The sequence below is a fragment of the Neophocaena asiaeorientalis genome, unplaced genomic scaffold (genome assembly GCF_003031525.2).
Source record: "Neophocaena asiaeorientalis asiaeorientalis breed wild unplaced genomic scaffold, Neophocaena_asiaeorientalis_V1.1 scaffold804, whole genome shotgun sequence".
NCBI lineage: Eukaryota > Metazoa > Chordata > Mammalia > Artiodactyla > Phocoenidae > Neophocaena > Neophocaena asiaeorientalis.
The window spans coordinates 457,562-529,650 of record NW_020171833.1 but is presented as its reverse complement, the minus strand read 5'-3'; the positions used below and the strand labels follow the sequence as shown (position 1 = coordinate 529,650).

The following is a 72,089-nucleotide window of genomic DNA, read 5'->3' as shown; positions in this document are numbered from 1 at the left end:
TTCAATAAGCTTTATATATAAAAAAAATAAAAGTCATTACAAACCTTGCCTCTTCGAGAAGAATACACTATCCAGACTTTTTTTTTTTTCTGGCGGTACGCGGGCCTCTCACTGTTGTGGCTTCTCCCGTTGCGGAGCACAGGCTCCGGACGCGCAGGCTCAGCGGCCATGGCTCACGGGCCCAGCCGCTCCGTAGCACGTGGGATCTTCCCGGACTGGGGCACGAACCCGTGTCCCCTGCATCGGCAGGCGGACTCTCAACCACTGCACCACCAGGGAAGCCCTATCCAGACTTTCATTACTGAACTCAATTTGTCTTCTGGGCTATAACATTCAAGAGCCTCTGATTTTTTTCATAACAATAGCTAGTATTTATTGAGCACTTAGCAAGTATACTAAACACTTCACATAATCCTCACAACTTCCCTAAAACACTTCACATAATCCTCACAACTTCTCTAAGGAGTGTGGGAGAAAAGTGAAGGACCTTGGGACAAGGCCCTGGAGATGAAACCAGAGCCTGAAAACTGTTACGTTTTCTTTCATTCATTCAGCATATTTATTAAGCATCACTGTCCTCATGTCTGTTAGGTACCAAAGGTACAGCCTTAAAGAACTCTGACAGAGGGACTTCCCTGGTGTCGCAGTGGTTAAGATTCCGAGCTCCCAATGTAAGGGGCCAGGATTCGATCCCTGGTCAGGGAACTAGATCCCACATGCATGCCGCAATTAAGAGTTTGCATGCCACAACTAAGGAGGCCTCCTGCCGCAACTAAGACCCAGTGCAACCAAATACATAAATTAAAAAAAAAAAGTTGACAGAATCCCAGCCTAACAGAGAAGACAGACAATAAACAAGTGAAGAAATAAACAAGATAAATACTACAAATTGTGAAGAGAGCTCTCATATACATCACATATAGGATGGTGTAACAGAGGCAGGGAGGGCTTTTCTGTGTGACATTCAAGCTGAAATAGAAGAATGAAGAAGCCATAACTCTGCAGAAAGTTGGGGGAAGAGCACTTTGGGCTGAGCAAACAGCAAGACCAAATAGCTTGAGGCAAAAAGCATGCAAAGTAACTTGATAAATCCTAAGAAAAGATTAGGGCTCCCTGTGGATGGGGTCTGAGAACTAGAGAGATAAGACTGGGAAAGCAGGGACTTCCCTGGTGGCACAGTGGTTAAGAATCCATCTGCCAATGCAGGGGACACGGGTTCGATCCGTGGTCTAGGAAGATTCCACATGCCACAGAGCAACTAAGCCCGTGTGCCACAACTACTGAGCCCACGCACCGCAAAGACTGAAGCCCACATGCTCTAGGGCCCGTGTGTCACAACTACCGAGCCCGCGTGCTGCAACTACGGAAGCCCATGCACCTAGAGCCTGTGGTCTGCAACAAGAGAAGCCACTGCAATGAGAATCCCGTGCAATGCAATGAAGACCCAACACAGCCAAAAAAAAGAAAGATATACTTTGGAGGTAGAACTGATTTTTTGATTTCGTGCAGAGGATAAATCCTTGTTGTTGTTAACTATATGATGCTATTTATCATGCTGGGGAACACTGGAAGGAACAGGATAGGTTGATAAAATCATGAGCATGAGCTGATATGCCAGCTAGACCTACAAATGTAGGTGTCTAATAAGTAGTTGGATAAGTTGGGAGCTCAGAGGAGAGCTCTATCCTACCATGGTAATAAAATGTAAAAATTATTAACATTTAGGGCTTTCCCTGGTGGCCCAGTGGCTAAGACTTCGTGCTCCCAATGCAGGGGCTCGATCCCTGGTCGGGGAACTAGACCCCACATGCTGCAACTAAGACCTGGTGCAGCCACATATATAAATAAATAAATATTTTTAAAAAAAGATTATTAACATTTAGATGGTGTTTGAAGTCTTGAAGGGACTAGATAAGAGAACCTAGTTGTTAAAGTGGGCCCAGAATTGAGCTCTGAAATATCTCATCATTTAGGGGTCCTAAGATGGAGAAGTCAGCAAAGGAGACAGGACACTTAGGCAAGAGGAAAATCACAAGGGCGTGGTGTCACAGAGGCCAGTAAGAAAAGTGTTTCATGAAAGACAGAGTACCACCTATGTCGAATGCTGCTAACAGGTAAAAAGAGATAGTATAGAGAACTGTTTATTGGATTTGGCAACATGTGGCTTATTGGTATCCTGGAGTTGGGTTGAAGAGGAAACAGGTGAGGATATGGAGACCTCTAGTGTGGGCAATTTGTTTTAGTATTGTTAGTATTGTAGCAAAGAGGAGTGAAGAAATGAGATGACTGGGTAAAAGGGAGGGTTTGTTTATTTTTAAGACGGAAGTGATTCAGTAGAAGTAACTGATGCTACAGCAAGGAAAAATCCTTGAGAAGGTATGGGGGTGGTGGTGTGGGATCCACAGCACTGGGGGTGGGGGTTTGCCCTTTGGTAGGGGCAGAGACACATCCTTCATGGTACCAGGAAGTCAGAGATGATGGGTGCAGATGCAAGTAGGCTTGTAGCTCCTAGTTGGATGAGAATGTTCCTGATTTTTGTTTTCTCAAAGAACTATGAGAAGTCATTATTTATGGTAGAGTGAGAGAAGAGGGTGTAGGAGTTTGAACAGAGAAAGCATGAAATACATGAAATACACTATCTCTGGAAGTGGGAAAGTGAACTTACTAGAGAAATTCAGTAAGATTGCCAGGGAAAGTCTAATGCCCTTTTCTGGTCCGTGGTCAAAATTTAAAGTGAAAGCCTCAGCCCTTGTTAAAGAAGGTGAATTCTTTGGTCCAACCAGAATTGGGGTTTTACCAGGTGAGTATATGGGGAAAGAGAAAAACAAGAGTTGTGGCAATCGTAACATCTAAACTGGGTTAACACAAGTTATGAATATAAAAATGTGAGAGAGAGTGAAAAAGTCATACATTTAATGGTTTGGCGTTTTGTTTGTTGTTTTTTGCTTTTGGCCACGCAGCCTGTGGGATCTTAATTCCTCGACCAGGGATCTAACCCATGCCCCCTAAAGTGGGAGCATGGAGTCTTAACCACTGGACCGCTAGGTGAGTCCCCGTTTGGAGGTTTTGACGAAGCCAAAGAATCAAAGTTACTATGTTAGTTGGGATGCCTGAAATAGAGATTTTTTAGGGATGTTATTCCTGGCAATAACAAACAGGAATAACTATATATGATGTGGGTGGGGTGGCTGACATAGGATGGAGGAAAAGATTGTTGGAGGTGAGCAGGTAAAGGATTAACAGAGTATTGGGTGGTCATCCACACAGATGTTAAATGATGTACAGAAGTAGAAAGACAGACAATGAGCCATGAGCTAGTATTAACTGAGGGAGGAATGATCCACCCAAAGGTCCATAGATGACACTAACTAGGAGAGGTATTAAGGGAAATGGCTCATGCACTTCAAAGTAGTTGGAGATTTTGAAGTAAGAAGGATGCTGTCCATTTGTTGATTCCATATATATATAGATATATATATTTAAAATAAATTTATTAATTATATTTATTTTTGGCTGCGTTGGGTCTTCGGTGCTGCACGCAGGCTTTCTCTAGTTGTGGTGAGTGGGGTCTACTCTTTGTTGTGGTGTGCGGGCTTCTCACTGCGGTGGCTTCTCTTGTTGTGGAGCACAGGCGCTAGGCGGGCAGGCTTCAGTAGTCGCACGCGGGCTCAGTAGTTGTGGCACAGAGGCTTAGCTGCCCCGCGGCATGTGGGATCTTCCCGGACCAGGGCTCGAACCTGTGTCCCCTGCATTGGCAGGCGGATTCTTAACCACTACGCCACCAGGGAAGCCCCATATATATATATTTTTGAATTTTATTTTTTTTATTCAGCAGGTTCTTATTAGTTATCCATTTTATACATATTAGTGTATATATGTCAATCCCAATCTCCCAATTCTAGATATTTTAATATTGTAGTTTTAAAGTATCTTAATCTGTTCATAAAGTGTTTTGAGGTAGCAGAATTAAGAAAAATGTTAAATTCTTTCTGATTCGTGTTTGTAAATTACTAGTCTATATACACACACACAAAATCAAGGCCTTTCTCTTTTAACAAAGAGGGCACTGAAGCTTATTGAGACATTTATACTGCTAGACCAAACCAGTACTCCAATGAGGTTCCAAAATGAAATCAGTAAGATGGTGTGTGTGAAATCGGTTAAGATTTTATTTCTCTAATTTTATTGGCCCAGCACGAGGCGGAAGAGATAGCAGGCACTTACTTCATTTATGCTTTTGAACCAGAGACTGCTGTTCTTTCTGGGGAAGGATACCAGCAGGCTGCTCCTAAGAGCAATCAAGAAAGAAAGGAGCCTTCTAACATCTCTCCCTAGGAGCTGCTGATAGGGCCCTGGCTATTTGCTTTCACGGGAAAATTGCTCTGGCGAACCCATTCAAATATCTCCCAGCAAATCACTGTGGCCTACAGCCAACTCCTTTTCGGCTCATTGGCCGACTGGAAACTTCAACCACTCCACGCCTCCCGCCTCTCATCGGGAGCCAATAGGAAAGATTAGTTTTTCGTAACTTAGCGTCATCAAGTACAGTACTTGCAACTGGCTTTTGGAGCTACAGATCGAGAAGTAGGCGGGGCCGTGCCAGCCGGCCTATATAAGAAGAGGACAAAGGCGGCGCGCCGCCTGTGTCATCCGCCATCTTGTGCGAAGCAAGGTGGCCTCCACGTTCCCTGAACGTCTTCTTCGCTTCTGCCTCGACCGCCCCTTGATCACAGACATGTCTCGGGACCGGTTCCGAAGTCGGGGCGGTGGCGGTGGCGGTTTCCACCGACGCGGAGGGGGAGGCGGCCGCGGCGGCCTCCACGATTTCCGCTCCCCGCCACCCGGCATGGGCCTCAATCAGAACCGCGGATGCGCCTGCGCGCGGGGGTGGGGGGGGTGGGGCCGGCTGCTGGAGTGAGGGGCGGACGGCTCGGGTTTGCCAACTGCCCCCGCCCCCCGGGTTAGGCCTCCCGGCTGGCGGAGAACTGACGGAAGGAGGCGCTGAGAAGCTATGATGGGCCTTGTTAAAGCTAGTGGATCCTGGGAGCCAGAATAGGGTGGAGTACAGCGTGAAATGTAGGATTGGAGAGATCGAGGTAGTCCTGGTCTTACACGCGCAGGCCCAGGGCTTGTCGACAACGGAATTTTGGTCGTTTTCTTTGTTTAATATCCCACCACCATTTTAACTTTTGCCTACTATGATTTTGATTTTGACACTAAACCGCTGACGAGGTTCCTGATATAGAGTCTACTCTGTAGAGAGGTTTGTGGCTGTTCTCGAGAGTGTTCTGGATGGTTTAGGCTCTTTGATGTTCGGACTAATTACATTGGAAATCCCGTAAATGTAGTAGCATCTTTGACTTTAAATGGAACAGGAGAGCAACTTGACTGTAACATACCCAGTTTGGGAAAAACGAAAATTATTATTGGGTCTTCCTATTTGCAGAGGTAACTGGTATCTGAAAATTCCTTTCCTTTTTCACTAGGGGTTTAAAGCCAACTTGTCTCTCTTGAGGAGGCCTGGAGAGAAAACTTACACGCAGCGTTGTCGGTTGTTTGTTGGTAATCTACCTGCTGATATCACGGAGGATGAATTCAAAAGATTATTTGCTAAATATGGAGAACCAGGAGAAGTTTTTATCAACAAAGGCAAAGGATTTGGATTTATTAAGCTTGTGAGTTCTTTTGTTTTTGTTTGTTTGTTTTTGGTGGAATTAAAAGGGTCTTTTTTTCCTACAACAAACATAGTGTTTTTTAAAACAACAAGAATAAATTAGTTTTTAAATTTTTCATCACTCACACAAAAGTTGCAGCTGCTGTACAGTGCATAATTGTTGGTATCTAAGAAAGGAAGTGAGTGGGTGAGTAAGGTATTTACCTCCCTCCCCTGAATGGTGTCAGGGTGGGCTGCCTGGAGATAGTTGAGCTGAGAGCTGTCAGAAGAATAGGATCAGGAGTTAGGCTTATGGCAATTTTAGGGTGGGCAGTAGCCAGTTTTGAGGTCATTAACGTGACTGTATGTCTTGATGATTTCAGGAATCTAGAGCATTAGCTGAAATTGCTAAAGCTGAACTTGATGATACACCCATGAGAGGTAGACAGCTTCGGGTTCGATTTGCCACACATGCTGCTGCCCTTTCTGTTCGAAATCTTTCACCTTATGTTTCCAATGAACTGTTGGAAGAAGCCTTTAGTCAGTTTGGTCCTATTGAAAGGGCTGTTGTAATTGTGGATGATCGTGGAAGATCTACAGGGAAAGGCATTGTTGAATTTGCTTCTAAACCAGCAGCAAGAAAAGCATTTGAAAGATGCAGTGAAGGTGTTTTCTTACTAACAACGTAAGTTTTTATGTTTATTCGAATAACTTTTATTTATTAACTTGTATGAAGAAAATGCAATGAAACTGGAACAAAATTAAGATGGAACCATTTTTGTTGTTAGAACTCCTCGTCCAGTCATTGTGGAACCCCTTGAACAGTTAGATGATGAAGATGGTCTTCCTGAAAAACTTGCACAGAAGAATCCAATGTATCAAAAGTAAGATCTGTTGAACATTTGGGCAGTTCTTAATTTAAGTGTAAACGAGAACTTGCTAGAGTAATTTTTCAGTTTTGCTTAAAATATGCAAAGTTCTTTGAAATGGATGGGCATAATGAAAACCTCAGGCTCAGAAAGCTAGAGGTTTTGAAGCAGTTACTCAAATACCTAGTGTTGTTTCTGAGGTAGGTATATTTCACATGCATTCTTGTTTTGTTCTTAATGGTTGTTAGGATGTGTTGTAGGGATCCCCCCTTTTTTTTTTAATTAATTTATTTTTGTCTGCGTTGGGTCTTCGTTGCTGCATGCAGGTTTTCTCCAGTTGCGGCGAGTGGGGGCTGCTCTTTGTTGCGGTGCGTGGGCTTCACATTGTGGTGGCTTCTCTTGTTGTGGAGCAGAGGCTCTAGGTGCACAGGCTTCAGTAGTTGTGGCACACGGGTGCTAGAGCGCAGGCTCAGTAGTTGAGGTGCATGGGCTTAGTTGCTCCGTGGCATGTGGGATCTTCCCGGACCAGGACTTGAACCTGTTTCCCCTGCGTTAGCAGGTAGGTTCTTAACCAGTGTGCCACCAGGGAAGCCCGGTATCCTCATTTTTAAGGGTTGAAAAAATATTCCTTGAATCAGAATTTGGCTAGGGAAATGAGTTAGAAAGTGAGGAAGGTAGGATTAATCTTCAGTGCCCATGTTACTGTTGACTATGTCGTTCTGGAACATGTATTGTTTTTGCTGTAAAAATACCTTATTAAGAATCAAGGTGATCTGTACCTTTCAGTATTTCTTAGCAGTAACAGGCCAGTGAAGTGACCAGTGTTTTTAGGGGAAATCAGATATATTTCTTGTGTGCATCTATAAATTGGTTCATATTTAAATATTGTCAGGGAGAGAGAAACCCCTCCTCGTTTTGCCCAGCATGGCACATTTGAGTATGAGTATTCTCAGAGGTGGAAGTCCCTGGATGAAATGGAAAAACAGCAGCGGGAACAAGTTGAAAAAAACATGAAAGATGCAAAGGACAAATTGGAAAGTGAAATGGAAGATGCCTATCATGAGCATCAGGCAAATCTTTTGCGTCAAGGTAAAGGACTCTCTGTGAAATATTACCGTTAGGGTCGTTTGCCTTTTGAACTTACTAGAATTTCATTAATGTGAATGTATAACAAAATTTTCCAATGTTCAGATCTGATGAGACGCCAGGAAGAATTAAGACGCATGGAAGAACTTCACAATCAAGAAATGCAGAAACGTAAAGAGATGCAATTAAGGTAAAATCTTGTTAAATTAAGTCTTTGCTTCTGCATTAAATGTACCTAAATTTTGCAGGTGAATCAGATGAAATACAGAGGTGTTAAATACTATGGCAGCTTTGGTTTAATGCTTAAATTGAAATAGAGTGTAAGATTTTTGTTATAAGGCTCACTTAACTTTGCTGAAATACCTTTAGGGCTCTTCTTAGTCACTGTCCCAGCCTTTGTGTGTATTTGCTCTAACCTAGACTTTGTAATGCTCTTAAGTAAACTACTAGTTTTTTTCAAATTGAATTTTTTAAATGTGGATAAAACTTTAGTTTTTATGTTTGATGAATGTTTCTAGGCAAGAGGAGGAACGACGTAGGAGGGAAGAAGAGATGATGATTCGTCAACGTGAGATGGAAGAACAAATGAGACGCCAAAGAGAGGAAAGTTATAGCCGGATGGGCTACATGGATCCGGTAAGTAAACTTCTTTTGCAGTATAATTGGAGTTTTCTACAAAGTTTGTAGACATCTAGGATGAAATTTTATTCAGTTAAATATAAGCTTTCATATTATAGCTATTCTGCCATTTTTTTCTTTTTAACCCAGGTGGTGTATTATGATTGATATGCCTTTTCCTTTGAGTTTTATCTTTTCGTTGGGTGGGCCAAAAGATTTCATTCGTTGGGAAGAAGCTTGCTTTATAGGTCTTTTGATGATGGAGTCTCACCTGGTTTCAGGATACTGATTTTTAAAATTACCTTATTGTTGTTTTCCCTTAAGTTGAAAAACAATTTTTTTTTAAGCTTTGGAAATTCTTTTGTATTCAAGAATGCTTGGTATGGGTTTAGTACAGGTGTATGAATGGGTTTTTTTTCTTTCAGAGAGAAAGAGACATGAGAATGGGTGGTGGAGGAGCAATGAACATGGGAGGTAAGAATGAAAATTAAATTAGTAATACCACTGAAGAGCAGTATTCTGGTTGAGTTGTAACCAGCATTTTTGTTTCCTAGATCCCTATGGTTCAGGAGGCCAGAAATTTCCACCTCTAGGTGGTGGTGGTGGCATAGGTTATGAAGCTAATCCTGGAGTTCCACCGGCAACAATGAGTGGTTCCATGATGGGAAGCGACATGGTAATGTATCCCGTGGGACATAGTTCAAAAGGAAATTCTCGTTTTCACAACTTATGTGTGTGTGTTTTTTTGTTTTTGTTTTTGTTTTTAAGTAGGTGACTGGACCTCTTTTAGTTCCCCTATCATGTAAATCGTAGTATTAAGGAATACTTTGGCAACATAGAAGAACTCAATGTGGTAACCTAAACAGATAAGGTTGCCAGCAAAAAATCAATGCATTTAGTAGTATGTTGGAATTATCTTTGGCAATAAGTAGACTTAGGTGCTTTCCATTATATTGCTTGTGTACTTTTGCACTATAGCTCATGGCAAATCCAAATTCTAAATGTTAGATAATGTAACATTATTCTACATCCACGTGAGAGTAATCAAATGGCAAGCTGTCATTCGTTAAGCTGGTATTTGCCAAAAGTGTGAATCAGACTTGTTTGTAGCTTTAGGCATGTTTTAGCAATGTGTAGGACTTTGACCTATATTTGGTGTGACTTCTACCCATGAAAAAGGAATTGTTTAGTCTTCGGACTCGTCGTTTCCCACCTGTTGGGCCTGTCTATAGGTGTACCTTCTAAAATAAACTGACATCTCTGTTTTGCTACAGGGTAGCAAAAGTCAATGATAATTTTAAGCATACTAGTTGTGTGCATTTGATCTGAACCTTCTTGATGCTGTCATATTTTAGCTGTACAGGTAGTCTGTCAGGATACTTTAGAACAACCAAGTGAGTTGGTCTGAGTGGCTGTATTAGGACTTTACAATCCTTAGAAGAACTGAGTATTGGCTGTAGAGGTGGGTTTGGAGAAAAGTACATTGTCACAACTGAATTGAATCTGATTAGTTCACCTACAGGCTTTTGGCAAAGGAGGGAAGCTGCAGCATATAGCTCACTAGATTCATTTTACAAATAAGAACATAAGGATTTAGAATGGGGCCTCATCTATTTAAACTTTACTTAAGGCTTTTGAGAATTAGAATCATAAGTAGCCGGTTGGGTTAAACGTAGTGCTGTTAGCTTTCTTCAAATTGAATTTTAAAAATAATGTGGGTAACATTTTGGTTTATATCCTTCTTAATAGGCAGGTGTAGGTATGTATCAAATTTGTAACTGTAATTTGACATGATGTTCCCACAGTTCAGATTCTGTAGTCCATGTGACATGTAGCTCCTGGGTTCTAAGATACTGTAATAACATAATTGTAAAACCCCCAAATTTCCTCTTTACCTTTTTGAGATAAAACATACAATACAACGCGCTGAAAACCTAAGAATTTTAGGATTTTGAAATAGTTTGAAGGATTAGGATTTAGTATTTTTATAGTAACTTTAGTATTTTGTAGGAAGCATGTTGAAATCATTTATAGGAACAGTTAAACCCTGATGCCGTTTTAGTTTCTGGGGGGTTTTTGTTCTGGTTTTCGGGTTTTGTTTTGTTTTTTTCCTAGCAATACTCAGAATAACTGGTCTGTTTTAAATAGAATTTGAAAGATAGTTCAGGCTGCTGTGCTTTTGCATATCTGTAGGGTTTTTCTGTTTGGGAACATAGGTTTCTAGGACTAGAAGTACCTAAAACTAGATGGAATAATGAAGTCCTGCTTTATTGCAGTCACTTAAGCTTGGTGTTAAAGCTGTTTGGGAGACACCCAAAACACGGAATCATAACTGTCAGTGGACTTTTTACAGACCTAAGGGGAAAGTTGGGCTGTTATGAGGGTGGGCTGTATATTCAGTCAATTTGCAACTGTAGAGAACAGTACTGTGAACATAATTGTCTCTGGTTATACAGTGATGGCTCTGAAGGTGGTATACCTGTGAGAATATGGCAACACACTTTTAAATCAAGTTACTGTGCCGGTTAAGTGACTAAATCTGTTAGTCTTTTATTCTTTTTCTTTTTGTAGTCTGGTAGCATTTTATTAAAACTTTGAACCTTTTAAGATTTCTGCAACTTAGCAGATGTGTCTTAAGATCTTGAAAAGCACAAGGTTTCTTATGCAGCACATACCACTAACTGGTGAGTAGGTCTTTGTCACTTCATTGAGTGAATTGAATCTGTCTGGTTGGGCTTGTTAGGCTTACTTGGAAATTAAATTTCCTGTTCAGACCTTGAAAGTGAGAAGTGTGTAAGCTTTTCAGTGGGTTAATCTGATGTGAAATTTCTTAAAACTCATTTTGGAATGGGTTTTCACATCTGCACTAATTCTTAAATTTTTTAGCACTACAGGGAAGATCTATTCTTTGAAACAGGTGTATGAGAATGGCTCAAGTGGGAACATACCACAAGGCATGTATTATCGTAAACTAATTTTCAAATTACCCTTTTTTCCTTTCTATGTTCCCGGTACCTGTGGATCGACTCATTGGTGATTGTATCGACGAACGTTGACTACGGAACCTTCTAAAATATTTACTTAACACACATGGACATCAACTACATATAATGAACTGTTACTTAACTGTTCCAATAGCGTACTGAGCGCTTTGGGCAGGGAGGTGCGGGACCTGTGGGTGGACAGGGTCCTAGAGGAATGGGGCCTGGAACTCCGGCAGGATATGGTAGAGGGAGAGAAGAGTATGAAGGCCCAAACAAAAAACCCCGATTTTAGATGTGATATCTAGGCTTTCATTCCAGTTTGTTTTTGTCTTTTCTTGTTTAGATAGCAATCTTTTAAATTCTTGCATTTTAGTAAGAAAGCTACCTTTTTATGGATGTTAGCAGTTTATTGACCTAATATTTGTAAATGGTCTGTTTGGGCAGGTAAAATTATGTAATGCAGTGTTTGAAACAGGGGAATTTTTTTTTCCTTTTTTTCCTTTTTTTTTTTTTAACTGTATAATGTCCCTCAATTTATGGCAGTGTACCTTGTGCCACTGATTTCCAAAGTGTACCAATTTTTTTTTTTTTTTACTGTGCTTCAAATAAATAGAAAAAATAGTTATGATATTGATCTTCAACTTTGCCATTCATGCTTCTATGCACATTAGGCTAGGTGTTCCACTTGGAAAGCATGAGAGTGTCTAGGCCTTTGAATGGCATATGCCATTTCTGGGAAATGTATTTGTAGGCTAAGTATTGCTTTCTACATTTAAGTACCCCCTTGTTTTAAAAAGAAGAAATGCATATTGAATAGTTTCATGATTTGATTTGTTTGGCATTATAGGAAGCAAGCCGGTGCTAAGTATTTTCAAATGGCTATGTAAGCAAAGCTGAACTGTAAATCTTCATTCAGGAATGTGTATTAAGATTATGGAATGGGTGTAAGACTATTGGTAGGGGGAGAAAGTGGGTATGACTTAAATGGATCTTTTATGGCCCTATGATCTATCCTTTCCTTGAAAGTTTCTGAAGAACAAGTGGAAAGATCATTTTGTTGCCTTCCTCCATTCTTGTTTTTTAAAGAACGAGTCCCAAGCCCTATGAACGGCTTGTATTGAACATTCACATCTGAATTAAAGATTGTTAAACATGAAGTCTTTTCATGTATTACTTCAAGTGATTTATAAAGATGGGGTTTAGTCTGAATAATTAAACTCGAAAGTAAGGTATAGTCATCATAAAGTAGGTTTGGCTATGTATACATTTGTACTCTAACTTTTACATCTCCTTGTGGTGCTTCTGTTGGGCAAAAATCTGTAGGACTATAAAAAAAACTCATTTTCTTTTCTAAGAGCTGGTAGTGACTTAATAACAAATAGGGTTGCAGAGAGCTATACTTACTGTGAAATATTTTTAACCTGTTTTTCCATAGTTTCCTTTTGATGTAGCACTAAATCTGGAGAGTTGCTTGTGCTACACAGTACAAATATCCCTTCCTCCCACCATAAAGCTTTGGAGCTTTTCGATGGTGTTGTCAGTTTATTGTCAACTTCATTGAATCTCCTTTCATTAGAGACATTTTGACTTATTAATAAAATAGATTGTTACTGTTGTCTGTTAGTACAATGGGAACCTGCTTTCCCATGTTTATATTGTTAGCAGAGGAATAACTTCCTAAAAGTAGTAGGTAGGTAACTGAATGGTTTGGCTTTGTTCTTAGTTATGTTTCCATTCAAATTTGTACATTATAGAACTCTTACTATGGAATGTGTCTTCCTCCTTTTCACCTCTGTTGGTGTTAATTGGCAAAAGTAAAATTCTAAACCAAATCTTTGTTTAAATACTGAAGGCTTAGTATTGTGCCTGAGTACAAAGGGAAACCTGTTGTTGAAACAATTGAGCACTCGTGCATAGGAAACCTGTTAGAACTAAAAGTAAAACACTAGTGGAGTATAAAGGCATGCCACCGAATTCTGGTTGTGTGACTGACAGGTACCTGGTGTGCTAATTAAGGGAGAGAATCTCATTAGAAAATGTTCATTATTTCTGTTCATCAAGACACTTGGAAATGAGTAGTTCTACCAGAATTATATCAATGAGGAAGTTTTGTCCCAAGTCAAGTTATTAATTGGTGATAATGTATGAGATTTTCTGTACCGGAAACAAGGGTCTTGATTTGAAAGGAGTCCATTACAATTTGATTGAATTGTATGGTAGGGACTCCACTAATGATAAGAAAATAAGGGGTGTTCATGGGACACCCACAAGAGGGTGAACTTGAATGTGTGGGCGGGGGCTGGTGGGGAAATGGAAAAATCTGCCTATAAAATTAATGTTTCAGTTTATTTTTCAGATTACATGCCTTTCTTTATAAGGGATGCTGGCACAGACCCCTAAAATAAGCTTTTGGTAGTACTGTACCTTTGAAGAGTGGTGAAGGATGCTAATGGATAATCTCCTGAAAGTTGTGGTTTTGATAGCCTTATTGTGTAGAATTGCTAAACGTTGTTTAGCAAGTCATGTTGCTTAGTTTCAACTAAGTTTTGACTTTAATCACTGAAACAGCAGCGTACCAAGGGTCGTAAGCTACTCAAATAGACTTTCAACAAGTCTTGGAATGTATATGATAGTTTTTAGCCTAATGGGAATTTGAATCATCTTTAAAGTAGATTCCTAAAAGCTGATTTATGAAACTTGGGGTGGGAAAGGGAAAGTAGTACTTTTGAAGTATTTTAGCCATTTTTCTCATTTAAAGAAACCACCTGCCCCCGTTTCCTCTTCTCCACTTTCTCTCATAATTTTGTTTTAAGAGGAACACTGATTGTTTTTAAACTTATTACTCCTCTTATAATTCCTAATCTTTAAAACCTGCATTCTCTAAGAGATCCCAGTGTATTTAATAGGTGTTTTAGAACCTTAACCCATTGGCTCAACGTTTAGTGAAACCATAATCCTCTTTGCTTAGATAAACTTCTAAGAAATACTATAAGCCCCACCACTCTTTATTAGATGTATTATACCACTAATATAAACATAATCATTTGGGAAATTGTAATGTTACGCCTGTGCATATTATAAGTGGCATATTATGGCAGATAAAAATTTAGATACTTGGCTTTTCTTGGGCAAGCCACCAAGTTGTGGCGGAATATTTTCTGGTGTTCTTGGACTGCAATTATGCACTATTAAAGTAGTCGCCTGCTACATAACTGCATTTAGCCAGCATTTCTGCAGTGCGTAACTGTGAGGAACGTAGTACCGCAAATGGCAATGGACATTAGGACCCGGATGTAGTATTCCTGCTTGCTCCGAGATTCTCATTGCCGACTGCATACAGGTAGGTAACAAGCAATATAATCTAACTTGGTGACTTGCTATGTACTTTTATTCCGTGGGCATTCTGACATCATACTTCTGACGATGAAATTACGGTGCAGCACCTAACACCTGTATGATAAAGCTAGCTTATATCAAAACTGCCTGGGCTTGGGTTTAGAGCTGTAATTCGTCAGGCAGAATTCAGTGCTGTTGCAGTTCTCAGATAAAAAGTGCAAACTTGATTATTTGGTATATCTGATTCAGTTGTGTGGTTTTTAGTTGCATTGTAACTGAAGATAACATGAAACACATCAGTGGTGTGGGGGAGGGGACCATACCATACTTCGGAAGTAAGAGTGCTTTTTAAGCATCTTGACACAGACTGCATAGCATGTGATAATTAGTTTCTGTTGTAGCAAACTGACCTGCTCATAGGTCAGCAATATCAGTTTGAGTGTAATCTTGGTAATTACTCTGCAGGTGGAGTGAATTAAGACTAAAAGTACAGTTTTTTTTTGTAATGTGATTTAAACATTTTTTAAAATGGGCTCCATCGGAACACCTCTGTTACTAACTTGGGGCATAGATGGGAATCTAACATGAATAGTTCAAGTTCTGTGATTTGTCTAAATATGTTTATACTCTAAACCTGGGGGAAAGTGGTGTGGCATGTTGACTTGCCTATTGAATACAAGTTGGGAATCATTTCCCAATCATAAGACTTCGTCGTATTCTGTAGGATAACTGCAAATGTTCAGAGTAGCTTTTTGAATTTGGTTCCCTTAGCCTTAGGGATGTGATGTTACAATCCAAACTGTTCGACTACCAAAACAGTAAGTCTTCAAAAGCACCTTCCTTTGTTGCTTAGGATTTAAGCTTTGCATCGACTGTTGTTCCAGACCTCAATTCAACTGAACTTTGGTCTATGAACTGGTTTTTAGCTAGCATGCATGAGAAACAGCTTTCGTGTATAATGTTTTCTGCTCTGTAACTGGAAAGTTTGGTTTATTTTGCATAAATGTTGGTAAAACTCTTCATGACTACGAGAATTTTCTTTCATTGTATCAAGACAAATGGCTTGTTCTTTGGCAAGCGATTCACAAGGTGGGGACAAATTTGTACTTTAATACGTAGTCCATTCAACCAAATGACTTGACTCTCCTGCTAGATGAAAGAGCAAATGGTGACTAGTTTAGCTCTCTATATTAGTAACAGTGCACATCAAACGTCATGCTCAGTATCAGTGACAAGAGTGTCACTAAATTGGCACGCATCCCTGATGGGGTTTTCCTGTGGCATAATCCATTAAGTCGGTGGCCAGCACTTGCTACCGTGGTTCAGTGATTGTTTAGAAATAAAAGCGCAGGTTTGTTTCTTAACAGTCAATAACAATTTTGAGAGAATGTACTTGTTACAATATATGGACATCACTGGGGTGGGGTGGGGTAATTTTGCTTCATTCTGCTTACCTCGATGAATAGGCTTTTGCACTTTCGATGAGAAACCTGTGACTTTAGTCAATTCTTACTAGTTTTGATTTGTATGTAGCTGTAATTCGTGAATCTTAGTGCAGAGGGTCTTAAAAAAAATCACTCAGTCAAAAAGCTGGGGATAAATGGGTTTCAGTAATAACTCTATATACCGAGGTGCTCGCATTGTATTTCATAGTCTTTTCTTGCAACAAACCAAAATTATTTTTAATGAGAATGGTCGGAAGTTCAGAGGTGTGATGCCAGAATGCATTTTCGTACTGTTAGGCCCTTGGAACAGGTACCGGTGCTTTATGAAAGATGAAAGAAATGCAATGGGTGCTCTTCACATAAGGTTGCAAAACCTACAAAGAATGCATAATAGTTTCACTTTTCCCTAAAGAGATGCGTGTGACTAGTTTTGGACTTTTAACCTTAATGGGGGTTGCATGTTTCCTATTGTTAATCATTGTCAGCTGCAGTGACATGATACACAGTCCTGCATTTACTGCCTTTCCCTTAATGATTTTGGACAGGTTTTAGAGAGCCAGGATGTTTGTTCTGGGCCTTTATTTGGTTTTGGCTTTAGCTGATAATGTTTCAGTGCTCTGTCAGCTAGTGCAGTTCTCAAATGGCTGCCTATTAGGGAAAGAATTCAGAGGATTTGGCTGCTCCCAATCATCTGTCATTGCTGCTAGATAATGATTGGCAATTTTTAAGACTCAACTGTGGAAAGCTCACAGTTGGTAAACCATCAAACATAAAAATGTTGCTTTTGAACACCAGTGCTGAAAAGATTTATTTGGAGGGTGAAAAAGGGGCTGGATGCAGCATAGGATAATCTGGAGAATGGAGGAAGAATGCAAAACGATATAGTATCCCTTATGGATGGTACATGTGCAACAGGGAACTATTTCATATACCCTTGGCAGTCGCTGATAATCAGGGAGGAAGAAAAACCTGGAATTTGAATTAAGGCTGATCTTTCTGGTTTTTGTGCACTGTGGCCCTGCCAGGCATATATAGTGAAGGTGAATGTCTTCTCCCTCAGAAAAACTCAGGTTCCTTGCTGTCCCGATAAGGCATAGCTTCCCTGCCCTAACTTAAAACTCAGTGAGGACTTAAGAGGGAAAGAATGAGGCAAATATATAGGATTGCAGGATAACAACTGCATTGTTGTGTACTGTGGAAGGGGGGGAGGGCTCTCTTGGTGGACTCCTGCTGAAGGTGGTCAGTCCACCTGAGAATGGAAGACATGCTTGGTGGGGAGCAGGGTACGTGCTTTTATATGAAAAGAGCCGATGTTAAAACTCATTTGGTAAGGTAAACGTTGTCACATACCTTCACATAAGGGATAGTATATTTTGGATTGCAGTCAAACTTCATTGTGGTCAGACTGGTGAAAATGCAGTTAGGCTTTTGTATTTTAAAGAGGATACAGTTCTCATTCGAATTCAGGTGTCTACTGCTACCTTACGTCAGAATGATTTTAGATTTTTTCCCCCCATGAAGTCTCTTCCTATTTTTTATGCTGTAACTTGCCCCCAATCTTTGTCTCTGGAATTTACTCTTTAAATTTTGAAATTAACTAGCATTTTCAAATCTTTATGCCCTTGTCTTTTATATTAACTTTTTCTTATTATTCTTTAGGTAAGAATGATTGATGTTGGCTGATACTGGAGTGTTCATTCCGTTGAAGTAAGTTTCCTTGGAAGTTTTAACCTGTAGAGGATTTTGGGTTTGACTTCTATTTAATGGTTAAATAATTTGATTTAGCTATGTGGGGTGAAAACTGTTTGACTTTTTTTTAAGGTGTTCACCTCTCCTACGATAATACCCTTATTATTTTTTTTTAATGTGTGTGCATGCATGTGGGTGAATGTGAGTTGGAAAGAGAAAAGACTGGGATTATTTATTACAAAGATGTCAAACACTAGAAGAAAAAGATGAAAGATTTAGATCAGAAAAGAAGGCTTGAATTAGTAGAGACATGTATTTTCAGTACTCTTAAAATGAACTTTGGACCAATTCAAAATCCCATTCCTTTTTACATAATAAATTGTGAGGAACAGTTGTCTAGTCATTGGTAGGAGGGAAAACCTGTTTTCAACAGGTTCATTCAACCTGTTGATGTCAGAATAAAATGTACATGTTAAAAATTAGTAAAAATGTAATATATGCTGAATATGTTATTTTAACACAGTTAATATTTTAATGATAGGTGGATAAGATATTTGTTCTCAAGACATCACACAGCATGAGCTGATCAAGGAGGAAAGCTACAACTTGTTAGACTGATGAAATACCTAGGTGAGTTGAGTGCTTCTTACTCTGTAAACTGCCTTCAGGAGGACTCTCGGGTGGTATAAAAATAACTACTCGTGTGGATATCTCAGTTTATTCTACGTTAAAACTTTCTTACAGGAAAGATGTTTTTATAGCACACACTTAAATATTTAAACATTTTTACAGCCTTCTGAGGTGTGGTAGACCTTGTCTGTTTGGCTAAAGCCTCACAAAAACAGGACTTAAGTTTTAAATAAAAATATATATCTGTATTCACCTCTGGGTCCATAAGACCATGTAGAAGAAGGTTCAGAAGATTTGAAGTTCCCTGTTTTTCATCAGATAGTTAAATGGTGGGATTACCTATAGTTGAGAATAGATGGAAGATAAATATAGATGATGATCTAGAAGGGTTGGCAACTCAACTCTGCTGTTCTAGCTGGAAAGCAGTCGTAGACAGATGGACATGACTGTGTTCCAATAAAACTTTTTTACAAAAAGGTGACTTGTAGATGGTACCTTACTGTCCCTTCATCTTACAGAAATTGCATTCGTTCAAGGTATCACTTAGGTATAAAGGGCTGTCATAATCAGTTTGAAATTAACAAAAATGGAAGAATTGAGGCTATATCTTATAGCTAGAAAGAGGGTGCCAATTAATGGAGTGTCTTGAATGGTAGAGATCTGCCTTGTAAGAAAGTTCTTGTAGAAAATGGAAGTAAAATTTAATAAACTCATTGGGTGAGTCTGATATTAAAATCATTTCTGCTTCTTTAATCCTTAGTTATCTAAAGATCATTAAATACTATTACTACCACATTCCTTGATTAATGTTACTTTGCTGTTAGGAAGTTTACTTGGTTGATGCTGATAAATATTTGAGACCTTGATACGTGATTCTTAGGTCTTTTGGAGTAATTGTTTCCTTTAATTGACAGGATCAGGTGAACTATGTCCCGAAAACCAGTGAGGAAGAGAGCAAAGAGAAATAAACAACCTGTTGTTTAATAAAGACATTTTAAAATCAGATTGTCCTTCCATTTGTTTTGGTTTTGTTTTTAAGTAGAGGACTCTTCCGTTTTCCAGAATTTTCTGTATATGTCAGCAACTTGTTTCTAGGTGACATTAAAAAAGTCATTCCATGTTGTAAGTATAAAACTACATAAAAAAAAAAACTACATAATTTAGGACTCTACTTCTTGAGGCCTTTTTGGCAGAGCTGCTTCAGCCTCTTAATTACTAATCAACCTGATGGCCCTACACTATCGAACTCACCTGATTTAGCCATCAGTATTTTAAAATTGCCTTCAGTCTTAGTAAGTTTTATTCCTGAGATTACCATGTGATTAGCAGTTAAAAAGCATTTTGTATATTACAAAAGGATTATCAGATTATGGTTATGGGTAGTCAGACATTACTTCACTAATGAGTAGAGACTGAATTGCGTCTTGCCAAATAACCATATTTTGGTTACCCTGAGTAGCAATTTCTTTAAAGTGGAGTTGAATTTTATACACAGTGTAAAATTCTGGAATTTGCTATAAAATCTGCTTGCCCCCTCCATTCTTGAAGCTCTCATTAAAACTTGACAAACTGTTAAAGGGATCTTTCACACCAAATTAATATGAGGTGCGTATTAAAAGTAATTCGGGGTTTGCTTTTTGGTGTTTTTTTTTGGTTTTGTGTTTTTGGGAGCCGTGCCACATGGCCTGCAGGATCTTAGTTTCCCTGACCAGGGATCATACCTGTGCCCCCTGCAGTGGAAGCACAGAGTCCTAATCACTGGATCACTGGGGAATTCCCTTGTAACTGCAAAGGGAGAGAGTTGAAAGCCACAGCAGTCACTGGTCCCATGGAATTTGCTTTGAAAAGCTGTGTGTAGTCAGTACCAGGGACAAGACCCAAGATCCTGCTCTAAGTGTTCATAATCATTCTGATCATCTGTGATTGGCATATCTTCAGAGAGGCAAATAAGAGATCCCAAATCAAGAATCATCTGAGTCCATGTCTTGGTTCAACTGTTACTCCTTTCTGATGCCAGCTTGCTTAGCATCTTTATGGGTCTCAAGGCAAAAATCTACAGTGTAATATATTGGTTAGGAGTTACGGGGTCTTGCTACTGGAGTTCAAGTATTCTGAAATGTGCCCAGTTGCGTTATCTGGCAAGTTGCCTGAATTGCAGTTTGCTCATCAGTAGGATGAACATACTACTTTTTCTTCATTGGGGTAAAAGGTGGGTGTACATACATGAAGTTGCACGGAGACAAAAACAAAAGGAGCATGTGGCATTTTCAAATAAATTTACTAGTCATCAGGGTTCACAGGCAACAGGTCCAGGATTTTTATATTTTATAGAGAATAGAAAATTGTTAATTTTGGTAAGCTTTTAGACCGTGGAGTCCACAAGGGGAAATTAGTAATAGATCCTTAGGACTGAGGATTGGGATTCGTGGGAGAGACCATTTAACTTGGACAAGTTGTATATTGGTTTGGCCAAAAAGTTTGAGTTTTTCCATAACCTCTTAACATGATGTTATAATAGGATTAAGAATCCCTGCCTAGGGGCTTACCTGGTGGTCCAGTGGCTAAGACTCCGCACCCTAAATGCAGGGGGCCCAGCTTCCATCCCTGTTCGGGGAACTAGATCCCACGTGCCACAACCAAGAGCTTGCATGCCATAACTAAGACCCGGTGCAGCCAAAAAAAAAAAAAAAATTCCCTGCCTAGCAGGGTTGTATGTTGATTAGTTGGTGTTTTAAGTGTGTTGGGGAGTCGAGTGGAGAGCTTAAGTCAAAACAAGTCCTCAAAGGTTTTTTTTTTTTTGCGGTACGCGGGCCTCTCACTGTTGGGGCCTCTCCCGTTGCGGGGCACAGGCTCCGGACGCGCAGGCTCAGCGGCCATAGCTCATGGGCCTAGCCGCTCCGTGGCATGTGGGATCTTCCCGGACCGGGGCACGAACCCATGTCCCCTGCATCGGCAGGCGGGCTCTCAACCACTGCGCCACCAGGGAAGCCCCAGTCCTCGAGATTTTTAACAAGTGGTTTATCAGGCATGTAATGTTTTGCATCTAAAGTGGGTTGGGTTCTAAACGTGCTTGAGGTTAAGAGGGAATGAGGGGAAAAAGACAAAGATCCAAATAGAAATACATTCCGTGTTCATTGACATAGCATTCCCCAAAATAATTTACTCATTTACCATGTTCCAGCTGACTTCTTGAAATTGATAACGCTGATTCTAAGTTTCATATGGACCCTTACTTCACACCTATACAAAAGTTAACTAAAAAAGAGTGAAATGCCTAAATGTAAGAATGAAATTATAAAACTTAGATTATTAAATGACACCAAAAACATGAACAACAAAAAAGGCAAATTGGATTTACCAAAATTAATCACTGCTTCAAAGGACATCATCAAGAAAGTGAAAACTCATGGAATGGAAGAAAATATTTGTAAATCATAACTGGTTAGGGACTTGTATCCAGAATATGTAAAAAACCCAATTGAGAAATAGGCAAAGGATTTAAATAGAAATTTCTGCAAGGAAGGTATACAAAAATGCCAATTAAGTACATGAAACGTTGCTTGGCATCATTAGTCAATAAGAAAGTGCAGGGAATTCACTGGTGGTCCAGTGGTTAGGACTCTGAGCTTCCACTGCAGGGGTCCTGGGTTTGATTCCTGGTCGTGGAACTAAGATCCCAAAAGCTGCTCGGTCTGGCCAAAAACAAACAAAGCAAATCGAAACCCTGAAATACCACTTCAAACTTTCAGCTATAAGATGAATGTCTGAGGATCTCATGTATAACATGGTGACTCTAGTTACCCACACTGCTTTATAGAATTGCTTCGGTCACTTGATAATCAAAATTGCCTTCACTAGTTCAGCTGTCTTCATCATATACTAGATTTCTTTATATATCTGGCCCAGTGAACTATCCATTCCTACATAGATGTCATATTTTAAATTTCATTGCTTTATATGAGTTCCAGTCGTTTGTTTTTTTTTTTCTAAAGAGATTTTCTTTGGTTTTCTATGGACTCATTTTATTTAGTGGAATAAGTATATACATCTTAGGGTTCTTCAGAGAAACAGAAGCAATAGGTTATACACACACATATATACATTTTGGGGGGCATTTAATTAAAAAGCAAAATATACCTTCCACATATTTGGAGGAAAACCAACTAACATTATAACTAGCATTAAGGAAGAACTGAGCAGATACTAATAACGGTAATAAAACAAGATGGGTGTAAAAGCAAATGTCTCTGGGGCGTGAAAGTGGGTAGTCCATGGAACTGGTATAGACTTCTACCAAGAGACATACTGGTGGACACTCAGGTGGAGTCAAACGAGAAAAAGAAGAGAGGGCTTTTGGTTTTGTATGCATATATAAATTTAAACATGCGTGTTGGAGAACTTTCAGGATATTGGAGCTGTGCTGCTTCTCCTGAGGACTCAAGTAATGTCATTGTAATTAATAAAGCACATAATTGTATACCCACCTTGTTTTGACTGTTTGCTATTTTGTAAGTATCACTGCATGAAGAAAACCTTGAACTAAAGGAAAGGGGCAAGGAGGCTCACAGGGAGGCTCACTACCACTGTCCCATGTGAGCTGGCCTGGGATTGTAGTAATCTAGAAACATTTTTCAGCGTGCTTATTGCCCTTGCCATCTCCCTAGAAGATTTTGCCTGCCTAAAGAGGGAGCAGAATGAAGAGTTAACACCATTTCCTAGATATAAGAATGGATTGAGATAAGAAGTTTACTTTCAATACTTTGCTACTTTTTAATGTTCCTAGTAGATGGTAAGCACTCGGGAAGCTGGTAGATACTTAATACTGATAAGTTTAATTTGGCATTGCATACATTCTAACTCCTCTGCCTTCCTTCTGCTTAACTGAACTCATCTGGCAAAAATCAAAGTCATGATAAAATCCAATTCTCTGTCTAATCCATATACATTGACTGTCTTTAAAGTCTGCTTACTGATCTCTAGGGATCCCTTTTTGCTGCCCAGCAATCACACGATTTTCATCTTTATTAAATTCTATTTCATGCCATATCCTCTTTCTTCAAAGCTCCAATGCCTCTTCTTTCATCTTCATTTTCAGAAGATGACCTTTTCTGTTTCACTGAGAAAATAGAAACACTTAGAACTTTCACAAGCTTCTACAGTCATATCTCCCCACCTACCTACATCTGTACCTACATATTCCTTTAAAAAAAAAAATTTACTTATTCATTTTGGCTGTGCCGGGTCCCAGTTGCATCATGTGGGATCTTCGTTGTGGCATGCAGGATCTTTAGTTGTGGCATCTGGGCTCTTAGTCGCGGCATGCATGTGGGATCCAGTTCCCTGACCAGGGATCGAACCCCAGCCCCCTGCATGAGGAGTGCAGAGTCTTACCCACTGGACCACCAGGGAAGTCCCTGTACCTACATATTCTTTTTCTTCTGTTATAATGGATGAACTGTCCATATTTCTAGCTGAGGCCAACTTCTCCACCAAAGAGGATGGCAAATAACCACATGGAAATATTCCCAACATCATTACCTTAAGAGAAATGCAAATTAATGGGGGTATATCTATCTATCTATCATCATCTATCATCTAATCTCCAGTGGGATATAACTACACACCTATCAGAATGGCTAAAATAAAAAGTAGTGACAACATCAAATGTTGCAAGGGATGCAGAGAATCTGGATCGCTCATACATTGCGGGTGGAATGTAAAATGGTACAGCCACTTTGGAAAATAGTTTGGCATTTTTTTTGGTTGGTTTTTTTTTTATACCAGCAATTTTTTTTGTGTGTGTGCCAGCAATGGTACTCCTGGGCATTTAGAGTAGAAAAATGAAAATTTATGTTTACACAAAAATCATGTATACAAATGTTCATAGCAGCTTTATTTGTAATAGTCTAAAACTGGAAACAATCCAAATGTCCTTCAAAGCGTGAACTGTAAAAAAAAAAAAATAGTGAACTGTTAAACAAGTACATCAATAACATTATTCAGGGACAAACAGGAGTGGACTACTTAGACACGTTAACAACTTGGGTAGATTTTAAGGGTATTATGCTGAGTGAAAAAAGCAGTCCCAAAAGGCTATATGCTCTGATTCCATTCATTCTTGAAAAGAAAATTATAGAGATGGAGTATGGATTAGTAGTTGCCAATGGTTAGGGATAGAAGGGAGAGAGGAAGGTTGGTGTACTTATAAAAGTATCATAGGGAGCACTGTGTTGGTGGAATTGTTTCGTATCTTGACTATAGTGGTGATTACATAAATCCATACATGATAAAACTGCATAAAAGTAAACACAAGTACACGAGTACATGTAAAACTGGTGAATCTGAATATCAGTGGATGGTATCCATGTTTAAATTCCTGTTGTGATACTGTATTATAGTTATGCAAGATGTTACCATAGGGGGAAGCTGGGTGAACGATATATGAGATCTTTCTGTATTATTTCTTGCTACTTTATCTAAAAATATCTTATTAAAAGTGTTACATAAGATGGTTGATAGTATCTATGGCTTGTTTCTGATACTTTTGTGGTAGTGCTCCTAATATTTCACCTTTAAGCATGATGTTATACATACTATTGTCTAGGTCTATACATACACATTAATAAATATATTACCAACATTTTATTGTTAACAGAAAAAACCTTTAATTCTAATTTTACCAAGGTTTTAAAAATCAGGCACAAAAGTTAAAGCTTTATCAATACTTTTATTGTATATATTGATATCATTTTCTTAATTTGATATATTTTGTTGCATTTCATAAATAAATTTCCTAATATTGAAACACCTTTACATTCTTGACATGAACTGCAATGGGTAATAGTGCATCACTTAAAATTTTTTTTATAATAGAAAACTTCACATGTAAAAGCTGAGTAACAGGGACTTCCCTGGTGGCGCAGTGGTTAAGAATCCGCCTGCCAATGAAGGGGACACGGGTTCGAGCCTTGGTCCGGGAAGATCCCACGTGCCGCGTAGTAGCCAAGCCTGTGCGCCACAACTACTGAGCCTGTGCTCTAGAGCCTGTGAGCCACAACTACTGAGGCCTGTGCACCAAAACCCCATGCTCCGCAATAAAGGAAGCCACTGCAGGGAGAAGCCCGCTCACCGCAATGAAGAGTAGCCCCCGCTCACCACAATTAGAGAAAGTCCGTGTGCAGCAATGAAGACCCAATGCAGCCAAAAATAAAAGCTGAGTAACAATATATTGAATCCCTATGTACCTATCACCTAGATTCAACAACTATGAAATCACGGACAATCTTGTTTCATCTTGACCCTCAAGTACTCCCCCTCTCCCGTTATTTTGAAGCCCTAGATTTCATGTAATTTCATCCACTAATTCCTGAAGTATTTTTGTCTAAAAGTGACTTTTTATTTATTGGCTGCGTTGGGTCTTCGTTGCTGCACCCGGGATTTCTCTAGTGTGGCAAGGGGGCTACTCTTCGTTGTGGTGTGTGGGCTTCTCATTGCAGTGGTTTCTCTTTGGTGCAGAGCATGGGATCTAGGCACGCGGGCTTCAGTAGCTGTGGCACGCAGGCTCAGTAGTTGTGGTGCACGGGCTTAGTTGCTCCGCGGCATGTGGGATCGTCCTGGACCAGGACTCGAACCTGTGTCCCCTGCATCGGCAGGCAGATTCTTAACCACTGCACCACCAGGGAAGTCCCTAAAAGTGACTTAAAAAAAAAAAAAAAAAAAACCACAACATCATTACAAATATCCATTGTTCACAGTTGCTTAAAGATCTAAACATGGTTTACACACTGCAATTCATTGACATGACTCCTACTTCTTTAATCTATAGGATGCTCTGCCATCTTATTTTTTCCTTGTAAGTTTTTGTTAAAGTTTTTTGTTTATCCTGTGCAGTCTCCTAGGATTTGGATTTTGCTGGTTAATCCCATTGATGTTGTTTAATATGTTCCTCTGACCCACTGTATTTCCAGTAAACATGCAGCTAGATCTAGGGTCTTGATAAGATTCAAGATCAAATTATTTGGCAAGATTACTTCATAGGTAGTGCTATATCAGTCAAAGTCCAGCCAGGAGACTGGAACCACATGTTATTTGAACTACAGAACCAGAAGGCTAGAGCACTAAGGTATTACAGCAGCAGCAACTGTAGGAAGCTGCTAGGACTGGGAGAAAAAAGAGAAGTTGGAATTATTAATACTTAGAAGCCTGGAAGAAGAGTCCTTAAATTCAGACCTCTGAGAAGGATGCGTATCTCAGCTGGTGAATATGTCCATTAGAAGTACACAATGTCTGGCTGTATTAGTGATGTTAGCAGCCATTGATGATCATTGCCTAGATGCATTAATTAAACAAGGTACTATTTTAATTTTATTCGTCATTTAATACTTGCAAAACTTTACCATGCTTTACATCAATGCCTCTCAGTCAATCTGGTTATCTGAACCTTATTCTAATACATTCCTCAGGTAGGGGTCATGGAAACAATGTTCCATGAATTTGCATACTGATGATAGCCTGTGACTCTTACGCTTTAAAGTCCATTTGGTTGGATATAAAATCCTGAGTAAGTTCATATTACTTCATTGTCTTTTGGCATAGAGTGGCATTATGGAAAAGTGTGAAAATAATCGTATTTACCTTCCCTATACCTGCTTTTTTTTTTTTTTTTTTTGCATGGACTCTCAAAGGACTTTTTCTTCAAAAAACCCTTTATAAATTTTTTCATTCTTTTTTTAGGCCATTACTCGGCACTGACCATCCTGGGTCAGTGTTCCTAGGTGCACAGTGTGTCTTTTCAATACATAAAGTCTTTCTACTTTCAAGCAAGTTCTCTTGAATTCAGTGCATCAGCCAGGGTTCAGTCAGGAAGCAGAAGCCATACTAGTTATCTGAACAGAGAGAATGTAAAAACACATTAAGTATAAAGTTAACTAAGTTACTGAAAGGATAAAGAGAACATCAAGATGTTATGGAGGTAGCAGCTAATATCCTGAGATGAGAGAACAAAGAAAGGAGATAGGAATTTAAATTTAGAGGGGCCTCATGGAGCTGGAAGTTACAGCTCTGAGGAGGGATGATGCTGGTGCTGGTCTCTGAGCTTGGGCCTAAGACCTAGATCGCTGAAGAGGGGCTGCGGGTGTCTCTGACAGAAGGAAGCATGACGATAAGGCTTCTGCAAGTGTAATAGAAACTGCAACCAGATTTAGCTGCTGCTAGGGAAGGAAGTGCTGGATGAAAACAGCATTGCTGGCATAATGCTCACAAGAACCACAAGCAGACATAAAGCTCACAGAAAGTAGACAGGATGGAACAAATCCTTTCCTTCAGACTTGCAGTCTCCCTCTAGTGACTCCTATTGGCAGAGGCTAACATAAATCCTGCTAAAGCAGAAATGATCAGCACAAAGCCGAGTATAGAGAGGTGGGTGCATAGACAATAGCGTAATAACTGGCACATAGTTTTTAGTATTTGCTCTTTTCCATTGCTTTGGATTTCTTTGCAGACTCTATTTATATGGATATCAGGTTTTCAATATGTGGTATCACTCTTCTCTTGATTTAAAACATTTTCCTTCTTTCCATTTCCACCCTCTACTTCTCTTAGGGATTATCAATTGTTTATTCACTTTTGAGTTCCTTCTAGATTAGTTTTCACTTTTACAGTGACTTTTATTTCTTTTAATTTCTAATGCTTTCCTGAATTCTTGTCATTTATCTTTTTAAACCTTTCTTTTATCCACTCATCTGAGTTTTTCTAATTCTTGTTTATAGTTCTTTTATAGCTTTTATCATTTAATTTCTTTTAGCTTGGTTTGAAACAGATTTTTGTTTTGTAAGGATTTACTGTTCTTTATTCTTATAATTTTGTATATTTCACAATTCTTTTCTGTTGCTAAGTTTTAAGTGAAACATTTACCTGTACTTTTGAGACAGAATTAACTTTTCCGTCTTCAAGGTTCATGAAATACTATTATTTTCACAAAGTGACTAAAATAAATGACCTAGTTCTGAGACCTGCTTCCTTTGCCTCTCTCCCTCACTTCACACTATACATTGTCTTTCCTTTGACCCTATTGTCCCTGTCCTGCAGAATTTGGTGTATACACCCAGCAGTTTCTCCTTGAAAGGGTTTTGTTTTGGAATGAAGCTTACATTTGTTAGTTTCAAGAGCTCATAAGGACCTAGATTACTCCAACAAATTTGGAATTTAGCACAGTCCCCTTAACTCACCTGCAAATTGGCATCTCCAGGTCACTTTTTGGCTGCAGTTTTCAAATTGGCCAGCCATGCTTTCCAGTGGAAACCTGTTGATTTGGGAGATCTATTCTCAAGGCCATCAGACATCCCACTGATTTTCATCCATGACCTTCCATACAGATAAATGGCACTACTCAGGTTTTACAGTTGCTTTTGAGTTTGTCACTATCTAATTTTATTTTGGGATTGTGGGGATACCTTGTCACCAAGACTTGCTATAGATGCCATGCATGGGTTTTTGCTTTTATGAAGGGATTTGGGAGATTAAAAAAATACACTGCTATTTCTGTCATCTTCTATTCTTCAATGTACTTCTGGTAGTTAATTTTTTATTTAGGAATATCTGTGATAACAGTTCATATAAAAGGTAGTATAGCACAGTGATTAGAAGCATGAGCTATGGAGTCACACTGCCCGGGTACAAATCCTAGATTCACTGTTTACTAATTATGTGATCTTTAACCTCTGTGTCTTAGTTTCTCCCATAAAATAATAGGTTGTGAGAAGTGAAATAACATAAAGCACTGAGAAAAGTACTAGGTTACATAGTAGGTATTCAACAAAGAAAGGTGGTGTTTTTTTTTTTTTTTGGCCACACTTGCAGGATCTTAGTTCCCCGACCAGGGATTGAACCCAGGCCCCCAGCAGTGGAAGCACTGAATGCTAACCACCGGACCACCAGGGAATTCCCAGGAAAGCTGTTTTAATTACTGTAGTTATCCTTTTTTACTTTTTCAGGTCTAGCTCTTATTTTACTGGCTTTATAGTAGACTATTAAAAAAGTAAAAAAAAAAAAAAGGGAAAAAAACCACCCTACCTCTTGAAATTAACTCTTGCTTCCACAGTAAGATAGAAATCACAAATGCGAATAGCTAGAAAATAATGAAAATGAGAAGAACACATGGTAGGCAAATGTCACTTCAGAGGAAAGTTCATAGTGTTAAGCACTTTCATTACCAAACAGAAAAGAATGAAAATGTAAGCAATAAGCATTGAATACTAAAGATTAACTGCCTTCTATTAAAGTAGAAATCAATGAATTTTTTAAAAAGAGTAAAATGACCATATTAAATGTTGGCAAGGATGTGGAACAACAGACACAGATATTGTGGGTGGGAGTAGAAAAATGGTATAACTGAGAAGTCTAATTAAAGTGGAAGATGCACATAGCCTTGGCCCATCAAGTCCACCTCTAAGTAAGTACCTTAGAACAGACCTTCCCAACTTGTGGGCCAGTAGGGTAAAGCCTCAGATGGCCACAGCTCTCAAAGCCTCATCTTTTATGCTATGAAGCATACAAATATTCTTTTCTGTATTATCATCTATCTATCTACATGAAGAGTTGGTAAGCAACCTCTTCTAATATCTTTCTTGGATTTCCACATTAGAAAGCCAAGTTTCATCGGAGTCAAGGCCTTATTTATTCTCTGCTGGATATCCAGCAGCTAGAATAGCATCTAGTATATTGTACTTGCTCAATAAATATTTGTTCAATGTGCATACTATATAAAAAAAAGGATCACTGGAATATTATAAAAATGCAAAATCAGACATATAAAATATCCATTTAAATAAAGGATGTCCACCCTAGAGGAGTGGGATAGAGGGTGGGAGGGAGACACAAGAGGGAGGAGATACGGGGATATATGTATATGTATAGATGATTTACTTTGTTATACAAAAGAAACACACCACTGTAAAGCAATTATACTCCAATAAAGATGTTAAAAAAAAAATTTCAGCACACACACAAAATAAATAAATAAATAAAGGATGAACTTGTATACTCATATAATGGAATGGTATTCAGCAATTAGAATAAACAAACTAGAAATCCACATATAAATCTCAAACAACACTGAGTGAAAGAAAGCAAATTGCAGAAAGATAAGCACAATGCAACTTAAAGTTTTATATAAAGTTTACAATCATGTGCAACAAGGCTATGTATTAAGTATAAAATTATATAAGCATGGAATGATGCACACCAAATAATCATTGCCTCTGCGGAAAAACAGAAATATTATCAGGAAAAGATTTACAAGGGAGCTTTAACCCAATCTATAATATTTTATTTCTGAAATAAAAATCTGGAGCATGGCAAAATGTTAGGATTTAATAGAACTAAATGTTAATTGTTACGTTCTTTTATTTTTATGTTAAAATTAAACCATAATTAAAAAGTAGAGTAGGATTGATAAATAAACCTAAGAATGTGTATGGAAAACAACTAAATAAAATAAATCACTAGTTTTGGCCTAATCAAGAAAGAAAATGTGTATAGAAGATCAATGAAGAAAGCAAGTATAGGTATATAGAAGAAATTATGAGAATACTTTCTACAACTCTATGCAAATTTATTTGAAAGAAGGACTCAATGAAATAGATGCTCTTTCTAGAAAAATTACAAGTTATAAAAGAAAACCAGCCTCAGATATACCTACCACTAAATTCTTTCAAATCTCTGAGGAACACATTTCCCTTGTTATCTAAACTTTTCTAAAGTGTTAAGACAGAAAGAGTTCTTTCTTTCAGAATTATTTGAAAATTACTCATATTTTCATAAAGTAGATTAGGAATTCCTATTGTGTCACCCAGCTAAGTCAACCAAAACCACAGCAATATTTAGCGTTTTAATGTTTAATATATGAGGTTTCACAGAAAAGTAAATACAAATGGCTCAAGCAGATACGCAACCTTATTTTTAAGTGAAAATAAAAAATTCTATTGAGATTTAATCTCCACAGAGATTAACATATCATTATTCAACTAACAGACTGGCAAAGATCAAAATGTTTAATACTTTATAAAGATTCGAGGAAATAGGAACTCTCACACGTTGGTGGGAGTATAAAACGATACAATCCTTACAGAAAGCAATTGGCCAATATCTATGAAAAATAAAAATGTACAAATCTTCTGACCTAATAACTTGAGTTTAAAATTTTATCTCACAGCAACTCACTAATGTGCAACATGACCTATGTACACGGTTATTAAATGCAGCATTATTTGCAAGAGTAAGAGACTGGAAAGAAAACGTTTGTCAGTAGGGACTGCTCCAATATATTATGGTACATCCATACAATTAAATCTTACGCAATTATTAAAAAAAGAATCAAGAAACTCTATGTACTGATATGGGACAATCTCAAAAAATCATGTTAAGTGAAAACGGCAAGCTGAAGAACAATGTGCACTGCCCAGCACATTTATGATTAAGTATCTCCAGAAGGATATTTAAAAAACAGTTAATACTTCTGGGAGGGGAAACTGGGTACTAAAAAAGGGAAGGAGACTTTTCACTGTATATCATTCTGTGTCATGAATTTTGAACCAAGTGAATGTTACATGTTCTGATGAAAAAACTTTTTTTCTTAAAAGACAAAAATTTGAAATAAAAACTGATAGCCAACAGAAATACAAAATTCTTTCAGGTAAATTCAAGTTAGCAAGTTTTATATTTCTTTCACCTGTAGGATAAACTTTTCCACAGTTCCATTGAGTCTTTCAGGTTCCATCAGTTTATTTACCAATTCCTGCTCAACAGCCATTAGGGCTAAGCCACTAAGCTTTTCTTGTCCCCTGGTATGACATAAATATGTTTTAAGACGAGACAGTGTAGAAAATGAATTTTCAACACTTGCTGAAGTAACTGGCCAAGACAAAGCAATATATAATAGCACTGATATGCAAGGAATATTATTGTGAAGACCATGCTGAATAAACAAATGGCCAAGATTGCTGAAGCTGATGCAATCATAATCTAGGACAAAGTTGAGCTTTGCATATTGCCGATAAAATCTAAGTTCTGGGATGATGTCTGCATCAAGTTTATAAAATTCTTGGACATCTTTAGCTGTTGCTTCATTTAACGGTTCATTCCATTTAAGTAACAGTTCTGAAATCTGCTTCATTTTACAATAATCAAACTCTGAAAAACACAATTTTAAATTTTGTAATATAGTATCCAAGCCTTGGTAATAAATATTAATTTTATATTGTTCTTCTGTTGAGGTAGGAAAAAACATACTGTCTGAATTGCTAGGATCTATTGTTTTCTGAATTTTTCTTCTTTTCTGAAATGAAGGCCTTTCAACTTCAAAACCTTTACAGGTTATTTTTTGACATACTTCCTCTGCTCCATCCCAGATAGTTTTGAAATAAGTATCATTTCTTTCAGATGATAAACATTCCAAAATTGCTTCTATTTTTGAAGACAAAGAAAAAATGTCTATGGTTTCACTTTGAAGCTCTTTGGAAAGAATTCCTGTAACACTTAGTACTCGATAAAGAAATTTCAAACAAAAGATAAATTCAAATTTGGAAACCAATGCCAACAAATCACTCAATTCATCAGCTAAACTTGTGTTTGAAGAATGGCTTGATAGAACTTCCAGTGTTTCAATAACCTCTGGAAGACCCTCAATCACAGATAGTAACGTACGATCATGGACTGTCCAACATGATTGTGATGTATGTTTTTTGCATGTTTTGTTTTGACTTAGCTTATAAATGTTTTGAAAATTTACAGACATTTCCCCATGAATAGTGTTGAACAAAGAACTGAGAGTATTTAGAGCACTTCGGAGCTCTTTTACTTCTTTGCAAAACCTAATCACCGCTAAATCCAAAAAATGTGCATAACAATGCAGGTATAAAGCTCTTGGCTCTTCCTTCTTGAATTCTGCTGCAATTTTATTAAATTTTCCCCTCCAGTTACTGGTGCTATCATAGGCCTGGCCTCGTATTTTATCCAAATCAACTCCAATTTGCTGCAGGTAAGTTTTAATACTCCTGTGTAAGTTGGTCCCAGTCATCTCTTCAACATCTATGAAACCCAAAAATCTTTCTTTAATTAATATAGCCTTTGATGTTTTCTGTGGGTATCTTACACAAATTGAGAATTGCCCTTTAGTGGTACTATCAGTTGTTTCATCACATATTATTGAAAAAGCTGAGGAGACATTGATCTCATTTACAATATCTTGTAACATTTCAGTCTTTATTATTTCAATAATATCATTTTGAATTTGTGTACTATTGTAGAAGTCAACTTGTGAATTCGTAAGTCGAAATATTTCTTCTCCTTTATCTTTTGCTCGGATTTCTAACAATTCTAAAAAATTGCCTTTATTCACAGATGAAACAGACTGGTCATTTCCTCTTAAGAGTAAACACTGCTTTCCAAGAAATAAAATATTTTCAATTATAAGCTTTAGGTACTTTTTATTTCCCTCAATCTGTTTTGAATGATTAGATAAACTGTCATTAACGGTTTCATCACAAAACTGGTATTCCCTCCAAAATTGCAATGACTTTGAATGCATTTCACTTTTTTCATGCTTTCTGAATTTTTCCAGAGTTTTTTTCCAATTGGAAATTCCTTGGGCTGCAAATGACTCTCCTCCATAGCTAAATTTTTTTTGGCAGAACAACTGACACGAATAACAGAATATCACATCCTTTTTAATACTGTTTTCTAATTGCTGAAAATTTGAACACCAAGATTTTTTAATACTTCGTGATTTACCTTTAACTTTTTGTACTTTGGATGTAAATTTTGGGTGACGTAGTCCATCTCTTATTTTCATGGATTTCATACTGTTTGTAGCATCTTGGTGTGACACATGATCTTTTTGTACTTCTATACTGGAGCCAGTTGTATGCTGACTGAGTACTGATGAAGATGGTGCAAGGCTTGGCTGTTCCACATTACTATTAGCAACACCATTACTTGATTCACTGGGTGAAGTCTTAGAAATCTTGGGAGAAAATGACAAAATAACATTTCTTTGAACAGTTTTCAAATAATCAATTAAAATATCGAACATATCCATTCTAATAACAAAAAAATCAATGGGTGAGTAACAGTATGAGCTCCACTAGGGGCAAACATTAACAATTATTTATAACTTAGTATTCTTATTAATAATTTCAAGTCAAACTTGAGATTTGGGAAACTGAACGTGAAGGTGTTTATTGCTCTACGTTTTTGAGCTCTATGATCAAATCAGGAATGAATATGCTCAAATACAGACATGCACAATATGTTTAAAAAAGAAAGCTTAAAAAAGACAGTAGCAAAAACAATTAAGAATAAAACTTACATCCTCAACATTTGCTGTTACTGAAGAAACTGTACCTGTTAAAATAAAGCATAAATTCTAGATCTTATACCATAATCTATAAAATAGCATCATTAACTATATAATTGCTTATTTCATATTAGGCAACCAAAAGAAAACTTAAAGACAGATTCTATATTCTAATCAAGTATGGCAAAACAGTGTATATGTCAAAGAACGTCACATCAATTTTTACCTTGTAATACGTCAGAGTTCATGACGGGCAGGGCTTCATGAGTATCTGCCAATGACACTATATTGCTTATAACTGGAGTTGTATCTTTCTTTGGAGAAAGGAGATCTGTTGAAGCATCATGCACCATGGAAACATTTACTGATAAAAATTAAAAGATATCTTATAAACCAGGCAGAATCAATCAATCAGAAAGCACTGTTTAATTACAAGTGTTTCAACGAATAACGCAAATATCTATCAATAATTGCTTTAAGTATTAGTGGGTACTGGAGTAATTTTTATTAGGGCTTAGGAATATCCAGGTTCTTTAGGATAAGATTAATATCAACATTAAACAGATAATTTACATTTCCCATCATTTTATATCTTTTACCTTTGCATGCAGTTTATCAGTCCTTTTATACTATTTGCTTGAACTGTCAAGCAAATCTTTACTGTGAAATTACCCATGAAGAACATTGCTAGAGAATCTCCTAATGGCTATCATTTCTAACCATTCCAGGATTCATAAACTCAATATGAATGGAGCTGGGTTGGTGTCTAAGCTAGTATTAAAGAGCTTTCTATAATAAGCCAGTCTGCATGATGCACAAGCCCTAGGGGAATCATTCATTCCACCGTCTATGAAATTAGCACCACTGGTCCTATATGAGGCTCTTTGATAGAATACACAGTTGGCTCTGGATTCTCTGTCCCTTTCTATTAGTGAACATCAAAGTATTTCCGACTAGCTCTACTCCATGTGAAATATGTAACTAATAGCCTTGTTTTTACAAAGCAGGGCTAACTAGAAGATTCTATATTCTAATATGACAATCTTTACAAATAAATATTAAATCTCTGGTGATGAAGTAGCCTTCCTTTTATGCAAAAATACTGGAAACTGTTCTTTGAAACAAGTTTTAGATTGTTTTGACTTTTAAGTCAGTTTAATTTAGAAATGAATCAAGGTTATAAATTAAAGGAAAGTAGTAATATTCTTCAACAGTTACTAAATCTCTGGTAACTGCTAAAAAAAAAATAGTACCTGTAGAAGATTCCATCTTAGCTTTACTGTAAGCAGAGAAACAATGAACAGAGCAGAAAAGCTCTGTCTTCCCCGAGTCATTGGTAGTCTCAATCATTTCGTCTGAGGGTTTCAATGATTTGCAAAGAACAGATGTAAGTGTTTTGGCTGGTTTCTGTTAGAGAGTAAAATAATATTCATATTCCTGGTACATGACATATGCTCACAACCATTGCTTAGTTGAAACATTATAATAACAATGAAGTCATATTTTTGCACTTTCTTAAAAACAGAAAAAAGGCACTTATAGATTGTAATGACTAAAATAAAGGAAACTGATCAATCTATTAGGTAACTATTTGTATTATTTGTCAGGTATATTAATAGCTATAACAATACATATGCAAGCAATGAAGAAAGTGGTCATAAAAGATGTTCATCATCCCAGGCAACTAAAGCCAACTGGACAAATCAACAAAAGTCTTATAATTACAGGTCTGTCTTTAATGCCAACTTGGGCATCAACTAAGGAAAGCCTTTTATTGGTGCTAAGGAGGAGCCAAAAAAGGGTGCCTAACACACATTACAAGATGCTGTGGGAAACACTGTTTTGCTAGCCTAACTTCATGGTGAAAATTCAAGCACGTTGTAAGAAAGCAGCACACAAGCAGTAAGAGGTACAGAACATAGTGCATTCTGTAAGCAGTAAGGTTGCAAAGGAAAAGGATAGAAAACGGGGAGGTTCACCACCTACTCTTTCGGGTGAAACAGGAGCCATCATTCCTGGACTTAATACTAAGTTAACACTAACGACGATGAAATGGAACAGCTTTTAGGGGTACACGAAGTGCAAAGACAAATGAAAATACATTACATAGATTTTCTTTTTCTGGGAAAGAATGGGATATTGGCAAAGGAACAATGAAACAAAAAGTAGAGGGTAATTTTGAAAATTACTATTTTTGTCCCTTATTAGTAGGAATTTTCATATTTTACGAAATATAGCAACTCACCAATGTTTACATTAACCAACAATAGTGGTATAATTTATAACTAATTTATTACTCATGTGGGAAAGCTAATACTTAACTAATGTACTCTAGTAAGAAGATATGGCCAGGGACTTCCCTGATGGCACAGTGGTTGAGAAGATTCACAAAACATTAATATCTATCAATATTTAAGGTATCCCTGTATGTTGACCCAGAAATTTATACTTTTAAGAATTTTGGGGGCTTCCCTGGTGGTGCAGTGGTTAAGAATCCGCCTGCCAATGCAGGGGACACAGTTTGAGTCGTGGTCTGGGAAGATCCCACATGCTGCAGAGCAACTAAGCCCATGCGCCACAACTACTGAGCCTGCGTGCCACACCTACTGAAGCCCACGTGCCTAGAGCCCATGCTCTGCAACAAGAGAAGCCACCACAATGAGAAGCCCGCACACCACAACGTGCAGTGAGTAGCCCCCGCTCACTGTAACTAGAGAAAGCCCACACGTGGCAGTGAAGACCCAATGCAACAATAAATAAATAATTAATTTTTAAAAAGACGTAGCCAAAATAATTACAATTATACCAATCAACTTTTTCAAATAAAAAGCCACCCCATTTTTGCATTTTTGGATTCATAAGTTGGAGTGCTTTACTAATTTTTTTTTTTTTTTTGGCCACGCTGTGCGGCTTGCAGGATCCTAGTTCCCTGACCAGGCATTGAACCCAAGCCCTTGTCAGTAAAAGCGCAGAGTCCCAACCACTGGACCGCCGAGGAATCTAATTCTTGATTACAGTTCACTAACAATATGGATTTTCTACATTATCACAATCACACAACATCTTAAATGCAGCAGGGCATAGTGTTAGGTGGTGCTTCTTAACTCATCTAGCCAAATAAGCCGTGCCCCATCACGTATGCTGAATAACTGAGTACTCAAATACAGGCTCTTAAAAACAGGAGAAGGTCTATTTATTGAGTGTGAGGGGTAAAGAAAGAAAAGAAGGAATGGCATTAACTGCTTTCAGACAAAGGGTTCTATGCTCTCTGTTCTCCCATTTCTGGTCCCAAGGCAGGGTACTCTCGTGGTGTGGGCATTCTGTCATAGAAAAGCTGTGGTTCACAAATGACCTATTTGAACTGTGGCTTGTTAAGACTCCCATCTTCAGTTGCTTGTTTTTAAGGAAGAATTTATAGGGATACAATTGGGTCTCAAAGTGTCACCTGAACGAGCAAGACATGGGACAGTCCACCTCATGTAAGGGGCTCAGACCACTATTGTGTTCAGCTCACTTAGTCCTGCAAAGCAGGGCCAGCTTCTCTGCTCTCAGAGCCACCCATCCAAGGCTCTCCTATCAGAAATAGGGGATTATTTCTCATTGGTTTATTGCCTACTAGGACTCCTGATTCAGAAAAAAGCATGCGACATTCTTGATTTATCTTAACCTTGCTTAGGTGTAAGAAATACATGGAATTAAAAATAAAAAACATTTCTGTGGTTGAGTCCTACTGACCAATAGACTATTGTTATGCTTGCTATCTAACTTATAAATAAGCTTCCTTCTGATTGCCTTTTCTTCAAGACAAGATCATCACCCTGAGATTCTTTAGGAAAATCTCCATGCAGCATTTATCATGAATTGTTATGTGAAAAACAATTGTCAGAAGTCTTTTATATCATCTCCTTCATCATCTTACCAACGAAAAATATTCCCAATGGTACTAAAATCTATACTGCCAGTTTCCTAAAGTGGAAACATTCACAAGCCAACTAATGGAAGGAACTCAACCTTCCATTTTTCATTTGAGTCTTATGCAATCAAATTCAAATGGAGTGGTCCTCACTTTATGCAATAGATCTTTATTCATACCTGCTTATATGCTGTAATACGCTTTGAACTATTAAAGTAATGAGACTGTGCTTCCATGTGAAGTATATGGAACAGACTAGAGCTAGTGGAACAGTAAGCTCCACAGTTCTCACAACAGTTCATGATGAGGTTGTTAGCAGAGTGAAACTTTGAAAAACAGGCATTACTGCAAAGACTACGTTTCATGTTCTGGTATTTTACTTCATACTGAATCTAGGATTTAAAAAAAAGACTTAGTAAAAACTCTGATATTTAAGCAGAATAATCAGAGTCCCTCAAGGTTAAGAAATACTGCAACTTACAACAGTAGTCTTCTGACACATGCTGCACTTGGCTGGAATGCTATTAGTACATATGGTATCAAATGGTTTTCTTTTTTCTTCATATGATGAAAGACAAGATTGGCTGCAAAAAGTTTTGCTAGTGGTAGTATCTTCCAGCTGCATACTGATCACATCCTTTAGATTTACAATGTCTCTAAAAATAAATAACAAGGGCACCATTAAACAATTATTTCTTTCTTTTCATGAGCTAAATCACTCCCTTAAATAACCCTCTCCCCTGTTGTTTCATTTACCTGAAGAACTGTGAAATAGTAGGAACATCAGCCTTGAAATAAGAAAACCTGAATTTGGTATCTAGTTCTATCACTTACATTAAGTAACAGTGATTAAGTCATTTATATTCCCTAAATGTTAATTTCTTCATCTATAACGTTAAGGATTATAAACACATCTGATAGTACAGTTTGAGGATTACCTTGCCTGTATTAGTTGGTGCTAGTGATTATAGAGTGATGATGAGAAATCACATATTCATACCCGACAAACTTTGGAATCTACAAGACAGAGGATTTAGAAGTTTGATCTACAAATTCCTGGGGATTCTCCAGATACTTTCAGGAGGTCCACAGGATCAAAACTATTTTCATAATATTAACATGTTATTTGCCTTTTTCACTGTGTTGACATTTGAACGGATGGTGCAAAAGCAACGTGGGCCCCTGCAATTCCACTCCTAGGTATATACGCCAAAGAACTGAAAAAAAGTACTCAAAAAAGTACATATACACAAGGGTTCCTAACAGTTACAACAGACAGCAACAGCCTAAATGTTCATCAACAAATGAATGAATAAACAAATTGTGGTATATTATTCGGCTATAAAAAAAAAGAATGAAGTACTGATACACATGCCACAACATGAATGAATCTTGAAAACACTATGCTAAGGGAAAGAAGCCAGACATAAAAGGTCACAAGTTGTGATTCCGTTTATATAAAATATTCATAATAGATAAATTCATAGATAGAATGCAGACTGGTGGTTGCCAGGGGTTGAGGGGAGTGAAGATAGGGGAATGGGGAGAAACTCCTTAACAGATAAGGCATTTTACTTTGGGATGATAGAAATGTTTTGGAACTAGGTAGAGGTGGTAGTTGTACAATACTGTGAATGTACTAAAAGGTACTGAAATGGTTTTTGTTATATGAATTTCACCTCAATAAATTGGGAGGAAGAAAAGAAGCGATGGTGGGTAAAACTGCCAGAGCCTTATTTAGCATAAATCAAGGCAGTGACGCCAAAAGGTACCAGTATTCGCACTATTCACAACCATGAATTTGTTGTAAGTTATTTACTTTATTAAAACTCAATCCTTCAGTACATCTTTTTAATATTCTGTGAGATGAAATGGGACGTAGGCATAAATTATTTCTCCTGCACACCAAAGTATGATGGTTGTTTCAAGGAAAATCTCATGTAGGAATGTTAAGAGTTAAAACCTGAGTTAGGGGACCTCCCTGGTGGCATAGTGGTTAAGAATCTGACTGCCAAAGTAGGGGACATGGGTTCGAGCCCTGGTCCGGGAAGATCACACATGCCGCGGAGCAACTAAGTCTGTGCGCCACAACTACTGAGCCTGTGTTCTAGAACCCACATGCCACAGCTACTGAAGCCCAAGTGCCTAAAGCCCATGCTCCGCAACAAGAGAAGCCACAGCAAAGAGAAGCCCCCGAGTAGACCCTGCTCGCCACAACTAGAGAAAGCCCACGCGCAGCAACAAAGACCCAACGCAGCCATAAACAAACAAACAAACAAACAAATAACTGAGTTAGCTACTTTTTTCATGGAATACCTATTTATTTCAAAGAATGACTATCAGGGAAACTATTAACCAGAAGTAGGTATCTGGCAGATATTTTCTCAAAAATGAATAAAGTAAGACTGTTACCTCAAGAAAACAACTGGCAGTAGTTATTGCCAATGATAAAATATGTGCTTTCACTGAAAATTAGAATTTTGGAAAACCTCCAGCTTGATAGCTTCCTAATATGTAGACTTTCTTAGTGAGATTAGTGATTTTTTTTAAAATGTGATTTTTAAAATATTGCATAATGAAACACGACAACATTTAGATCTGCATACCTCAGGGAATCAATATTTTCCAAATGATGATAGCATGAAGCAAAAATCAGTTGTGGGTAGAAGAACAATTCGAAGTACAAATAGACCAATACATTTTTTTTTTTTTTTGCGGTACACGGGCCTCTCACTTTTGTGGCCTCTCCCGTTGCGGAGCACAGCCTCTGGACGCGCAGGCTCAGCGGCCATGGCTCACGGGCCTAGCCGCTCCGTGGCATGTGGGATCTTCCCAGACCGGGGCACAAACCCGTGTCCCCTGCATCAGCAGGTGGACTCTCAAACACTGCGCCACCAGGGAAGCCCTAGACCAATAAATTTTAACGTGACAGTACAAAAAATTCATTGATATGGCTTCAGATTCCACATTGTAACTAACCGTTAAGAAACTGTAGTACCCTTTAAGAAAATTGTAGTATCAAAGAACTTCCACAATTATATGAAATGCTATTAAAACACTCCTCCCTTTTCCAAATACTTATTTGTAAGGTCAGCTTTTCTTCAGACTTCAACCAAAACAACATTTTATAACCAAGTGAATGCAGAAGCAGATATGAGAACCCAGCCAGACAGTAAAGCAGTTTGCAAAACTAATAAAACAGTGCTCACTAAATTTTTCTTAAAATTTCTCCTAAATTTTAAAAAACGCTATTATTCAAAAAAATAAATTAGGTCAACATGCAGAGTTTATTACTTTTAAATGAGTTAATAGTTAAAAATTCCTCAGTTTTAATTTCTAACACAATATATGTATAGGTAGATGTAAACTACATAAACTAAAGCTCTTCGGGTCTTCAAAAATTTTTAAGATTGTAAAGGGGTCCAGAAACCAGAAAATGTGAGAACTGCTACTACAGGAAATACCAAGATATCTGGCTACCTAGATCCCTCAGAATATCAATCTTTCAGGATAATAGTTTTCCAGATGAAATACTCCTGAAATCAACACTATTTTAAACCTCAATATTTACAAATTTTTAGTGTACAAATCTTCCTTGACCTACATTGGGGTTATGTCCAGATAAACCCATCTTAAATTGAAAATATCATAAGTCAAAGATGCATTTAATACACCTAACCTACAGAACACCATAGCTTAGCCTAGTCTACCTTAAAGGTGCTCAGAACACTTACCTTAGCTTACACTTGGGTAAAATCATCTAGCACAAAGCCTATTTTATAATAAAGTGATGAACATATCATGTGGTTTATTGAATATGGTACTGAACATGAAAAACAGAATGGTTGTACAGAATGACTTTAAGTGTATGGGTTGTTTACCCTTGTGATCACATGGCTGACTGGGAGGTGGGGCTCACTGCTGCTGCCCGGCATCATGAGAATATCATACTGCATACTATCGCACTAGCCCAGCAAAAGAACAAAATTCAAAATTCGAAGTAGGTTTCTACTGAATGTGTATCGCTTTAGCACCGCTGTAAAGTCGAAAAATCATTATGTAGAACAATTGTAAGTTAGGGACTATCTGTACTATAATCTTTCTGCCTCCTTAAACAGCACCAAAATTACAGGTTAATTTTCATTATCACAACACCAGTCATTTTACTGGCTTAAGATGTAGCTCTACATGCAGTATCTGAGTTGTGACAATTTTTTTTCTAGGATTCACTGTGTGCCAAGCAGTGTTTAGGCCTTGGGGACATAAAAATGAGTATAATCTGGTCCCTAATGTCAAGAGGTTCATAGTCTAACTGTAGCATTATCAATTCTTTAATAACATTAATTTTACAATCAATGTTTTGGGAGTTATGAACACTATGGAAACACAGACCATGGAACAATTATCTGGGTGGCTGGGGGGAATAAGAGGAAGTAATGGTATGGGAATAGACAAAGGGTACAGATATTTGAGGCAGACCTTTAAGATAGTAAGAAATTAGCCAGATGGGAAGGAAGGCAGAAGAAACAGCACTGGCAGAAGCACTGAAGTCTGAAAATGCTTATTGGCTTTTACTGCTATTAGCATATTAGATTGCTAGCTTCTAATCTACTAAGGCCTTATTTAAAGAAAAAAAAAATCAGAAATGAATTTTGTTAAAAGTGCCTAAAATTAGCTTAACCAAAGGCTGAGCATAGGTCTGAACAACTTTCCTACAAATAAGTGTTACATCATTAGTGCATAGGCCTATTTTAAACTCCACTAATTTCTTTCAGGACCTCTGGTTAGCTTCCATTGGGATACAGAAATACAGAAATACACTTAAATACATAGCTCTCAAAAGAACAGTCTTATCTTTCTAACATGACTTAAAATGTCATTTTCAAAGTTATCTTTCATTTGGTTCATGAAACATAATAAAAACTACATTGACTCTAACACAACATTGTAAATCAACTATACTTCAATTTAAAAAAAAACCTATAGCGACTCAGAACAGATTTAAAATCACTGCTATTAAAAAAAAACCTCGTCAAAAACCTCAACTGATAATTAGCTAAAATCTTGAGAACTACATAACTAATACAAGAGGCTAATGAATGTACAGTAAAAAGTTCTGAAAACAGTAAAGGTTACTCTGAACAATGGACAGCCTCTCGCAGCCTACGCATCACTGTACCACATTTCCACCAACTTATAAAATAGTATTTTCTATCAAAACATTTTTATTCCAAAGGAAGTAAAACTTATTTCATGTTTTGTTCATATTGGATTTCTTTGCCTTAGAGAACAACTTACACACTAAATCTTTCCTGCTTCAGCCTTTTCAATCTGTCATCTGTCTGGGAGCTCCGCTGAAGATGTATAATGGGTAAACGCCAAACACAGCAACATGATACTTTAACTTCTCAGAGCCTCAGTTTCCTCAAAACCAAAAGAAAATATTTGGACTGGATGATCTCTAAGGTCCCTTCCAGTTTTATGGCTCTGCAGAGAAAGAAAGCATGCTGAAGAGAGTGCCATACAGCGCACAGCAAAAAAGAAAAAGGACAAAGTATAGTGTTAAAGGGTTTACAAAGCACAAAAGAAAGGTAAGTAGAGTTCTGGGGAGGAAGAGTTGAAGCAAAGGTTAACTCCTGAAGCAGCAGCCAAATGAGGAGCTGAAGCAACCAGTATAAAGGGTATGTGAGTTTGTTAAGAGAATAATAGTGACAGCCAACATTTACTGGGTTCTTATTACATGCAAATATTATTCTGATCACTTAAATATATTATTTAATGATCAAAATTCTTACGTACATTTAACAAAATAGATGGGAATACTAAAAAAGAAGTTCTCAATGCTTTTCGAACTTTAGCACGTATATGAATCATTTGGGGATAAATGTAGTTCTGATTCAATAGGCCTGGGTGACACCTGAGATTCTGCATTTTTAACAAGCTCCCAAATGATGATGCTGTATAGCTGCTCAGGGATCACATAGAGTAGCAAAATGTAAATTGAGGAAGCAAGATTCAAATTGTGGCAATCTGATTCCAAAACAAGATATTATCTGAAAGGAATTTATATTTACTGGCAAAATTGGTAGCCTATGCGTTTTCTTGTTCTGAAACAAAGACATTTAAACTTAACACTAGCATTTAATGAGTGCTAACAAACCAGAATTATAATACTATGGGACTCTCAAAGCACTGATCCTTTAGACATCTTAGTGTAGTGTTCAAAGTTCTGGACATTATGAAATCACTACTACCTCCCTTCTTCTCATCTAAATTGCTTTACATATGTAAAAACATTAGCAAAAAAGACCCCAATAATAGTTCACAGAAAACGTAAAAAGATTACATACATACATCTATGTTTACCTAAGGCTATTCAATTTTCAGAACAATTACACTACTTCACTTGCCATTACAAGAGAAACATTAAATAACTTTACACCTTGGAAGGTCAAAAAAATAACTGTTATATGATTAAATTTTTAGTAGGTTGCTCACTATACAGTTAAATGATAAAATATAAAGGGCACGCAATAACCCCACTTACAGAGAATTTCAAATGAAAAGAATAGGAAAATAAGTTTCAGAAGTCATTATTTAAAGGTGAAGAGAAACACAGCTCCTATCATTTTAATTTCTGGAAATCGCTTGATAAAAAAAACTATTTCTGAAGAATCTATTAGAGGAACTAAAAGCAGAAGTAGCTTCTTTTACCTAAACCAAGGTGATTACTTCTTCAGAAAAAAAAAAAAAAACCACGCAGAAAATTACAACCAAGATTCTGATCAAGATCTATGTAGGGAAGTAAAAGGGGCCATAATTTAAAATTATATACTTTGAGCAGTTTGAACAAGTTCTCTTCGGAAGAGCTGGTGAATTGAGAGATGAAATGTATTCAGTGATGCATGGTGTGGAGCAGAAAAGCTGAGTAGACCCTTTCCTCTGATAAGCAGTTTGCCCCTTTTGAAGAATTTTTTTACAGCCAGAACAGGAAACCTGAATAGCTGTGGTTGAAACTGAGGGAAGCATCTTATTCATGCCAGATGATGCCAGAGAAAGCTGAATGCCTGTAGTCATCGGAGAAGCTATAAACACAAAACAGGAAGGAAAAAAATTAGTATTTACATAAAATTAAGCATGCATTCTTCCATTATCTCATAGAGGTTACTTCTCTTGGACTTGAAACCCAAAACAATCAATGCACTATTCAAAGGCATTCTAAAAAAGCAGAATAAACTGGCTATCACATTGGTCAGAATAAATATGATTAACTTAAGTAATTCTATTACCATTGTCTGAAAACGTAGTGTTTATTTTCAGGTCATTCTCCTGAGTTTTGGGCTGTTGGGCTTGACAATACTCCTAAAAAAGAGTTGAAAAATAATGAAAACGACCAGTCAATCAATAGAAAATGATATATTATGCTCAAGTCTGTTCAGTGAATTGCATAATTGAATTGAACCATGGTACATAAGTAAGCACTACCCTTTTGGTGACCTTTGGCTGATAACACCCATCAATTACTACAATATTTCCTACTGTACCTAGATATGACTTTATAAGTTTTGTTAACACAGTCCCTCACTAGCTACTACAAAAAGAGAGTAGACATACTCAATGATACCTATTTTCCCTTCTTGTTCTGATCACCAATAGCTAATTGTCTTCATAAAGTCCTTAAACACAAAAATTGTTAGGTTAGGCTGAATGAGTCTAACGAGGGGGGAGGATTTTTTTCAGAGCAGCAGGCAATCTACCTAAACTTGATCTATGTCTTTGAATGTCCACGGGCTGAAGGAGCAACGAGTACTTCCTAGATGGACAATATTCCCATTGTCACCAACTCAATGGGAGTCATATCCTTACTTGGTATTGATTTACTTTAGCTATTTCTAAACAGAATACTAGAAATTAATTAAAAATGAAATTACTTTTCATTTCACTATAAATTTCAGCTGGTTCATATATAAACATTCTAAGGAAATTTGGCCCTACTTACAAAACACTCACAGCTTGATTCAGTTTTTCCTTTATAGGTTCTTTAGCATTTGACATGTTTAAAGAAGTTTAAGGATAAATATGAAACTAATTTGGATAAACAAATAATAAAGAAAAATTCTAAGAATTTAAAATGTACTAAATAATTCTACTACTTAATAGAGACAGCAGCATAAAAACATATAAGTAATTATTTGTATTGTTTCAAGTTAAGAAAAATGAAAACAAAAATGTGTTAATCTCAGTTAGGCCCATAATACCCTAAGCAATCCTTTTATCAACCCCCAAAAACCCACTTCCAAACAGTCCAACCTTCTCTCATATTCTTGCATATGCTCACTACAGCACTTACTGCACACCCTGTTGTTACTTGGTCAACTGCTTTGGGGAAGGAATTAAGATTTTCAACTGATAAACCAGCACCTGCATAACTAAAATTTATAATTAAATGCTACTCTAGAAAATAGAAAATAAGGTAAAATATTTACCTGAGCATTGTCAGGTTCTGCCTTAATTTCATCTAGCCTCTTCAGTTGTGGTGCCACTGCCTTGTCACATTCACCATCTGTTGTTGATTCTTTCATCTTACTATCTGATGCAAAGAAATCCTCCAGTTCCAAACTAATGGGTTTTTTCTTGGAGAACAGTATCCAGATTCCTAAAATAAAATATGAACTGATAAAGAGTCTGATTTTAATTTTATTTTGGCTGCGTTGGGTCTTTGCTGCTGCACGCAGGCTTTCTCTCTAGTTGCGGCGAGCGGGGGCTACTCTTCGTTGTGGTGTGCGGGCTTCTCATTGTGGTGGCTTCTCTTGTTGTGGACCACGGGCTCTAGAGAGCAGGCTCTGTAGTTGTGGCGCACGGGCTTAGTTGGCTCTGCAGCATGTGGTATCTTTCTGGACCAGGGCTTGAACCCGTGTCCCCTGCATTGGCAGGTGGATTCTTAACCACTGCACCACCAGGGAAATCTCAAGAATCTGATTTTTAAACATTAGTCCCTTCAAATATAGTAATTTTCTGGAAGCACAAAATGTTCTTTCACAACACTAGCTTCCTTCCCTCATCCATTACTCCCCAATATAGCTTTGCTTTCTGCCTTCTCCAGTAGATAAACCTTTATGCTTTTTTCTTGCATAGAAACTAGTCTCTATTTCTATTCCCTCAGGTCGCCTCTTCCCCTCCTTATTGGTTTCTCTCATAGAATCATTTAAATACATTCAAAAATTTCTAAAGCTACTGCCCTCCCTCTGACTGTTCCTTCACTTATCTTTGAAATTCTCTCCTTCCTTGACTTTTCTTTTTTTTTAAAAGGCGAAGGATTTCTTTTATTTATTTTCTTTATTTGTTTGGCTGCGTCGGGTCTTAGTTGCAGCATGCAGGGGTCTTTGTTGAGGCTGCAGGATCTTTCATTGCGGTGTGGGCTCTTTGTTGTGGCGCACAGGCTCCAGAGCACATGGGCTCTGTAGTTTGTGGCACGCGGTCTCTCTCCTTGAGGTGCACAAGCTCAGTACTTGTGGTGCATGAGCTTAATTGCCCCGCAACACGTGGTATCTTAGTTCCCCAACCAGGGATCCAACCCATGTCTCGTGCATTGGAAGGCGACCAATGGACCACCAGGGAAGTCCCTCTCCTTCCTTGACTCTTAAGACTCCAAGACCTATCTCTCCTCCTACCTCTTTGCCAGTCTTTTTCTCAAACATTTATTTCACCTGCTTCTGAATATCTGTGTTCCTCCAAAGCACAATTCCTCAGGACTCTTCTTGCTTGCTCTATGGGCACAACCTGGGATTCAACTATCATCTATAGGCTATTTTTCCCCTACATACCTGAGCTCTAGCCCACATACCCAATTGCCTATTAAATATCTCCACTTGTATGTTCTACAGGTCCCTCAAGTCCAGGAGATTTAAAATCATATTCTTATATTATCCACATAAACCTGCTTTACATATGTTCCCTTTCTTGGGAAATGACACTATGGTATATACTCAATTTCCCAAGCCAGAAATCTAGGGACAGTCCTAAATGCCTCTTCTCCCACATCTAATCACCAAATTAGATCAAATATACCTTCTAATTATGTCTTGAAGCTATTTCCCCATTATACTTAATGCCCCCCCCATCAACGGATTCCTTTTTGGTAAATAGTGTTAAGAAGAAACAACAAGCCCAAGCTGGCCTTAACTGTGCTAAGCCCCGCCAAGACTTATTGATAATTCCTAACAGAACTGTAGTTTCAGCCTCTCCAACGAGTGGAATTTTAAGCCAATCAGTTTAATTTCCTGGTCAGCACTAGTGAGGTAATCTGCCCAAGACCCCCTGCTTTCCCCTAAGGGAAGGTGACCCTGTCTAAACTAGTCCGCTCTTTTAGCTTTCTTGTCCTACCCTCTTTCTGCCTATAAAAACGTTCCATCTTGTACAGTTCCTTGAGTGCCCTGCTATTTACTAGATGGGATACTGCCAGATTCATGAATGAGGTCAGTTAGATCTTCAGATTTACTGGGTTGAATTTTGTTTTTTTTCTTTTTAAACAACAGCTAAGGACTTCCCTGGTGGCTCAGTGGTTAAGAATCCACCTGCCAATGCAGGGGACACGGGTTCGAGCCCTGGTCTGGGAAGATACCACATGCTGCAGAGCAACTAAGCCCGTGCGCCACAACTACTGAGCTCATGTGCCACAACTACCGAAACGTGTGTGCCTAGAGCCCGTGCTCCGCAACAAAGAGAAGCCACCACAATGAGAAGCCCACGCACCACAACGAAGAGTAAACCCCGCCTCAACTAGAGAAAGCCTGCACGCAATGAAGACCCAATACAGCCAAACAAAAAAAAAAACCTGCAAAAAACCCCCCCAAACAATAGCTAAAATCCAAAATCAATATAAAAGATTGCTGTGCATTCAAGCTTAAAAAAGAATTCCATTTTATAACTTTTGAGGAACTACAGGAGCCTTGGATTGTGTAAGCAGATAGCTCAGGGGGTCCCTGGAGAAAGAGAACCAGGAATGGCTTTCCTGACATAAGAGAACCCATTTTGGCCTAAGCCATTTTGTGATCTAAGCCTGGCCTCAATGCTTGGCCTTGAACAGGTCTCAGTAATTAATGATCTTGAGGGAATGCAGAAACAAGGGAGGAGCAGTCAAGAAACAACAGTGCAGCCTTGGGGCAAGGGTCCTGGTTCCTCAAGGGAATAACAATATATCTTTCAGTTCTGCAAGAGCTAAGGCTCCCACCCAGGTGGAGGATGGAAAGATGATGCTGAGCCTCCAGACTTCATTCAACTAAAGCTTGGACTCTGTCGACCTTTCCCCCAATTCTATGCTGAATTCTCCTCTGCTCAAGTCCCTTCGTGAACAGGCATGTACCCTTAGCTTAAAACTTCCCCAATTTTGCTGTTGGGGAGATACTGTTTTGGTAAAGATCCCCAGTGTTCTCCTTATTTGCTGCAAGTAATAATAAATAAATCCTTCCTTCTCCAGATCTTTGGCTTGGTTGCATCTACTGGCTTGACGCCCACCAAGGGGCAAACCCAGTTTTCAGGTAACAACTGTTCAGCTCCAAGGTCTCTTCTCTCAAGGACAGACTGGTTCCTTGTGTTCTTCTTTTTCCTTAACTGAAGTCTATTTTCCATTTTTCTTGTAGCTGCCACCTCCAATTCTAAATCCTTTGGAACTCTTTCCCTTCCTGCAATCCTAACTTGGCTGCAGAGGACAAGTCTCCTGGATTCCTCTTACATCACCTCCAAGAGAAAAGGATACTCTTTTAAAAAAAGGGCTTTACAACTAATGATTATGGAGGGTAGGAGATAAGTAAAACAGATATGGTTAAGATAAAGTTCTTACTGGAGTAACTCCAGGTCTGTGGTTTTATTCTGAGTTAGTACATTGAAAACCCCGAAGTTCTGTAATTGTCTTTTATTTTTGAGGTTGGGACTCCGCCACTCAACTCACTGATCTTTAACTCAGCTCTTACTGAAAGCTCCTGTAGACTTAAAAAATGCACAACGTAAGAGTTGCGAGTTAAGTTTTATTTGGGGCAAAATGAGGACAGGGAGACAGCATTTCAGATAGCTCTGAGAAACTGCTCCAAAGAGGTAGCGGGGAAGGTCAGTATATATGTGACTTTGCTGAAGGGGGAGTATATTTCTGCTGGTCAGAGGAGCAGTCATCACCATGAAGGATTTTAGTGCTTTTCTAGATATGAGGAGATAACATGAATTGGGCTCATAAAATCGGCTCCTGAAAATATCTAACTATCTGAAGACCTGTTCTGCCAGTTTTTCCCAGAGCGCAGAGTGCCTCATTTCTGCTCTCCACCCTGAACTCCTTTCAGGGGGTGTTGAAAGTCAGCAGCTGCAGCAGCACATGATTTAATCCTTGTAGAGGTAGTTGGCAAGTGCCAACGGCAAGTGCTAATTTGTAGTTGATACTTCTATCCCAAGGCAGAAAATTAAATAAGGCCTAACTGTGAAGTGCAATAAAAGCTCATAGAGTCTCTGCTCAACCCATCTGAGTGTTACATACAACCAGCAAAGCAAAACTCACTGGAAATTAACTACTAGATTGTATATTCCCTTCATCTGAAAGTAAATATGCTATGTTAAGTCTAAAGATCAATTAAAAATAAAACATCTAGGAATCCCTTCATACATGTCAGTCAACACATAGGCAAAGAATAGAAAGTACCCTGAAAGTGTAATTAATCTAAAATACATTTCTGGGACTTCCCTGGTGGTCCAGTGGCTAAGACTGCACTCCCAATGCAAGGGGCTGGGCTGGATCCCTGGTCAGGGAACTAGATCCCACATGCCACAACTAAGAGTTCACATGCTGCAACTAAGAGTTCGCATGCTGCAACTAAACATCCCAAGTGCCACAACTAAAAGATCCCGCAGGCCACACAATGAAGATCCTGCACCCGGCAATGAAGATCCTGCGTGCTGCAACTAACACTTGGCACAGCCAAATAAATAAATAAATAAATAAATAAAGTATAAAAAAAGGCAGAGCAGTTAAATATTAAAAAATATATATATACTTCTGAGGTAGAGGAAAATGGTATATAACATTTCTTTAGCTACTAAAAAACCAAAAAGAGCAAAAGACATATACGAATAACAAATTCATTACTTCCTTTTTCAATACAATGAACAAAGGGGTAAAATAAATCCTAGAGACCTCTTTTTACCATAGTCGCACCCATCTGCCCCAACTGGGGCTAAACTATATATGTTGGAGACTATTAGCCGTCATAGGATAAATATCTTTCTGCTAGTTAGTACTACTTGGTAATAAGTAATTTAAAACATTTTAATTTAAACCAAAGAGGGATATATCATGGAGCAGAAAACAAAATTCACATGTTTTTAAAGGAAAACATGATTATCAGAAAGAGAAAGTTAAAAAAAAAAAATCTCATTCAAAATCATGTTAGAAACTCCCATAAAACCTTAAGGAATAAATTTATACTAGGAAATAAAAGACCAATACACTGAAAACGACATAACATTGATAAAAGAAACTGAACATGATTCAAAGAAATGGAAAGATATCCCATACTCTTAGATTGGAAGAATTAATATTGTTAAAATGGCCATACAACCTAAAGCAATCTACAGATTTAATGTAATCCCTATCAAAACACCCATGACACTTTTCACAGAAGTAGAACAAATAATCCTAAAATTTATAGGGAACCATAAAAGACAAAGAACAAAGCCAGAGGCATAAATGCTTCCAGATTTCAGACTATACTACAAATCTATAGTTATCAAAACAGCATGGTATTGGCACAAAAACAGACATACAGATCAACGGAACATAATAGAGAGCCCAGAAATAAACCCACACACCTATGGTCAATTAATTTATGACGAAGGAGGCAAGAAAATACAATGGAGAAAAGACAGTCTTTTCAGCAACTGGTGTTGGGAAAGCTGGACAGTTACACGTAAATCAATGAAATTAGAACACTCCCTCACACCACATACAAAAATAAACTCAAAATGGTTTAAAGACCTAAATATAAGATGCCATAAAACTCCTAGAAAGGAACAAAGGCAAAACATTTTCTGACATAAATCGTAACAGTATTTTCTTAGATCAGTCTCCCAAGGCAAAACAAATAAAAGCAAAAATAAACGGGACCTCATCAAAAGCTTTGGCACAGCAGAGGAAACAATCAACAAAACAAAGACAACCTACAGAATGGGAGAAAATATTTGCAAATGATGTGACCGACAAGGCCCTAACTTACAACATATAAAATCAGGTCATACAACTCAATATCAAAAACCCCAAACAACCCAATCAAAGAATGGGCAGAAGACCTAAATAGACATTTCTCCAAAGAAGACATACAGATAGCCAACAGGCATATGAAAAGATGCTCAACGTTATTAGAGAAATGCAAATCAAAACTACAATAAGGTATAACCTCACACCAGTCAGAATGGCTATCATCAAAAAGTCTACAAATAATAAATGCAGGACAGGGTGTGGAGAAAAGGGAACTCTCCTACACTTTAGTGGGAATGTAAATTGGTGCAGGCACTATGGAGAACAGTATGGAAGTTCCTTAAAAAACTAAAAATAGGGCTTCCCTGGTGGTGCAGTGGTTAAGAATCCGCTTGCCAATGCAGGGGACACAGGTTTGAGGCATGGTCCGGGAAGATCCCACATGCCACGGAGCAATTAAGCCCATGCACCACAACTACTGAGTCTGCACTCGTAGAGCCCACGAACCACAACTACTGAACCTGTGAGCCACAACTACTGAAGCTCGCGCGCCTAGAGCCTGTGCTCCTCAACAAGAGGAGCCACCACAACGAGAAGCCTGCGCACTCAACGAAAAGTAGCCCCCGCTTGCTGCCACTAGAGAAAGCCGGCGCACAGCAACAAAGACCCAACACAGTGAAAGATAAATTAAATAAATAAATAAATAAATTTTAAAAAAACGCTAAAAATAGAGCTACCATGTGATCCAGCAATTCCACTTCCAGGCATATATCAGGAAAAGATGAAAACTCTGATTCAAAAACATACATGCACCCCAATGTTCATAGCAGCACTATTTACAATAGCCAAGATATAGAAACAACCCAAGTGCCCATTAACAGATGGCTGGGTTAAGAAGATTGGTATATATATACAATGGAATATTATTAAGCCATAAAAGAGAATGAAACATTGCCATTTGCAGCAACAAGGATGGACCCAGAGAATATCATACTAAGTGAAGTAAGTCACTCAAAGACAAATATTGTATGATATCACTTATATGTGGAATCTAAAAAATAATACAAATAAGTCTATACACAAAATAGAAACAAACAGACACAGAAAACAAACTTACAGTTACCAAAAGGAAAGGGAAGGGGGAGGGATAAATTAGGAGTATGGGATTAAGTAATACAAACCTCTATACATAAAATAGCTAAGCAACAAGGATTTACTGTATAGCACAGTAAATATATATATATATTCAATATGTTGTAATAACCTATAATGGAAAATAATCTGAAGAAATATATATATAAGTGAATCACTCTGCTGTACACCTGAAACTAACACAATATTTTAAATCAACTATACTTCAATAAAACAAACAAAAACCCTTGAGACTGCAAAGAAATGGCAAGCTATTAGCAGTTACTTCTAGACACACAGACAGACCTCCAGACGGAATGTATACACTTTCCTCCTGGAAAATTAGTACAGTATTGCATACATAAACCTGTGGATGAAAGATTAATTAATTGTCAATCTAAGAAAGAGAGAATTTCCCTCCCCACTACACTTGTGCTCTTACTGTTCTACTTGCAAAGTCATTTCTGCCTATTCAAATTCTACTCAGCTTCTAAACCAACTCAGCTCTAGATTTTATCAAATTGGCAAGAATTAAAAATAAGATATGCCTAGATAAGATAAATCTAGGTATAACAGAATAGCTTTTAGTATGCTAAATTCTTCCACTGGAAACAATTATAAAATTAACAGGCTTGGGCTTCCCTGGTGGCGCAGTGGTTGGGGGTCCGCCTGCCGATGCAGGGGACGCGGGTTCGTGCCCTGGTCCAGCAGGATCCCACATGCCGCGGAGCGGCTGGGCCCGTGAGCCATGGCCGCTGGGCCTGGCGTCCGGAGCCTGTGCTCCGCAACGGAAGAGGCCGCAACAGTGAGAGGCCCGCTTACCGCAAAAAAAAAAAAAAAATTAACAGGCTTTACCTCTGAGGGCACCTTCCAGGATAAAGGAAAATGCCCAAGCAGAGAATAGCAGCATAGTGAGCTACGGAGATAGGAGTTCTGGGTGCCTAAGTAGCTGAAACTCAAGAGGCACAATCTGGGAGGAAAGAACCTCAGAGAAATAAGCCCCCAAATTTGCACACAAATATTCCCCATCTCCACTTATTAGCTAACCCTTAAACTGCACATCTACAGAGCAAGACTCCAAAAAACCTAGCAGAAAACAGCAGTTGGGAGGCTAAAAGAGATTACAGTAGCTTTGCAAAGCTAAGAACAGTTGAAATTTAAGCCCAGATAAGGAAGAGGGGACTTGGTAAAGATGTGGACTTTCAGTTGAGACTCCAGGAGGCCAAGCCCTAAGAGTAAGGGCCACAACCCAGGAGAAAAGACTACTTCCTAGAAGAAAGGGCAAACCTAAATAGATCAGCCCTAATTAATGCCTAACAGAATCCCTCAACAAGATCAATGTAATCTGCTAGTACTATTTGCACACCTAAATGAACTGCAGTCCTCTCTGGAGGAGTCTTTCAAAATTTTCACCCACAATGTCCAGAATAAAAATGTATGAGCAAACTCCCCCCAACCCCCCAACAAACAAAACTGGAGGGACTTCCCTGGTGGCGCAGTGGTTAAGACTCCGTGCTCCTAATGCAGGGGGCCCGGATTCAATCCCTGGTCAGGGAACTAGATCACACATGCATGTCACAACTAAGAGTTCGCATACTGCAACCAAGAGTTTGCATGCCCCAACTAGGGAGCCCGCCTGCCACAACTAAGACCCAGCACAACCAAATAAATAATCAAACAAAACAAAACTAAAAACCAAGGGGAAAAAAGACAACAGAAACAGACCCACAGTGTGGCTCATACTGATGTTAGTAGGCAAGAACTTTGATGTGTTTAAGAAAATACAGAAAAAGATGGAAAAGTTCAGCAGAATCCTGGAATTCAATTTTTTTAAAAATCGTGGGAATTTGAGAATTGGAAAGTAAAATAGGGAAATTAAGAATTCAACAGATGAATTTAATATCAAATTAGTGAACTAGAAGACAGGTTAGTAGAAAGTAGTCAGACTGATACATAAAAGGATACAAATAATGTAAGCAACATGTGGGAAATAGCAAAATGGTCTGACACACATGTAAACTGAGCCTGAGAATAAGAGAAAACAGGCAATCAAACAGGAGCAACATTTAAAGAAATACTGGCTGGACAATTTCCCGAAAATGAACAAAAATTTCAAATCACACGAATTCAAGAAGTTCTGTGAATAAAAATAAGATAAACATAAGGAAAAGACAACTCTGCACATCATAGTCACACTGGTGAAAACCAAAGATAAAAAGAAAATCTTAGAGGCAGCTAGAAAAAAAGGACGTTAACATACAGGGTAACAAAAATAAGAATGAAGGCTGTCTTGTCAGAAACAATGAAGGCCAGAGGCCAATGGAATAACTTTAAAATGCTGGGGGGAAAAAATCTATCTAAAATTCTATAGTCAGTAAAAACATCCTTCAAAAATAAAAGTGAGGGCTTCCCTGGTGGTACAGTGGTTGAGAGTCTGCCTGCCGATGCAGGGGACACGGGTTCGTGCCCTGGTCCGGGAAGATCCCACATGCCGCGGAGTGGCTAGGCCCATGAGCCATGGCCGCTGAGCCTGCGCGTCCAGAGCTTGTGCTCCGCAACGGGAGAGGCCACAACAGTGAGAAGCCCGTGTACCGCAAGAAAAAAAAAAAAAAATTAAAATCATCATTACTTATAGATGACGTATTGTGTACATAGAAAATCAAAGGATTTCCAAATAACTACTGAAATTATTAAGTAAATTTAGCAAGGTCAATATTAAAAAAATCAATTATATTTCTTTGTAGTAGAATTAGAAATTTAAAAATTTAAAATAACTATTTTCTATAGTGTCATAAAACATCAAATATTGGAATAAATCTAAAGAAATACGTCAAGATCTCTAGACTGAAAACAAAACAATGCTGAGAGAAATAAAGTAAGATCTAAATAAATGGAGAGAGACAGCGATTGACTCAATATTAAGTCAGTTTTCCACAAACTGAGCTACAGATCAAAATCCCAGTTTTTGTTGAACCTGCAAGATGACCATAATGTACATAAAATGTATACACAACCTTGAATAGGCACTACAATCTCAAAAAAGAAAAAAATTTGAGGACTTACTAAAAAGCTACAGTAGTTAAGATGGTATGGTATGGACACAAGCAAAAATGAGTAATGTAAGAGTCCAGAAGCAGGTATACTCTTATTTCTTTGCATTACAGCTACTTCTTTACGCATTACACTTTCCAAAGATTTGTTTTATTCATTGAGTTCTGCAAGCTCTTTTACTGGAATGATAGGAAGACTGGAGCAGAAGGCTAAACGCTTCTCAAACCAAACTAAAATGTCCATTTTTAGTTCTGTAGGCAATGGGGAGCCACTACTGATGAAGTGCATAGGTGCTGGGGTTATAGAGATAATTACCATGTGCAGACTCTCATAACACTCTGCCTAGCACAATGTAAGCATACATGAGGTACAAAGCAGAAATGAGGTAGGAGAAGATGGTCAAAGAAGTCTTAGAAGGTTATATTTGAGCTAGGTTTTCAAGTAGGTGTCTATGAAGCAATCACGGGGGATATTCCAGATATAGGGACAGTATGTGGAAAAACACAAATATATGGGAACTATAAGAAGTGGAGTTATTGATGAAGATAAAATGCAAGAGTGCTAGTGGAAGGAAATGAAGTTGGAAAAGCAGATGTGGTTCATATCCGGAAAGTCCTTAAATACCCAAAACCTTGAACTTAAGTCTTGTACATCAGTAGCTTTTGGGGTTCAGCAAACACTTCATATTTCTTTAATTAAAAATTTACTTTAAAAAAACTAATAAAATTATGAGATACACTTAACTGTGTTACATACCAAATGTGAAGTATTTTGGTGACCTTCAAAGCATTAATTTGTGCTAGATTAACAGAGATCTTCAGAAAATAGCTTTTCCTGCCATCAGGGTGAATATAATTCAATGCCTTGTAGCTGTGTCATTGATGAGGAAGTTTACAGCTTTGAACTTACACTTTTTGGGTTCTGAACTGTATATGTCCACTCACAGAAAATCCTAGAAGTGAATTTACTGTTTTAGCAAGGGCATCTACTCCTTTAACTAATACTCTTGCCTCAACCTAAGAGTTAAATGTGCAAAGTGTTAGGACTAAATGTAGTTCTTGTTATAAATTTCAGGGGCTTCTTGTCTTATATATTTGTGATGAGGAATACAAGCTATCGTCAGATGTTATCAGTGATTCAACACTTAAAGAGAAAATTCTCCACTTACCTACTTTCCAGTCAGTCTAATTTAAAAGTATGATGAGATTGCAACCTGAGAAAGTTAAAAAAGTCACCGTTTGTAAACATTAGTCCATGCAATCAAGATACTTTCGATTCAATCTTGTACACAAAAGCAAAATACTAACATAAAATGACAAAGACTGTACCTTCATCTAATCAAAATTTCAAGTCCCATTTCATGACGAGCCAAACATTTATAATAATTTAAAAATACCTTTTATTTAAGATCCCATGTACAACTCTATTTGCAAAAGGAGTTCCATGATTTTTTTTTCAGTTTGAAAAAAAATCACTGCTTAACGAGGGAGAGCCACAGGTGGGATCAAAATAATGTTTTAGAAACGAAGGCCATGGAGAAAGACCGAAGGCTGAAGGCAGTTACGGCGCAGGAGCAGAGTAGGCGGTGAGAAACGCAGGAAGCTGGCGGGAGGGTCGGAGGGGAGGCAAAACGCCCCGACTCTCTGCGGACTAGGTTAAAGGAGACGACAAACACTATCCAGGGGCCTGACCCCGAATTCCCGGCCCCCACATGGCGGCATCCGCACGCAGGGCTGAGTCCCTAGAACCCCGGCCCTCCCAGACATTTCATCCTTCCTCCGACTGGCCAAACTCGCCGCCCGTCTCTGGTAAAGCACAGAAATAAAGACCGACACTACAAGCGCTTAAGGAGGCTTACTAATTTCTCTCACCGACGGTCGCCGCGCTACGTTTCTCAAAAGAACTTCAACGGGAAACGGTCGCGCAGGCCCCACCCCTTCCCCGTCGTTCTCTGCGGCCGAGCATGCGCAGTGCATCCGCCGCCCACCCCCGCCCACCCAGGCTCTGGGCCACTTTTCCGTCAATAGGAAAAGGCAACCTTGGGGGTGGGTGAGGGGGCTGTTCAGATCCCTGACTAGGGACTAGGAGTTTAGCCCTGAAGCCCTATCTATTATAGGTGGCAGCCAGATTTGGACATTTCTTTTTTTATTTTTTAAAATAAATTAATTTATTTGCTGTGTTTTTGGCTGTGTTGGGTCTTCGTTGCTGCGCACAGGATTTCTCTAGTTGCAGCGAGCAGGCTTCTCATTGTGGTGGCTTCTCTTTGTTGGGGCACACGGGCTTTAGTAGTTGTGGCTTGGGGGGCTCTAGAGTGCAGGCTCAGTAGTTGTGCACACGGGCTAAGTTGCTCCGAGGCATGTGGGATCTTCCGGACCAGGGCTCGAACCCCTGTCCCCTGCGTTGGCAGGCGGATTCTTAACCACTGCGCCACCAGGGACGCCCCAGATGTCCAACTCTTGAACTTTCAAATTATGTGAGACATTAGGTTTTTTTTTTTTTTTTTTGCTGTACGCGGGCCTCTCGCTGTTGTGGCCTCTCCCATTGCGGAGCACAGGCTCTGGACGCGCAGGCTCAGTGGCCATGGCTCACAGGCCCAGCCGCTCCGCGGCATGTGGGATCTTCCCGGACCGGGGCGCGAACCCGTGTCGCCTGCACCGGCAGGCGGACTCTCAACCACTGTGCCACCAGGGAAGCCCTAGGTTTTCTTTTGTACTTAACCTATGTTGACTTGGTTTTCTGTCACTTGCAGTACAAAGTCCTGTCTTTTTTTAAAATAAATTATTTATTTTTGGCTGCGTTGGGTCTTCATTGCTGCGCATGGGCGTTCTCCAGTTGCGGCGAGCAGAGGCTACTCGCGGGCTTCTCGTGATGGCTTCTCTTGTTGCGGAGCACGGGCTCTAGGTGCATGGGCTTCAGTAGTTATGGAGCGCGGGCGTCAGTAGTTGTGGCTTGCGGGCTCTAGACCGCAGGCTTAGTAGTTGTGGTGCATGGGCTTAGTTGTTCTGTGGCATGTGGGATCCTCCCAGACCAGGGATGGGACCCCTATCCCCTGCATTGGCAGGCAGATTCTTAACCACTGTGCCACCAGGGAAGTCCACAAAATCCTGTCTTTTAATAAATGTACTCATGAGCAATTCCTAACAATAAATGTGTTTTACTTTCTAGGTTCATAAAGTTTGTCTCACTCAGCAAGATAAAGCAGTTGAGCCTATAAGATGTATAGGCTCCTGTTTCTAATGAATGACTCTTACGAGTAAAAAATATCCATGAGACAAGCCTTACCTTTTGTGTAGAAACTTTAAGAGAACTGGAGCAGTGAGTGCATACCCCTGATTCTGATAACAGGACTGAGGAAAAAGAAAAAAAACACTATAAAAAAAATTGAATCCTCGTTCTGGGTGAGGACTTCCATCGGGTGTGCAAACTGCTTGTCCCTGCATCTGCAGGCAGACTCTCAACCACTGTGCCACCAGGGAAGCCCCAGTTATCTAATTTTTGAGATATTAATTTGTGTTATTTGTTGTACACTTTTCCTCCCTTGCATCATTATCTCAGGGATTTTAGTAGGACCAAAAGCAGAAGCTGTTGGAAGTCAAGAGCTGGTCTCGTGTTTTGTGAAAATTCAGTCTGACTGAAAAGAGTAAGAAATTATCCAGGGAGGGAGGGAGAGAGAGAGAGAGTTGTTTGGGGAGACAGGAGGCGGAGACATGCCTTAGAGGAAACCAAGGAAGAAAAGATTTCAGAATTACAGGAAGAGGACGAAGGTCTATAGTTCTGTGATTTTAGGGGACCTGCAACATGTTCTTCAACCGCATTATGGGGAGAGTGCTGGACCCTGAGAATAAGGAGTTACATCCTTGCCGAAGATACTCATGATCAAGCCACTGGTCCTGATGAGAACCTGCAGACTGGGGCAATGGTTATCTCTGATGTAACCAGTCTGGACTAGTGAGCTAATAGCTGCAGAGATTCCATGATGCTTTGGTGGCGAGTAAGACCCACCATGGGACCTATACATACCTCTGGTGGCATTCTTCTTGGGAACACCAATAATGACTGAGATTAAATTTTCTGCCAGCGTAAGCATGAGGTCTCAGATTTAGATTTAAGCTGATTATGAGAAAACAAGTAAGTTATTTCCTCCATACTTGCATATGCCCTAAAATTCATACCTGTTACTTTTGGATGAAGCATGGGAACCCAACTTGTTTCCTTGACTTACCTCTTTTAAATAAGTATCTAAAGAGAGAAGCCCAGTAGGAGTCAAGCCATAGTCCAAGAAAAGCCCTCAGGATCTCATCCATAATCAATGACATTCATACCGTTAGGAAAACACCCAGATATTAAGAGTATCCTGCTTTTGGCCCAAGAGTAGGAGTTCAGAAAGAATGGGAATTAATACCACAACTTTATTCTTTGTATTCTATGCCCTCCCCGCAAAAAACAGGCTTCATTTATTTTTTCAAAGTCTAGTGCTAAAATTGCTTCATTTGATTATCCCATTTGGGTAGTATATCCATTTAGCATGCTTGTTTGCAAGAATTATATAACTCAACTTTAACAGGTTTAAACAATAAAAGGAATGCATTGAGTCATAAAATTGAACAGTATAGAAAGAAGATAAACTCCATACTTGTCTGGACTAGGTTGTATTTTTCTGTAATTCTCTCAGCTCTACCCTCTTTTTTTTTAGTTGAAATATAGTTGACTTATGTACGTTAGTTTCGGGTGTATTACATAATGAAGCTCTGCCTTTTTAAAAGATTTTTAAACATCTTTATTGAAGTATAATTGCTTTACATTGTTGTGTTAGTTTCTGCTGTATAACAAAGTGAATCAACTATACATATACATGTATCCCTATATCCCCTCCCTCTTGTGTCTCCCTCCCACCCCTTGCGGAGCACAGGCTCCGGACGCGCAAGCTCAGCGTCCATGGCTTACGGGCCCAGCCGCTCCGCGGCATGTGGGATCTTCCCGGACTGGGGCACGAACCCACGTCCCCTGCATCGGCAGGCGGACTCTCAACCACTGTGCCACCAGGGAAGCCCCAGCTCTGCCTTCTTTGATTGACTTTATTTTCAAGCTGGCCTCCTTCATGGTAGCAAGCTCATTACCATGGAGTATACTTTCTCATTCACAACCAGCTGGCCTATCTGGGATCTTGTGCTGATTTTGAACTAATTAGCGTGGTAAGGAGTCTAGGATACTGTTACTGAATTATATCAGGGACAACCCTTGGAATTGAGTGGTAGTATCAGTCCTCTTTGAAGCACATGGCTACCACACAGTGAGGACAGTTGGAATGGAGGATTGCATAAGTAGCATCATTTCAAATACATTTTAAAAAATAACTCACGGAAAGAAGATAAGGGAAAATATGCTAAATGTAAAGAATTGCTGTCTTTGAGACAATGAGACTGAGGGTAGATTTCTTTTTCCCTTACAACTTAAAATATTTATTTCTTTATTTATCTCCCCCACCACCTCAACCATAACCTTGTATCACTTTTATAATGGGGAAAAATCCTCATAAATTTGCTGGGAAAAAAAAATCAAGAGTCAAAGAACGATGCAAAACTGTAGTGTGAGATTTCACCAGCTTGTGAGTACGTAGCTAACTGGCAATATGTGGAACAATGTGCCACAGGGAGAGTAAGAATGTGTCAATTCTGTTTGTCTCCTTGAAGAGCCCTTCTCCCTCCTCAAAGTTCTTTATGCTAAAAAAAAATTTTTTTTTAAAGCACCTTAATTATGTGTCTCAGGACAATTCTTTGAAATACATTTTAGATTTTATTGGCTGGTTATCACACAAACAAACTCAGACGAAACTCTTTGTGTGAGTCTTGCTCTGCATCTCTGCCTCACGTGCACTTTCTCTGTTTCTGAAACTGGGTGTCTTTGCCTCTTACATCTTATTTCCTAGCACTTAACACAATAGTGGACAAGGAGTCACTGGATAAATGTTTGTTTAATGAATGGATCAGTGAATGTATCATTTCTGCCTCAGGATGTCTTTGTTTCTATTTCTCATTGTTACTGTCTCTGGACTATGAATACAAATGACCAAATACTAAATAAATTCACCTTGAAATTGGCTTATTTTTTTCAGCTGATATTAAATCTTACAGGGGCCTGGCATTTGGCACTGTTCCGCAGTGTTTCCATCATGACCTCAATGGAACTCTTGGAGTCACTTAATCTGGGCCAACCTAGTTGGTAATATCTGAAATAATAGTATTCTTTTCCTGCTAGCTCATCTTCCCATTTTAAAGATCAGCATATAACAATACTATCTTTGGAGTCAGACAGCCCATGTGTAAATTCTGGCTCTCTCATTTACTAGTTGAATGACCTTGGGCATTAACCTGTGTGAGCCTCAGTTTCCTCATGTGTAAAATGGAAATGACAATAATACTTTATGGGGCTGCTGAGAAGATCAAACAGGACAATGTATATAAAGCATAATATCTGCCCAAAAGTAAGTGCTGAATATCAGTAATTATTAATTAACAGATATCTGTTGAGTGTTGTTTATGTGACAGGCACTATACTAGATGGTGGGGATTAAAAAAAGCACCAAGATAGACACAAATTCCTGCCTTCATAGAGCTGGTCTAGTGGGGGATTTTGACATGTAACTAGGTATTACCAACATGACCCTATGAGAGTGGAAGTATGGGATGCTGGGAGGCCCATAAAAGTTCCCATCTAGCTCAGGTTTGGAGGTCAAGGAAGGCTTCCAGGAGAAAATAACATAAAAGTTGATATAAGAAGTCTGAGTAGGACTTAGCCAGGCAAAGAGAAGGGGGAAGAGTATTCTAGGAACAGCCTGTTCAAAGGCTGAGGCAAGAAAGAGCTTGAAGCATTTGAGGAATTGAAATAAATTCAGTATTATTGAAGCCTATTATACAAAGTGGAAGGAGTAGCTAGAATTGAGGCTGGAAGTAGATGGGGGTCACATCATGTTGGGCCTTATAAACTAGGTTAGGGAGTGGGAAGGGTAGTGGGAAGACAAAAGAATTTTAATCAAGGAAGTTACTTGATCGGATTTACACTTTAGAAAAATTGCTTTGGCTGGTTGGGGGTAAGGGTAGGAAGGGCAGAATAGCTGTAGGTACAGAGACCACTTCTGAAGACCAGTTCAGAGAGTGCTGTAGTAATCCAAATCAGAGATGATGGTGGTCTGACCCAGGAGTAGAAGTGGGGATGGAGAAAAAAGGACCTATTAAAGAGATGTTTAAGAGAAAATCACTGTGGATTCGTATGAGATGAAGGAGTTAAGCATGATGATCAGAAAACCTGGTAGGGAATTCCCTGGCAGTCCAGTGGTTAGGACTTCGCACTTCCACTGCCAATTGGGGGGGGGGCGGTGGTGGTGAAAAGAAAACCTGGTGGATGGTTGTATCATTCCATGAAATAGGGAACACAGGAGAAGGAGAAGTAGTTGAGGGGGTGGGGCACTGGGGCAAATAATGGGTGCAATATTAAATTTGTTGAGTTTCAGGTCCTATGGAATATCCAAAGGAAAATATTTAATAGGCAGCTGGAACAGTTCAGAAGAAATATCTGGGAAAGAGTTATAGCATTGGGTCACCACAGTGTTGATGATTATAGCCACAGAAGTGGGTGATGAGAGTACACCTATTGTGGGTACAATGAGGTGAAAAGAAGACCAAAGAGAGAGATCTTGAGGAGCACTGATAATTTAAAAATCAGTACAGATATGGGAACATAGGAAAGAGATTAAAAAGAAATGACCAAGGCGTACGAGAATATGGTATCACAAAGCAGTGAATATGGTATCATAGCAGTGGATTGAAGAGTGGGTGTGATATGAAGAAATGAAAACAGTGAGTATAATCAGCTCTTCCAAGAGGTGTGTTGTTATGACAAAGAAGATAAAGTGGTAGCTGGTGAGACACTCCCTCCTTTGTAATTGGAGGAAAGAAAGAATGGTTGGTATAATTGCAGAAAACCTTGTGAGTCTGGTGCCAGGAACTGAAGAAGTTCTTACTTAATGGCTTCTATGGTATTTTCTCTATGGACTAAGAGGTCAGGTCATCTGCCATGAGTGAGATGAAAGGGTCACACATTTGAAGAGAAGGGAGAAACTCTGAATAGTCATTGTGAAGAATGAAAGAGAGAACTGACAAAAAAGGCATGGGAAGATTTCTGGACAATACCATTAGCACAGTTGAGGTTGAGGAACTTGAATGTATATTCATGCCAGCCTGGTAGGCTGTATGATTTTTTACCAACAATAGTAAGCAGCCCAGGTGTAGGCATGGAGAAGTTGATTCAGGGTTGTTTTTTCCAGGTAGGTACAACAGAAGGGCCACAGGAGAAAGGTGAGTGTATTGGCAAGTGACTAGTACAAAAATCTAAAAGGAAGAGAAGAGAGTGGAAGGTTAATAGGATGAAAATAGATTGATTAAGGAACCAGATGTCTTCATAAGATAGAAGTATAGCTTTAGAGAGAGAAATTGAGTGAGAAAATAGAAAAGATAGAAGGCTGTAGTCAGAAAGTGGGATACCTTAATATATTATTTCACAGGTGGAGCAAATTTAGGTGGTCGAAGGATTCAGATTGTGGCCATTGGATGTGAGGTTTCCATGATTTTGGTTACAAACATCTGGCCAATTGCATAGTATTTTATTATGTCTGGTATGTAAAGGGTATACAGGTTGAGTTAACTTTTTTTTTTTTTTTTTTTTTTGAGTTAACTTCTCTTTCCTTATGCTCCCAGAGTATCTCTTCTGTAATACTCACCACACTGTAGACTAATTATCTGTTTGGTTGTCTGTCCTTCTCAGAAAGTGTATGTGGCACAGTTTCCCTGATTCTTTCAACCAACCCTTTATTCCAGTCCCCCATTTATTACATTCCCTTCTTCCTAAGGAGTAGTAAAAGCATATTATCTACTTTGTGACTTATGATTCAGTATTTGCAGCCTCAGCGGCCATGGCTCACGGGCCTAGCCGCTCCGCGGCATGTGGGATCTTCCCGGACCAGGGCTCGAACCCGTGTCCCCTGCATCGGCAGGCAGACTCTCACCCACTGCGCCACCAGGGAAGCCCATGATTCAGTATATTTGATGGATTCTTTTACATCCAGGGGACTTTTGTGCCTGGGGAAGAATACTCAACAGCTACTTGTTTGTTGCTTAACACCCAATTTACTAAAGTCATATTTCTAATAAACAATATGTTGAAATCATTTTTTTCTTGAGCATTAAACATGGAATACACGTTTGATTAATTTCCTTAAACAATTTAAACTGCAGTTACAAATTTAATATGGCTGATACTTTATTTTGTCCCCTGCATTGGCAGGCGGATTCTTAACCCCTGCGCCACCAGGGAAGTCCCTGGCTGATACTTTTGAATATCTCATATGCCTTAAAAATCAGCAAAGCATGTACAAATGCAAAGATTACACAATTGACTACACATATTTAACCTATTCAATGCCATAGGTTAAATATTACTGCATTATTTTTGCACTGTTTTTATACCTCTTAAGTTTATACCTATATTATACCTATACTTTGTTATCTTCTTAAGGTTTCGGTAATATTATTTTAAATATTTCTGGGATTTCAGAAATATTACCAAATTCAATAGAAAAAAAATTGCAATTTTAGACCAGTTGAGGTTCTGGGATCTGCGATATCAACTAATTCTTTCTTAGTTGGGATTTAAGACCTAGTTTTGCTGTTCAAGGTAATTTAGACTAATTTAAAAGCCTTTTTTTAAGTAATAAAATTTTAAAAAATATCATAAGACATAACTCTCTGTCGTCCTTATGGTTTTTAATTTTCGAAGCTTAGTGTCTATACTGGAAACTTTGTAAGCCCTAAGTTTTGCATGATCAATAGTCCCTAATCAATCATCCTGCCATTACATAACATCATTCTGCTTGAAAACTTAGGTATTTCTAACTAGTATTTTATTATAAGTAGTAGGGCCATTTAGTTGTTTTATCACCTGAGAGATGAAAGTTTGATTCACTTTTCTCATCTTTAGAGTATCTGTTGAACTCTATTTTTACTTGCTTACTGTTAATCTGGTGCTGAGTAACTGCTGGACTGTCTTTTATCTGGTCATGATAATTTTATGAAATCACTAGTGCTGATGGCTCCTTCCTATACTTGGTACTTTTAATTTTTTTTATTTAAAAAAAATTTATTTGGTTGCACTGGGTCTTAGTTGTGGCAGGTGGGCTCCTTAGTTGTGGCTTGCCAGCTCCTTAGTTGCAGCAGGCGGGCTCCTTAGTTACAGCTCAAGGGCTCCTTAGTTGTGACGTGCAAACTCTTTTTTTTTTAATCTTTATTGGAGTATAATTGCTTTACAATAGTGTGTTAGTTTCTGCTTTATAACAAAGTGAATCAGTTATACATATACATATGTTCCCATATCTCTTCCCTCTTGTGTCACCCTTCCTCCCACCCTCCCTATCCCACCCCTCTAGGTGGTCACAAAGCACCAAGCTACCTCCCTGTGCTATGCGGCTGCTTCCCACTAGCTACCTATTTTACGTTTGGTAGTGTATATATGTCCATGCCACTCTCTCACTTTGTCCCAGCTTACCCTTCCCCCTCCCCATATCCTCAAGTCCATTCTCTAGTAGGTCTGTGTCTTTATTCCTGTCTTTTTTCTTAGATTTCATACATATGTGTTAGCATATGGTATTTGTCTTTCTCTTTCTGACTTACTTCACTCTGTATGATGGACTCTAGGTCCATCCACCTCACTACAGATAACTCAATTTCGTTTCTTTTTATGGCTGAGTAATATTCCATTGTATATATGTGCCACATCTTCTTTATCCATTCATCTGTTGATGGACACTTAGGTTGCTTCCATGTCCTGGCTATTGTAAATAGAGCTGCAATGAACATTGTGGTACATGACTCTTTTTGAATTATGGTTTTCTCAGGGTATATGCCCAGTAGTGGGATTGCTGGGTCATATGGTAGTTCTATTTGTAGTTTTTTAAGGAACCTCCATACTGTTCTCCATAGTGGCTGTACCAATTCACATTCCCACCAGCAGTGCAGCATGCATGTCCCCCTGACCAGGGATTGAACCCGGGCCCCCTGCATTGGGAGCATGGAGTTTTATCCACTGTGCCACCAGGGAAGTCCCCTACTCAGTACTTTTTAAAGGTGCTTTGGCTTATTCATAAATTTTTGGTTCAAAAAATATATATATATATATACACACACACACATACATACATACATAGAACATAAACATAAGTAAATTATATGTAGGTATATTTAAATCAACATACCCTTTACAGAAGAAAAAATACATGTGCATTCACACCTCTACTTGCAGATACACATGTAACTCATTATTAAATGTATCATATTGTATTCATCCTTTTATTGTATTAAAGCTATTTTTCTCTTTTCAGTCTTAGTATGGATGTATAACCTTTATAGATTTGAATTATTCCAATTAACCCAAATTATGATGTTTTACAATCAAATTATTACAAGTTGGTCAGAAGAAAACATAGGTATAAATCATAGCAATATTTTTTGGATGCCTCCTAAGGCAAAAGAAACAAGAGCAAAGATAAACAAATGAGACCAAATTAAACTTAAAAACTTTTGCACAGCAAAGGAATCCATCAACAGTGAGAAGACAACATACTGAATGGGAGAAAATATTTGCAAATGATATGACTGATAGGGGTTAATATTGAAAATATACAAACAGCTCATATAACTCAGTAACAAAAAAGACCAAAAAACAAACCAACAACCTGATTAAAAAATAGGCAGAAGACCTGAATAGACATTTTTCTGAAAAATATATATCAGATGGCTGAAAGGCACATGAAAAGATACTCAACATTGCTAACAGTCAGAGAAATGCAAACCAAAACCACAATGAGATATTACCTCACACCTCTCAGAATGACTATCATCAAAAAGTCTACAAATAACAGATATTGGTGAGGATGTGAAGAAAAGGGAACCTTAGCACACTCTTGGTGGGAATGTAAATTGGTGCACCCACTATGGAAAACAGTGTGGAGGTTCCTCAACTAAAAACGGAACTACTATATGATCCAGCAATTCCAATCCTTTGGTTATATATATGAAGAAAACGAAAACACTAATTCAAAAACATATATGCACCTCAAAGTCTATAGCAGCATTATTTACAATTACCTAAGTGTCCATCAACAGATGAATGGATAAATAAAATGTGGTATATATATACAATGGATTATTACTCAGCCATAAAAAAAGAATGAAATTCTTGGGAATTCCCTGGTGGTCCGTGGTTAGGACTCAGTGCTTTCACTGCTGGGGCCCAGTTTCGATCACTGGTGGGGGACTAAGATCCCATAAGCTGTGTGGCATGGCAAAACAAAAACAAAAACAAAAATACCTAACCAGTAGGGAAATTGAATCAGTAATAAGAAGAAAATCCTCAACAAAGAAAAGCCTAGGACCATATGTCATCACTGATGATGAAAAAAAGAATGGAATTCTACCATTTGCAATGACATAGACCTAGAGGATATGATGCTTAGTGAAATAAGTCAAAGAAAGACAAATACTTTGTGTTATCACTCACATGTGGAATCTGAAAAATAAAACAAACAAATGAATACAAGAAAAGAAAAACAGACTCACAGTTATAGACAACAAACTAGTGGCTACCAGTGGGGAGAGGGAATGGGGGAGAGACAAGATAGGGGTAGGGAATTAAGAGACACAAACTGAAAAGTAAATAATTTAAAATAAAATAAAATAATTGCAAGTTGGTCAGTGAGCACATCTTTAAGCTTTGGCCTTTTAGCTCTGCCCCTGACATCCTTGAAACACTCTTGACACAACAGAATGTTCCAAAGCCATACTGATTTTTCTCCTGCCCCATAGAATCATCTACTCTGCAATGAGTTCCAGATTCTTTTGGTGGGAAAAAACCACCAGAGACCAAATTTAGGTTTCAAGGGTGTACACAAGAGTAAATGTTGGGCAAAAATATTACAGCTGCTACTGGCCTCTTTTAGTATTGAAAAACCTGGAAAAATATATGTATTTTAAGCTTATGGCAAATTTGTAGTCATCAAAACAACATGGTACTGACATAAGTATTGACATATAGGTCAATGGAAAAAAATTGTGAGACCAGAAATAAACCTTCACGTCAATTCATTTCCACAAGCATTCCAACATAATTCAGTGGGGGAAAGAACAGTCTTTGTAACAAATGGGGATGGGACAACTGGTATCCACATACAAAAGAGTGAAGTTGGACCCCCTACCTCACACTATATACAAAATTAACTCAAAATAGATCAAGACCTAAATGTAAGAGCTAAAACTATAAAATCCTTGAAGAAGACATAGACATAAATCTCTGTGACATTGGATTAGGCAATGGTTTCTTAGATATGACACTGAAAAGCACAAGCAACAGAAGAAAATAAATTGGACATCAGTAAAATTAAAGATTCCATCAAGAGAGTAAAAATGCAACCCACAGAATGGGATAAAATCTTTGCAAATCACGTATCTGATAGGGGCATTGCAATAAGAATATATAAAGAACTTTTATATCTCAATAACAAAAAGACAAGCCAGTTAATGGACAAATGATCTGAATAGACATTTCTCCAAAGAAGATCAACAATTGGCCAATAAGCACATGAAAATATGCTCAACATCATTAGTCATCAGGGAAATGCAAATTAAAACCACAATGAAATACAACTCCACACCCACTAAGACAGCTATCAGCAAAAAGAGAGATAATAATAAATGTTTAGAGGATGAGAAGAAAATGAAACTCTCATACACTGCTAGAGGGAATGCAAAAAAGGTACACCACTTTGGAAAACAATCTCAAGTGGTTAAACACAGACCTACTATATAATTTATCAATGCCATTCTTAGGTATATACCCAAGAGAAATAAAAACCTATGTCCACATATGAACTTGCACCTGATTGTACATAGCACCATTATTCATTATAATCAAAAGTCCATTAAATGATAAATGGATAAATAAAATATGGTAATCCATCCATATTAATTGACAATAAGAATAAAATACTGATACATGCTGAAATGTGGATGAACCTTGAAAACATGCTAAGTGAAAGAAGTCAGTCACAAAAGTCCACATGTTGTATGATTCTATTTATAAAAAATGTTTAGAATAGGCAAATCTATAGAGAAATAAAGTAGACTGGTAGTTGCCTAGGAGTTGGGAGGAAATGAGGAGTGATGGCTAATAGATACAGGGTTTCTTTTTGGGGTGATGAAAATGTTCTGATGTTGATTGTGGTAATGGTCGCACAATTTTGTGAATACACAAAATCCATCGAATTGTACATTTTATTTTTATTTATTTATTTATTTGGCTGTGCCATGTGGCATGTGGGATCTTACTTCCCTGACCAGGGATCGAACTTGTGCCCCCTGTAGTGGAAGCGCAAAGTCTTAACCACTGGACTTCCAGGGAAGTCCCGAATTGTACACTTTAAATGGGTATATTGTATGGTATGTGAATTACATCTTAATAAAGCTATTACAAATTTTTAAAAAAGAAACCCATTCTGTGAGAGCCACTTACAAGATACGCCCAATCTATTTATTTATTTATTTATTTATTTATGGCTGTGTTGGGTCTTCGTTTCTGTGCGAGGGCTTTCTCTAGTTGTGGCGAGTGGGGGCCACTCTTCATCGTGGTGCACGGGCCTCTCACTGTCGCAGCCTCTCTTGTTGAGGAGCACAGGCTCCAGACGTGCAGGCTCAGTAGTTGTGGCTCACGGGCCCAGTTGCCCCGCGGCATGTGGGATCTTCCCAGACCAGGGCTCGAACCCATGTCCCCTGCATTGGCAGGTGGATTCTTAACCACTGCACCACCAGGGAAGCCCACGCCAACTCTTAGTTGCGGCATGTGGGATCTAGTTCCCTGACCTGGGATTGAACCCAGGCCCCCTACATTGGGAGCACAGAGTCTTAGCCACTGGACCACCAGGGAAGTCCCCCGCCATTTCTTATTTTGATGATATTGTGCTAGCTGGAGAGACTGTCCTGGACCCTTTATATTTTGTCTAATT

At 38.5% G+C, this 72,089-nt stretch overlaps 2 protein-coding genes across 10 annotated transcripts; one reads left to right on the top strand and one right to left on the bottom strand.

Moving 5' to 3' along the window:
• The first annotated feature begins 4,636 nt into the window (after window positions 1-4,636).
• On the top strand, window positions 4,637-19,313 carry SFPQ (splicing factor proline and glutamine rich). Its single transcript, XM_024741351.1, has 13 exons — window positions 4,637-4,873; window positions 5,487-5,675; window positions 6,037-6,338; window positions 6,442-6,537; window positions 7,415-7,611; window positions 7,714-7,798; window positions 8,127-8,244; window positions 8,652-8,700; window positions 8,781-8,902; window positions 11,365-14,550; window positions 17,651-17,698; window positions 18,222-18,310; window positions 19,225-19,313. The coding sequence occupies exons 1-10, from the start codon at window positions 4,736-4,738 to the stop codon at window positions 11,500-11,502; spliced, it is 1,434 nt and encodes a 477-aa protein (XP_024597119.1). The 5' UTR covers window positions 4,637-4,735; the 3' UTR covers window positions 11,503-14,550; window positions 17,651-17,698; window positions 18,222-18,310; window positions 19,225-19,313.
• Window positions 19,314-24,176: 4,863 nt separating this feature from the next.
• On the bottom strand, window positions 24,177-58,921 carry ZMYM1 (zinc finger MYM-type containing 1). 9 transcript variants are annotated; one of them, XM_024741531.1, is made up of 12 exons: window positions 58,848-58,921; window positions 58,158-58,202; window positions 47,061-47,230; window positions 45,864-45,936; window positions 45,410-45,659; window positions 39,056-39,230; window positions 38,754-38,966; window positions 35,915-36,068; window positions 34,888-35,025; window positions 34,674-34,708; window positions 34,097-34,328; window positions 24,177-24,256 (listed from the first exon to the last, which is right to left on the bottom strand). In XM_024741531.1, exons 3-12 carry the CDS (start codon window positions 47,154-47,156, stop codon window positions 24,192-24,194), a joined length of 1,431 nt encoding a protein of 476 aa, XP_024597299.1. In that variant the 5' UTR covers window positions 47,157-47,230; window positions 58,158-58,202; window positions 58,848-58,921; the 3' UTR covers window positions 24,177-24,191. The 9 variants fall into 9 exon arrangements, with proteins under 9 accessions (XP_024597299.1, XP_024597272.1, XP_024597290.1 ...); XM_024741504.1 differs by lacking the exon at window positions 24,177-24,256 and adding an exon at window positions 30,318-32,497 and having other exon boundaries at window positions 32,597-34,328; XM_024741522.1 differs by lacking the exon at window positions 24,177-24,256 and adding an exon at window positions 30,318-32,497.
• Window positions 58,922-72,089: the final 13,168 nt, after the last annotated feature.

Coding starts and splice junctions, on each gene's coding strand:
- ZMYM1 (XM_024741463.1), bottom strand. CDS start 47,156: ATGAAAGAATCAACAACAGATGGTGAATGTGACAAGGCAGTGGCACCA. Junction 39,231..45,409: donor ACTTGTTCAAACTGCTCAAA/GTATATAATTTT, acceptor ATTTATTTTTAG/AGACATTGTAAATCTAAAGG. Junction 34,329..34,673: donor TAACAGCAAATGTTGAGGAT/GTAAGTTTTATT, acceptor TTTTCTCCCAAG/ATTTCTAAGACTTCACCCAG.
- SFPQ (XM_024741351.1), top strand. CDS start 4,736: ATGTCTCGGGACCGGTTCCGAAGTCGGGGCGGTGGCGGTGGCGGTTTC. Junction 4,874..5,486: donor TCAATCAGAACCGCGGATGC/GCCTGCGCGCGG, acceptor CTTTTTCACTAG/GGGTTTAAAGCCAACTTGTC. Junction 6,538..7,414: donor AAGAATCCAATGTATCAAAA/GTAAGATCTGTT, acceptor AAATATTGTCAG/GGAGAGAGAAACCCCTCCTC.